Here is a 72089-nt window from a genome sequence, read left to right on the forward strand (position 1 = left end):
ACCCTAGGGACCGCATGCAGGTCCTGAGTGACGAGGATGGCTTGTCCCTGAGGGACCTGATCTCATCCTGTAAGATCCGGAGCTTGTCCTCCGGCAAGAAGACCTTTGCCTGAGCAGAGTCCAGGATCATTCCCAGATAGGGAAGACGAACCGAAGGAGACAAGGTTGACTTCTGTACATTGATGGTCCATCCGAACTCCTGGAGCGTCTGTACCCGTGGTGGACAGATTGTGCAGTAGGTCCTGGCTGACACTCGATCTTAATAGGAGATCGTCCAGATATCCCAAGACCGCAATGCCCTGTGCCCTTAGCAGGCCCAGAACAGGCGCCAGCACTTTGGTAAAGACCCTTGGAGCCAAAGCGAGACCGAAAGGTAACGCCACAAACGGATGGTGGTCCTCCGCTATTGCGAACCGAAGGTACCTCTGGTGACCCTCGAAAATGGGGATGTGTAGGTACGCATCCTTCAGGTCTATAGAGGCCAGGAATTCCCCTGGGCTCAGGGAGGCCACCACCGAGCGGAGAGATTCCATACGGAACTTTCGAACGCGCACAAAGCGGTTCAGCGCTTTCAGGTCCAGAATAGGACGTACCTTGCCCTCCTTTCTGGGCACAGTGAACAAATTGGAATAAAACCCCCAAAACCTGTCCCGATGAGGCACCGGGACAATCACCCCCTGGGCAAGGAGGTCCTGCACCGCTTGACGCAGGTCCTGCAGGCGCCCTGGGGTCAACCGAAGATTTGAGGGAAAGAATCTGTCCACCGGCCGGGAAAGGAATTAGATCGAATGATTTCCTGAACCCACCTGTCCGGAATTCGGAGCAGCCAAGGTTGGAGGAAACCGCGCAAATGTCCCCCCACCCCTGAAATGGGTGAGGGCGCCCCTTCAGGCAGATTGACTAGCCGCACGGCATTGTCGGACTTCGGCTTGCCCGCCCAGGGCTTCTTCTGGCTACCTTGGCCCTTGAAGGGCTTGCCCTTGGTTTGATTCCTAAAGGCACGAAAGGACCCTTGATTGGGTCGAGAGGCGGAACCCCGCTTGCCACGAAAGGACTTGCTCTTCGGGTTTTGGGGCAGCATCGTGCTCTTGCCCCCCGTGACGCCTTTTACCAAGGTATCCAAACGCCTTGCCAAAAAGGCAAGAACCTGCATAGGGAAAATCAGCAACTGTTTTCCGTGATGTCTGGTCAGCCGAACATCTCTTCAGCCAGATCAGTCGACGGTTAAGCACCGCGACACTCGACAGGCGTGCGGCCAAAGGGGCCTCATTTAAGGCCGCATCGCACAAATAGATGACTCCTTAGTGAATTTGATCCACCATAGCCAGCGTGGCAGGTGGGGCAGAATCAGACGCGAGGTTGCGTCTAAGCACCTTAGTCCAATCCGCCACCGCCTGAGCCACCAGAACGGACGCGAAAATAGGTTTGAGCAAGGAACCCGCTACCGTGTAGGAATGGCGGGCAAGAGACTCCAACCTCCTGTCCGTGGGATCCCGGAACACCGGGGTGTCCTCAGTGGGAATCAAGGTAGCCTTGTTTAACACGGCCACAGTGTGATCCACCTGTGGAGGCACACACCAACGCGTGTCCGTAGCCGGCGCAAAGGGATAAAGCAGTTTAAACCGACTAGGTACCGTGAATGGACGTTTTAAATTGCGCCACAGTTCATTCACCGTGTAATGAAACTCAGCGGGGCAGGGAAAAACCTGCGCCAACTTGCGGGTCCTGTGTGTACCAAATGAGGACACAATGCCCGGAGGACTGGGCTCATCCTCCAAGTGTAGTGTTTCTTTCACAGAAGAAATCAACTCATCCATAGTCGCGCGTTCTTCAGGCGACCCCGGGGGAAAATCATCAACCCCCTCCGCCTCAGACCCCAGTGGGTCCAGGGATGAGCGAGACCCTGAAAAGGGCACGCCTGCCACAGCAGCCACATCACCATCTGAATCAGAGGAGATAGATAATCTGGGCCTTTTCCTAGCAGCACGTTCAGCCATCAGCACCTCCATTTTGGACACTAAAGACGCCACTACGGCAGCCAAATCAGGTATAACAGGGGGTACAGCAGGACTGGGTCCCCCACCAGGGCTGGAGGGAATTTGCTATCCTGAGATTACATTGCCCAAGTTATAGAAAAAAATGCAATAAAAAGGTACTGGCCCTTTAAGATCGCTGCGGAATGCGCAGCCCACCGCTATATGCACAGTGAACACAGACCCCAAAAGGAGACAAAACTGAGCCAGGAAGGACAAAACAAAGAGTTATGGAAGAGACAGTCTGCAGAGCCCCCAGAGTGTTACTGCTTCAGAGGAAAAGGAAGTGAGGTCATCAGAGGCTGAACTATAAGCTGCAAGACCCAGGGAAAATGGCTGCCCATAGAACTGAATGGGAGACTTCGGCAAGATGGCCACCGAACATGTGTTCGAACGATCGTTCTGCCACACACAAGATGGCGCCGGATGGCGCCAAACAGCATGCAGTTAAGCCCACAGTGAAGCCAGACATGCTTGCCCATACTTAAAATGGCGGACCGCGCGGTTTTTACCCGCTGTGGCCGCCGCACACATAGTCTGCACCCCCAAAACACCGCAGTGACACAGGGGAAGGGGCCCCCAAAACCACACAGCACCGCATGTACAAGAGACCCCCGCAGGGGTCGCGTCAGGGAGCCCCACACAGGCACAGACATGGGGAACACACAGCAACACAGGACTGCCACCCCAGACAGAGGCCCCACACAGAAAGTACTTACCTGTACCAAATAGCGTGGGGTGCCTCTAGGAACGGAAAGCCGCTATCCTCATCTGACAGGGAATGCCGTTAGCCAAGAATAGGACACTGCAGCACCGCAGATGTGTCCAGTGAGGTAGCTACCTCACAGGCTGCATCCCTGCTGCGAGCAGGGATGGGTCGTTCATAATGCCAGGACGAACACATGGCCGAACGCTCGATGGCGGGCTGGGGATCCCTCTGCCCTGGAGAGCCAGAGCGGTCAGTCCGATTCCCAGCTCCGCAAGAATCCATCTTCATCCGGAGATCCGACTAAAAACTAAAGCTGACAAAGCAAAGAAAAAACTGATATTTTCAAAGAAAAAAGATTAGAAAGGCTGAGACTGGAGCCCCAGCACAGGGAAGTCTGACTACTCCTGACGCTAGGCAGAGACAAACTGGGGTTGGGATGGATCACTGCAGGGGGGTATTGACCAGTGGGACAGCCCCCATGGGTGTGTCTATGCTAAATGCTTTTGTTCTTTTGACTAAGTCTTATGCCTAGCTACTCCTGCGGAGCGGAAGTCAATACCCCAATACTGATGACTTAGAGGAGGCGGCGACTGTCGGAGGACAAAAGAGAAACTTTTTTTCTTCAAAATTTTTTGTATTTTTTTGTTTGTTTAGCAAAAAATAAAAACTCCAGTAGTGATTCAATACCACTAAAAGAAAGCTCTACTTGTGTGGAAAAAATTATAAAAATTTAATTTGGGTACCGTGTGCAATTGCCATTCAAAGTGCAACAGCGCTGAAAGCTGAAAATTGCCCTGGGCAGGAAGGGGGTTTAAGTGCCCAGTAGGCAAGTGGTTAATTCACAAATTGAGCGCTGTTGGCTTTAGTACGTAGAGTATCTCCCTGGATAGAAAAGTGATTACAAATGTGTGACCAAGGGGTGGTGATAGTGTGTCTGGCATTGTAAGTGGGGTACCCCGAGGCTCTGTCCAGGGACCAATTCTATTTAATTGGACAATATGGAACTATCAGTCCCAGCAGTGCAGACAGCAAAGCACAGCCCATACAAACTGTCCCCCCTTACGGAACTATCCATCTGAAATATCTCTGTTGAAACTTTTGGCTGTAGCAGGAGGCATTTGTTCGCAAAAGGGCTGGCGAGTGGTACAAGAATGAGTGTCTGCAGGCAACAATAAAGCATGGTAGAGGTTCCTTGCAAGTTTGGGCCTGCATTTCTGCAAATGGAGTTGGAGATTTGGTCAGGATCAATAGTGTCCCCAATGCTGAGAAATATAGGAAGATACTTATCCATCATGCCATACCATCAGGGAGACGTGCGATTGGCCCCAAATCTATTCTGCAGCAGGACAACGACACCAAACATACAGCCAATGTTATTATCTTCAGCTCAAGGAGTGAGGGTTTGGCCTCCACAGAGCCCTGATCTCAACCAAAGAGTCTGTCTGGGATTACACGAAGAGACAGAAGGATTTGAGGCAGTTTACATCCACAAAAGATCTGTAGTTAGTTCTCCAAGATGTTTGGAACAACCTACCTGCCAAGTTCTTTTGGAAACTGTGTGCAAGTGTGCCCAGAAGAATTGATGCCGTTTTGAAAGAAAAGGGTGTTCACACCTAGTATTGATTGGATTTCTCTTCTGTTCATTTACTTTCCATTTTGTTAACTGACAAAAAATAAATTCCTAATTTGCAGCATTTTTTCACAATACTGTATGTCAGAAGTTTTGATTGAAAATCTTTATGAAAAATCTATCTACTGTGAATGCAAAAAATAAACCCAAACAATTTACTATAGTATTTTTTATTTTTTTTATTTTGACAATATACATTCTTCTGTTGACAAGGTAATGGGAATGGTGATTGCAGATGCTGTCCCAGTCACATGCACCTGATATAAATAGGACGTTTAACTGTTATCTATATAGGGGTGTCAGCCCTCTGGCACTGACTTAGTTAAAAGATGATATCTATTGCGTACAAGGGAGAAAATGTTCCATGCAATCAGCTAATGCTACCCCCTCGTAGTGTTTTACAGGTCACCGGCCCTTGCTTAGTTAGGAAATTCTTTTCTTTCCACTGAGCATGAAAACTCTCAGAGATCCTAAAGTCGGTCTGGAAAAAAGAAAAGAGGTGAAAGTAAGAATGTGAGAGAGAAACAGATAAAAGGGAGAGGCATGGCAATAAAGGGATTAATGAATACCTGCAACTTTTCAAACACTTTCTTCTTTGGCTTAAGCTCCGCTTCTGGCCTTCCATTTTCATATCCCTCAACATAGACTCGCTCACCAGGAACACATTCTGCAGGTGGGTCCAGAGGTTCTACCTGTCTATTGTCCCCATCGCTGAGACAGATAAAACCATTGTGTTGTTAGTTAGAACATTAGCTGTCTTATATATTAATAGCGATAGTTCTTACAATTACAACATGGGGCAAAAAAGTATACAAATATGGGCATCACAAAGTGTCTTAAACATACTTAAAAAGGGATTTCATAGTTTATGGGGTTGATTTACTAAAAGGCAAAGCCACTGTGCACTGCAAGTGCACTTGGCATTGCAGTCGCTGTAACTTTGTGGGGGACATGCAAGAGAAATAAAAAACATTTTTGCTTGCACATGATTGGATGATAGAAATCAGCAGAGCTTCCACTCAGATCTGCAGCAAGTGCACAGACAATTTACCTTTAGTAAATCAACCCCCTATGTGTACATCTATCCAAACTCTTCTTGATAATGAAACAGATCAAGTGACACCATCATGCTGTTAGGCCACGTAGACATATAGCTGTCATTACCACACCTCCAAAAAGCGATCTGCAGTGGATTTTTACAGGTAGTGAGAATGCCATATGTCGCCTCCCCACTGCTTGTTTCAAACTTGTAAATGCCGCATCCATGTGCATTACACGACGCTGTGGCATGGCTCTATTAACTTAAATGAGTCGTGTTAGGTGGTGGTACCGTGCCAAACATGACAAGTATATAAAGTTTGCTGCAGCCGCTGCATATTGACATGTGTAAACTCCCCCAACCAGCTGCCTTGGCAGCTTAACGTGGGGGCTGGTCTTGCTATCCCTCCCCCCCCCAAAACTCAAGTGTAAACCAGTCCTTATTCCCTGTAGCATAAGTCCTGCAAAGTGTGTCCAACACCTTGTTGGGCATATTGTTCAAGCACAGCAGTACACCATAAGCCTTTATTTTATATAAACACATCGCTGCCCATTGTTATGTTTTACATAAAAATAAAGCATATGCCAAGGCCAAAAGTTTTTTTAATAGTCTTAGAGTGGGAAAGTTTAGACCCCTGTCTGGCTTTTGCCCCCAACGGAGGCCCTTTAGAGAGAATTTTCTTTCACTTTTTGTCCCAATGATAACCATTTTCTGAAACAAAGTGAGAAAAAAATATGCTACAGGGACAGAAAAAAAAAAAAAGTGTCAAAAAGCGAGGAACAAATCTCCAAGAATCTTGAATAGCAGTCACAACCAAGAAGAGGTTCCCCCACTTCTTTCAAAACGTCACACTTTAAAATGAACCTGTGACAAAGACCCATGTAAGAAACTGCCAGTTACACTGAATAGTGGCCACCTCCAGGTGTCAATCTATTGTAGTACCCAGGTGATACATAAATGATGGCCATCTCCTATGATCACCGAGTCAATGGCCTGCCCCCTTACAACTTCACAATTGGTCAATAAGAGCATTAGGCCTCATAAAGCAGCCTGCTAGTCTGTGTGTATAGCAGTCAATTTAATATAGAATATTTTAGCTACAGTAGAGAAAAGAATTTACTTTTATGTGTGACTACTGATAAAAAAAGGTTCTATAGCGCTATGAAATGATAAAGAAGGAAATGTTATATATCCACTTTACTTACATTGATGCACAAAGCAGCATGCCTTGAGATTCTACTCCTCGCATCTTCTGAGGCTTTAAGTTGCATAGTAGAATAACAGAACGTCCCTGCATTTCTTCAGAAGGCACATAATTCACCAATCCACTAACCACAGTACGTGGATTTTCCTCACCCACATCTACTGACTCAACATACAATGAGTCTGCATCTGGATGCTGCCAGAGAAAAACAGTTTGAAGTTAGAATGAATATAAAAAAAAAAAAAACACAAGTCTGACAGAATAAATGCAGAAAGCTTGCACTACAAGTACTTTTATATAAATTTTGTATTGTGGAAATTTTTTCTAGAGCGATCCACAAACTACACAAGGATTTGTAGCTTTTATGAAGGTTTAGCAGAAATTACAACTTTTAATAAAACCTGGAATATTGCATGTCTATGGCCTGAAGATTTGATTATTGCCCACATATTGGTTATCCTTTGGACTGGCATGTCAATCAGGTATGTATAAGAAGCAGTTTTTACAAAATAATCTGATGTAGAAGTTCAATTTTAAAGGCCAAGTTCAGTTTTTAAAAAAAAATAATAATAATAATAATAATAATAATAAATGCACATGTTTTTGCGGGTAAAAAAAAAAAAAAGAAAGTGCCTTTATGGGTTTTTTTTTTTTTTTTCTCTCAAGAGCCTGCCAAGCTCATGTAGACACTGCCTACAGCTTTCTTGCCTGTACCTCTGTACAGGCTTTCAGTTAAGAAATCAGTAAGAAGTGTCAGGAACTATGAGGCGCTCATCAGCACCCTCGCAGGTTGAGAACTTTAAGCCATATGCTGAGGTGGAAGAAGGGATCTGACGTTCGTTCATTCCCAGATTCCTGTAAAAGAATGAATGATGTGGCTGTGCGGGCACAGTACCCTGCACAACTGCTACTTTTGAAATGTGACCGCAGGTGCAGAGAGAAAAACCCCATCCACTGTCACAGATGGGGTTTAGAATCTGGGGTTGCAGCTGGAGGCGCTGGGGCATGTTACACCCTAAATGAGGGTGTAACATGCTCCAAAAAGTGAACATAGCCTTTAAGGTTACAAGATAAATGGCTAAACCTTTCGAAATGCATATATAATAGGCTTTCTTGTCCCAATATTATTACAACAAAATGTGGCTGTTGGTCCTGTACCACATCCTTAGATAACTTCGAAGTGGAAGCAAAAAAAAAAAAAAATGGACTTTACTAGTACAGAGGGGGCACACACAGAGTTATAAAAAAAAAAAAAAATGTCCAGTTTATTACAAAATGTTAAAAAAAAAAAAAAAAACGCGTATAATACAATTCCCACATCCAGGTACACTTAAGGTTCAACCCCGGTTAGATGTGCCAGATAAGAGCTACTTAATACGTTATGTGTTTGTGTCAGTTACTACAAAAGCCACAACAGTGTAAAATGTATAGCTATCACTGTTGCTATGAAGAAAATATTATATACTCCAAAACTGACTTACCCTGCTTACACTGAGGATTTTACCAACTCGTAAATCAAGAAGAGATGGAATAAGATCCTCTGGCTCAGCACTCTTGTTAGCAGTTTTAGTCACAGGCTCTGAAAATAAACAGCAAGTTATAAATAAAGCTATAAGTTATAGTTTTAAAAACAATTATAATTAAAATGCAAAAGGCACTCTCTTCTAGCAGCCAAGAAAATTTGTATTTTAAGTTATGTTTATATAGACCATTTACCAATGTGTGATTATTTGCATGCATGCTAAATGCTACGAGGGCTCAAGCCAATCTGTATTTGAAGCCACTTTTAGCATACTTTGGAAACCGACTCGGAGGTAATCCAGAAACTACTACAGAGAATGCTGACAAATCATGCCTGCAACCTGACACATGCACAGCATAGACTGCCATTACTCTCTCTCAGTTCCTTCCACACCCAGGATATGCACAAGGCTATATGATCACAGTTAATCTGAATAGTGCGAGCACTATTGATTCTAGGAAGGCTGAAGAACAAAATCCTGGGATGTAGAAACATCATAGGTGTCAGGTCTTAGGTTTATTGAGGCTGTTATAAGTGCGGTTATCTTTTATCATGCGGGCATTTTTATACAGATTTTTATACAGAAAAATACAAGAGTGAGTCAAGACAACACTTACTTTGTTTCGTGGGGTCAGGATAGGCATCGTTGCTTAGTTTCTTCATTTCAGGGCTGTTGAATTTCTCTCTAATGGGAGCCAACAATTTATTCAAAGCCTTTTCCACAGATGCCTTAAGATCTCCAGGATGCACTTGCTGCAAGAAGCATGTTTATTTTATATGGGATTCAAGCATTTTAGACTTTTACATAAAACCTTGATGTTGGTAAAGGTTTCCCAGCTCTCTACAACTATTCTACAGTAAAATGATGAACCTAAACCACAATTGATTTCTAACCATTTTAATACAAAACAGTTGATTGTTATTGTAATATAAAAAAAAGCTTTACAACCTCTTCAAAACTAACATGTCTATACCTCTATACTTATCTGCTTTGTGCAATGCCTTTGCACAAAAGCACCCCTGATCCTCCTGGGGTCTCCTGCTGGTGCTCCAGGCCCCTCCTCTTTATCGGGTGCTTTCCATGGGGGCACCTGTGCAGGCTCGCTACCGAGTCCTGCTGCTGTGTCTATTCACATGAAAAGCCAGACTCACCACGCCCCCCACCGCTCCAAGATTTAATTGACAGCAGTGGGAGCAAATGGCTCCTGCTGATATCAGTCTGTCCAATGAGGAGAGAGACAGTGGCTGGAGCTGCTGCACTCGTGCACATCGCTGAATTGGATCGGGCTCAGGTAAGAAAAAAAAGGGGGACTGGGGGGCGCTGCAGCACAGAAGGATTTTCACCTTAAAGTATTAGAATGCATTAGGGTGAAAAACGTCAAGTGCCGGTTCACACTGATCCCAATTGTCAGGCGACTTGGTCAATTTGTCCAGACAGTTCTAGTCTAGTCCCAGACTGCCGCAGATGTAACGGCATCAGCTTCATAGCTAACCCACGGTGCCAGTTCCTGCTTTTGCTAAATGCTAGGGGAAATTACCCTCAACAGTCCGATTCGGGTAAAAAAGACCAGTACTGAGAAAGTTGCAGACTTACTGTTATGGGGCCAGAAGGTTCTGAAGAAGCGAGCGAAACATGTCAACCAGTGGGTCCATTACACAGGGCTCCTCAACATAATGTCAGTCGTGACTAGAACTGTCTGGACAAATTGATGACAGAAAGCATGGATTCATGAGAACAGATCAGTACCAAGGACAGGATTAGCTGGCTGATTCGCACAGGTGAGATGATACTGACTCCCACGGAAGTAAAGAAGGCAGGTTTGCAGGAGAGGAGTGCAGCATGAAAGAGTTGAGGCGTGGCGTGTCTTCTTGGCGCTAGATGCAGGAAGTATGGAGGTGGACATTCCTGTATGGCGCCGTAACAGTAAGTCTGCAACTCTCCTAGTACCTGTCTTTTCACCTGAATCAGACTGTTGAGGGGAATTTCCCCCAGCACTTTGCAATAGCAGGAACCGCCACCGAAGGATTGCTATTCAGCTGATGCCATTACATTTTCGGCAATCTGGGTGCTTTTTCACTGAAGCCCACATACACATCAAGTAAAGAGGTAGTTGCACCAACCAGCCTAACTGCACTTCAAGCAGAACCCTGTCGTGTAATGACAAAGCATCTGGAGATGTACCCAGGACAGTAATGCTAGTATCTGACACATTCAGCAAGCAACTCCTTCGCACGTGTTTTTTAGGCAATTTTTTGTCTGAGAACTGTTCTCTAATCCAGCAGGTTATAGAGTTATATCGCTTCACCACTCAGTGAGGCTCAACATGCCACTTTATAAAAAGTTTATTTCAAACAATAGGCGGTGCTAGCCTGTGTCATGTTGGGCATACACTGCTGTGAAGAAGATTACATGCCTCATCTAATCCAATGTCTGTCTGTCCTTGTCTGGGCCCCTGTGTTTTGTAACTTTTAATTAGTAACATTGTTATTACGGTGTGCAGTGGAGGTTTTTGATACTGTGTATGTTTTAATGTAATCCAGTCCAATAAATTTACAATTTAAAAAGTTAACATACCATTTGGGGTCGCATTATACTGCCTTTCTTTGGGGTCTTTCCCCCTTTTTTTTGTTTAATAAACATTACATGGTCATTTGCTGATTCTGCCATAGGAAAAAATAGTAAGGCATATCTGACCATCATTTCAAGTCTAAAGCCGGCCATAAACTGTTTGAATCTCCGTTAAGCAGGAACCAGACGAGATTTGAACCATGGGCAGGCTAAATGTACCAAAGTTGATCAGTCAGTCAATTAATTAGGAAGTACTCATGGGTTTTACAGGGGGAGCTCCTAGGAAACCAGAAGTTCATGTTGGTAAACATCCCTCCCTGATATTTCCGTTCTGTTTTTGTTCGTTAACTAAATGGAATAAATTTTCGTCACTTGACGAAAATGTGGGGTAATTTTCATTTAGTTTTCATCACTGTAAATATGCCGCTGACTAAAACTACGACTAAAATGTTTTTGTCAACAAAATTAACACTGGGTTGCAGGAAAGAAAATTGCTCCTTCTATCAACGGAAGACCAAGTCACACAGTTGTCACACCCTCCTCTATTACTGATGTAAAATGTACCCATCCAGACATAGGGATAATGTTTAAAGAAACCGACAAGTGCACACCAGGTTTCCAGATGTAATGCAAAATAAAAAATAAAAATAAATCTACCAGCAGATGCCATTCAAATTGCAAGACATCTCACTGATTCCTAACCTGCTCAGCAAAGTCTTTTTCCAATGTCTCATAGTCTGTGTAGGTTTTGTTTCCGCCATATTTCTCATCCCGAAGAACGACAAACTCTGAAAACCAAAACAAAGCAAGGTAAGAAAACAAAAAACAGGTAAACGAAGGAATTCTAGCAAATTTCTCATATGTGATCTCACCTGACTTCAGAGGAAATAGGACATGTCTGACAAAGCTTAATACTCCATTATTCTCTATATTTCCTGGTTCACAGAAAGCTTTTTTTAGCTTCTTTTTCACATCTGACGGGGAGTCCAGAAGGTCTATTTTTGATTCCTGAAACATTATGAAAGCAATTTCGAATGATTATGCACAGTGAGCATAGTATTAAACATAGGAAAAATTGATTATGAACATTATACAAATACTAAAAAGCTTTGCCACTTGGAAACTACAAACTGAAAGATTAGTTTATATAAAAGAAAAAAAAAATATTATAATGATCACAAATTAGTATGTAAAGCTAGATATTTTTGCACATTAAGTAAACACAAAAAAAAAGTTATATGTTAAATTTATCACACCCCGGCTTATGTGCCACATTCTTATACTGGGAATATAAAGATAAATAAGGGATGGAAAAAAAATCCTTGAAAATGACTAAAGCTGGCCATAGACAGCTCAAATTGAGTCTTTTTCCTTCTGAATGTACAACCCAATTTTCAGATGTGACTTTAACCACTTGCCTACAGTGCACTTTCACCCCCTTCCTGCCCATGCCAATTTTCAGCTTTCAGCGCTCTCACGCTTTGAATGACAATTGCGCGGTCATGCTACACTGTACCCATATGACATTTTTATCATTTTTTTCACACAAAAAGAGCTTTCTTTTGGTGGTATTTAATCACCTCTGGGTTTTTAATTTCTTACAAAAAAAAAGAGAAAATTTTGAAAAAAAAAAAAAAAATAAAGTTTTTCTTATTTACTGTGAGTAAATTTTGAAAATAAGTAAATTTTTCTCCTTCACTGATGTGCGCTGATGAGGCTGCACTGATGGGCACAGAGGTGGCACTGCGAGGCGGCACTGATGGGCAGCACCATCAGTGCCCCTAGTGCTGCTAGTCAGTGCCCATCAGTGCCTAGATGAGCAGGCATTCATGGGCACTGACTGGCAACACTATGGGCACTGATTGTGGGCACTGATGGTGGGCAGTTATGGCATTTTATTTAAAAGCAATATTTACAAACCAGGCGCTCCTGGGATGCTTGTAGGGTGGAGGGATAGAAGTAAGCCTGTGAGGCTCCCCAGCGGTTGTTCTGCTGTTAGCCAACTAATGGCTCAGTAAAGAGATTCGCACCCAGGGCAGCCGTAGGAAAAATTCCAGTCCAGAAGTCAAAGCAATAATCACAAATCTGGCGCTCCTGGGGTGCCTTTAGGGTGGAGGGATAGAAATAAGCCTGTGAGGCTCCCCAGCGTTTTTACTGCTGCTAGCCAACGAGCATAGGAAGGGTGCTGATATGGATAAAAGTACATGAGGAAGGCAGCGCATGAACCACACCGGGATGCAATGGATAAGAAAGTCAGGTGAACATCCAGTATAGAAAAGGTTAACAGTTTATTGGTATTGATAACTGAAAAACAAAGTACATAAAATGCTTACATCCCCCTGGGCTGGAGTGGATAAGGGCACCTGGCAGCAAGCAACACAAGTGCGAGGAGCTCAGTCTCCCAGGACTGCTGAGCAGTGTGTGCACTAAGCCGGAAACCAGCCGGCGCGAGGATGAAAGGACTCTGCTGTAAGTTCCGTAGCGGTGACATCGGCCGGACAGGCGCCACTTGCGGGGAAGTACCAGGAACCAGGGTGGACCACAAGCTATATGGTTGCCATGACTACATGTTTCGCGCTATGCGCTTTATCAAGTCATCTAACTTGAACATGACTTGATAAAGCGCATAGCACGAAACATGTAGTCATGGCAACCATATAGCTTGTGGTCCACCCTGGTTCTTGGTACTTCCCCGCAAGTGGCGCCTGTCCGGCTGATGTCCTTTCATCCTCGTGCCGGCTGGTTTCCGGCTTAGTGCAATACCAATAAACTGCTAACCTTTTCTATACTGGATGTTCACCTGACTTTCTTATCCATTGCATCCCGGTGTGGTTCATGCGCTGCCTTCCTCATGTACTTTTATGGCATTTTATTTACCTCTTGTAATCAGGGCACTGGTGATCAGTGCCCTGATTACATTCCTCTGTGTCCCCTATGAGGAGCAGCCGCTGATCGGCTTCCCTCTTCCTCACACGCAGTCTCTGGGAGAAGCTGGCAATGAGAGATGATCTCATATGTTTACATTTGAGATCATCTCTCATTGGATGTTCCGATTGCGTGGCAAATGGCCGCTGTGATTGGCCATTCACCACGATCTATGATTGGCTGTGTCCAAGGCCGACACAGATTTTCCCCGATGCGCGCGCGGGAGCGCGTGGGGAGCCTGTTACTGGGAGGCCGTTTAAAGACGGCCTCCCGGAAATTAGAGCCCGCGCTGTAGCCGTCTTTCGGCTATAGCGCGGGCGGGAACTGGTTAAAAAATACATATACTATACAATAAATTACATAAATACAATACTACATACCGTATTTATCGGCATATAACACGCACTTTTTCTTCCTAAAAATGGGGGGCAAAACAGCAGTGCATGTTACACGCCAATATATTAAAAAAAAAAGCCCAGGCACCGCTGAGAGGCAGAGGAGGCGGGCCGGGCAGAAGGAAGGACGAGGGGTGGCTGTCCTATGATCCGACAGCACAGTGGCCCAATGCTGGGACGTGTGACGTCTATCACAGGCGCCAGGACTTCAGATCACAGCGGCCGCTCGTCCTCCCTTCTCCTCGGCCCGGCCCCGCTGTGTGCAATGGCGCTGGCGAGGCTGCATTTATGGACACTGCGCTGATGAGGCTGCATTTGATTAAAAATAAAAGTTCTGAGTTTAAAACAGTTTATTTCAAATTTAACCACTTAAGCCCCGGAAGATTTTACCCCCTTCCTGACCAGGGGGTTTTTTGAGATTTTTTACTGCGTGATTTTAACGGACAATTGCGCGGTCGTGCGACGCTGTACCTAAACGAATTTCACGTCCTTTTTTTCCCCACAAACAGAGCTTTCTTTTGGTGGTATTTGATCACCTGTACGATTTTTTGATCATGCGCTATAAACAAAAAAAGAGCGTAAATTTTGCAAAAATAACAATATTTTTCACTTTTTTTTATATGAAATTCCCCCCCCCAAAAGAAAATGTAAAAATCAAAATTTTTTAACAGTATCGGCCAATTTGTTTTATGCTACATATGTTTGGTAAAAAAAAAAAAAAAAAAAACGCAAAAAGCGTTTCTCTTACGTCCTCCGACAGTCGCCGCCTCTCCATATTCGTCACTATGGGTTATTGACCTTTGCTCCGTACGAGTAGCTAGGCAACAGAATATGTCAATATTAAAGCTTTTAGCATATCCCACCCCCAGGGGGTGGTCCCCTCAGTCAATACCCTCCTGCTTCCTGTATCCATACCTCAGTTTCATTGTCTAGCTATCAGGAGTAGCAGGCTGTTTCTGTGCTGGGGCTTTTTGTCTCAGCCTTTATCTTCTTTTTGATTTTATTTGAGTGTTTTTCTCTCTTTTTTTACTTAGCTGTTAATTTTTTCAGCATTAGTTAGTTCTTCTGATGAAGAGGATCGTGCTCTGTGCGCTTTGTGCGGGTTCGCAAGTTCCGCATGGAATCCCTGCGCTCGGTGGTGGCTGCTCTAGTTCCGGGAGAATTCATGGCCTTCATCGACTTGAAGGATGCGTACCTTCAAATCCCCATTTTCGAGGGTCACCAGAGGTACCTTCGATTCGCCATTGCGGAGGATCATTACCAATTCGTGGCGCTGCCTTTTGGTCTCGCTTCGGCTCCGCGGGTGTTCACCAAGGTGCTTGCACCGGTTCTGGCTTTATTGAGAGCCCAGGGCATCTCGGTCCTGGGGTATCTGGACGACATTCTGGTTCGGTCTGCGACCAGTCAGGGTCTGGTGATAGACCTGTCCGTCACGATGCAAACTCTACAGGAGTTTGGTTGGACGATAAACTTTCCAAAATCGACGCTGTGCCCGTCGGTTCGTCTTCCCTACCTGGGAATGATCCTGGACTCTGTTCAGGCGAAGATCTTCCTGCCGGAAGACAAGCTCAGGACACTTCAGGAAGAAGTCAGGTCCCTCCGGGACGTTCTGTGCTCGTCTCTCCGGACAGGCATGAGGTGTCTGGGATTGATGGTCTTGGCCTTCGAGGCGATTCCCTTTGCCCAGTTTCACACGAGGGGTCTCCAAGCAGAGATCCTGTCCAGGTGGGACGGGCGACCACAATCTCTGGATCTTCAGATCTCGTTGAGTCCTCGCACCAGAAGGGATCTTCTGTGGTGGCTACAGTCCCCGGCGGTGTTGGGGGGCAAGTCTTTTCGCCCTCTTTAGTGGACGGTGGTCACCACAGATGCCAGCCTGTAGGGGTGGGGTGGTGTTCTGGGCGTTCTGTCCACCCAGGGTACTTGGTCGGAGGGGGAATCCTCCCTTCCGATCAACATTCTGGAATTGCGGGCGATAAATCTCTGCCTTCGACGTTGGACGGACAGGCTTTAGGGCCGTCCGGTTCGGGTGCAGACGGACAATGCCACAGCGGTGGCCTACATCAACCACCAAGGGGGCACCAGGAGTGCCCGAGCGGCTCGGGAGGTGGCCGACATTCTTTCTTGGGCCGAGACGCACGTCCCGGCGATCACGGCAGTTCACATTCCGGGGGTGGAGAACTGGCAGGCAGATTATCTGAGTCGCCAGACCCTGGACCAGGGGGAATGGTCACTCCACCCGGATGTCTTCCAGATGTTGTGCGCGAAGTGGGGTCTTCCAGATGTGGACCTGTTCGCGCCTCGTCTGAACAACAAGGTGGGAAGGTTCGTGGCAAGGATGCGCGATCCTCGGGCAGACGCGTCGGACGCGTTAGTGGTTCCGTGGCATCAGTATCGACTGATGTATGCATTCCCACCGATTCAGCTACTATCCAGGTTCCTTCGCAGGTTGTCCTCGGAACCGCTCACGGTGATTCTGGTGGCGCCAGACTGGCCTCGCCGGTCTTGGTACGCAGACCTCGTGAATCTGGCGGTCGACGCTCCATGGCGTCTGCCTCTTCGAGAAGATCTTCTGTCTCAAGGACCGATATTCCATCCTGCTTTACAGTCGCTGGCTTTGACGGCCTGGCTGTTGAAACCGAGGTCCTGAGGGATAGGGGTCTCTCCCCGGAGGTCATTCACACTTTGATCAACTCTAGAAAGACTTCTTCGGGGAAGGTATACTACCGTACTTGGAAGGCCTATTTTGCCTGGTGTGAGTCCAGGGGGTATTCCCCTCGCTCTTACTCGGTGTCTAGGGTGTTGTCTTTCCTTCAAACGGGTGTGGACCAGCGTTTGGCGTTGGCCACGATTAAGGGTCAGATTTCTGCGCTGGCCGTTCTCTTTCAACGCCCTGTGGCGTCCAATTCTTTGGTTAGCACCTTTGTTCAAGGGGTGCGACACCTGGTCCCTCCTAGGAGGTAACCTTTGCCTCCATGGGACTTGAACCTCGTTCTGTCCGTGTTGCAACATGCTCCCTTTGAAAAGATCCGGGAGATCTCGTTGCCTCTGTTGTCCAAGAAGGTCGCTTTTTTGGTGGCGATCACTTCGGCTCGCAGAGTGTCGGAGCTGGCAGCTTTGTCCTGCAGGTCTCCGTATTTGGTGATTCACTTGGATAAGGTGGTCTTGCGACCTAACCCTTCTTTTCTCCCGAAGAGGATCTCGGAATTTCATCTCAATGAGGACATTGTCTTGCCTTCACTTTGCATGAAGCCTAGACATCCGAAGGAGGTGGATTTACACTCCTTGGATGTTGTTCGGGCGATTAGGGTTTACCTGTCATCGACTAAATCCTTTCGCAAGACGGATTCTCTATTTGTCCTTCCAGAGGGACCTCGGAAGGGCTTGGCGGCGTCGGCTTCTACCATCGCCAAATGGATCAGACAGACTATTGAACAGGCATATGTTTTGAAGGGGAAAGTTCCCCCTATGCCTGTGAAGGGGCACTCTACCAGATCTCTGAGTACGTCTTGGGCCTGTCATCATCGGGCTTCTGTGGCCCAGGTGTGTAAGGCGGCGACTTGGTCGTCCGTTCACACCTTCTCAAAGTTCTACAAAGTGGACGTTCAGGCATCGGCAGATGCTTCTTTTGGCCGCAAGGTTCTTAGTGCGGCAGTGTCTTAGGGTCCCTTATTTTTGGGCCCTTGGCTGTTTGGGATGTTTTTATCCCTGGGTTATTTGTTTTTCCTGGGTTGTTGCTCCTGTTGAGCAAAGTTTTTTTCATGCTGCCCAGATGTTTTCCTGCCTTTGGTAAGGTTCCTTTTTTTCTGCTGTGGGTACTGTGTTGCCTTAGGCGCGGCTGCGTTTCCCACCCCTCACGTATGCACTGCTTTGGGACGTCCCCATAGTGACGAATATGGAGAGGCGGCGACTGTCGGAGGACGTAAGAGAAAACGGAATTTTTGTAAAATCTTACCTGTAAAATTCCTTTCTCTGAGTCCTCCGACAGTCGCCGCCCCCGCCCCTCTTTTGGGGTTTGTTTATGTACTCTACTGCTATTCTACTGAAACTGAGGTATGGATACAGGAAGCAGGAGGGTATTGACTGAGGGGACCACCCCCTGGGGGTGGGATATGCTAAAAGCTTTAATATTGACATATTCTGTTGCCTAGCTACTCCTACGGAGCAAAGGTCAATAACCCATAGTGAAGAATATGGAGAGGCGGCGACTGTCGGAGGACTCAGAGAAAGGAATTTTACAGGTAAGATTTTACAAAAATTCCGTTATTTTGATTGGTTTGCGCAAAAGTTATCGCGTTTACTAACAAAGGGAAAGATTTTTGTCATTTTTGGTGTTTTTTTTTTTTTTAACGAGTAATGGCGGCGATCTGCGATTTTTTTTGCAGTACTGCGACATTGCGGCGGACAGATCGGACCCTTGACTGACATTTTTGACACTTTTGGGGGTACCAGTGACATTACTGCAGTAATCAGTGCTATACATATGCACGGTTACTGCAAAAATAACACTGGCAGGGAAGGGGTTAACTGTATTGGACAGGGAGGGGTTAAGTGTGTCCTAGAGGCGTGTTTCTAACTGTAGTGGGACAGGTCTACTATTGTAAAAACAGAGATCAACGGTTCTACATAGTAGAACCGTCTGATCTCCATTTTTACACAGGGGAGAATGACAGGCAGCTTGTTTACATAAGCCACCCGCCTTTCTCGCGCTCTACCGACGATCGTAGTGTGACCGGCGGACATCGGGTCCGCCGGTCACACGCCCGCACTCCTCTGTGAACGAGCCTCAGCGGGCGCGCGCTCGCCCACTATTGGCTCAAAACCCGGTGACAGGCGAGCGACGTATACCTGGCCGGGGCTGACTGCCGCAGTAAATATACTGTGCGCAGTCGGCAAGTAGTTAAGCTTTTTTCCAAAAATTTCCCTCCTAAAATTGAGGTGCGTGTTATACGCCGATAAACAGTATTTGCTTCTTACAGAGAGCCTTTTTATGAATGATACACATCTAAAATGCTAACATGAAATAACTGAATGCATGGAGAATGAAAAAAAAAAAAAAAACACCAAGAAACACTAGTAAAAAAAAGTTAATTTCTGACCATGCATTTTTATACCCCCATGTACATGTACTAACTTGCCTTAGCTCAGTGGACAACCTGGTTCAATAGTGGTGATCTGGTCCTCTTCTCAGCTGGCTGGGCAATATGGTACTGTACATGCACAAAATTGACTATAAGGCTGAATGAAAATTTTCTATTGGTGTCTTTGGAGAACAGGCAATGGTGTGACTGACCCACAAGAGAACCGAGTGCTGCTTTGTTCAACATAGGCTGCGACTCCACTGATCTAAGGCAAGCATACGGGTGGGAGGTCAGTGGGATTAGGTTACCTAAATGTATAGTTACCCTTTAACTTTTTTTTTTTTCCCATAGAGGTTTCTTTTATTGTACTTAGTTTTGATATTTTACTAACAATTTAACAAACTACATATATTTATTTGACAATGACCGTGTCCACTGCCAGCACGATAATGAAAAGGTATATACTTTTAAATTTTTCTGGATCCCATAGTTACATTACCTCTTCAGAAGAACTCATCTTGGTTCCTGTGAGTCCTGGAACCATAGGGTTCATGAGATGAATACGCTTAGTGTAACCAAGGGCAGGCAGGTACTGCATAGGACGAAAGAAAAAAAAATCAGATCAGCAAAACCACATTTGCACCTGACAAAGTCATATCAAATGTTCTGGACTAATTTAGATAACATCGCATTTGAATGGTAAAATTTATGTATAGGAATAACTTTTCTTTCAGTTTTATATGGGTTAGGTAAGGCCTGAAACTCCTACCGGTATATTTTATGCTGCGTCAGGTTGGGGAGATTGTGTTTACCTTACAATTTGGGAAACCCCCCTTCCCCTTTTCCATCACAGAAACAAGCGTGCCTACTGGTGGATTTCCCCTCTATTCCCCATCTGGAGACAACAGAAAATTTTGCATTCTCTCATCCTTTCAGTCCCAGCGACAATGTTCAACAGTATGGAGAGAGAGAGTAAATCTTTCCAGCATTTACACAGACAACAATAAAAACCAGATGGAAGATTAAACTCCTACTGTCTAATCAAAACCTATAAAAAGATAAAAATAGCCTGTCCCTAAACCATCTTCATTCAGTGTGTGAAACACAGGAAAGCAGATGTCTGACTGCCCCTTAGCAACCTAAATCATTCCAAAATGTCTTCCTGTATTCTGATTTCAATTATGCTAATAAGGTATAACAGCTAACATTATGGATAATATTCTTTTGTTCACACACTCCAGCAAGCTGGATAAATACAGACAGACAATTAGGGCCTGTATTGATGGGGATTTGGTCCATAACACCACTTTGAGACCCTTCAGAATTAACCGACAGGTACATCTGACCTGCCATTGACTGCTTTCTGAGGTGCATTTGACCTGCTTTATTGTATCCCCATAGAATTGTATTGGAATGTAAAACCTGTTTGAAGTGAACAAAAACCCATTAATGCAGGCTCTTATCGTGTTGAAGAGAACAAGAAGAACAAGGAAACACCAAAGAGATCAGAGGATGAAAGTATGCTTTTATACGGAATCCATAGGCTTTCTACAGTACTTTAGATATGTATGGGAAAGTAACCAGTTAGTTGTGGACAGTGGATGAATTACACGCTACACACCAATGAAAACGTCATCAAAAGTACACAGGACGCGTGTAATATGTCCAGTCCTTTGGCCCTTCTGCAGCTCCCCCCCCACTCCCCTTGCTCTTGTTAGTGATTCCTGTTGTCAAAATGGCAGCTGCTCTAATAGCTATTTGTCCAAAAACAAAAAACAATCTGGCGGGGTTATAAACACTATTCGGCGAGAGAGGGATACAAAAGAACATTGTTATTTTTGTTTGTACTCCATTTCATTTTATCTGCAGATCAAATGAATGAGCTTTAATTTCCATATATCAACTGAAGTAACCTGACAGCAACGTTTTTTTTAGCATGTGTTCTTAATTAGAGTAAACCAAAGCATTCAAAACTGAGCATATGATGAAAACACATTGCTACCAATAACTCTTCTTCAATCCAGATAAACCTAAATAAACCTACTTTGAAAGTCCCGGCATATACAGTGCCTTGCAAAAGTATTCACCCCCTTGCCATTTTTCATGCTTTGTTGCCTCATAACCTGGAACATGGATTGTTTTGAGGATTTGCATCATTTAATTTACAGAGCATGCCCACAACTTTGAAGATTTTTTTTTTTTTTTTTATTGTGAAGCAAACAACAAATAGGACAAGTCGCTTTGGATACGTCTCTATGAGCTTGCCACATCTTACCACTGGGATTTTTGCCCATTCCGCCTTGCAAAACTGCTCCAGCTCCAAGTTGGATGGTTTGCACTTGTGAACAGAAATCTTTAAGTCTGACCACAGATTTTCTATTTGATTGAGGTCTGGGCTTTGACTAGGCTATTCCAACACATTTACATGTTCCCCTTAACCCTCCAAGTGTTGCTTTAGCAGTGCGTTTGGGGTCATTGTCCTGCTGGAAGGTGAACCTCCGTCCTAGCCTCAAATCACGCAGAGTGGTACAGATTTTGCTCAAGAATATCCCTGTATTTAGCACCATCCATCTTTCCCTCAACTCTGACCAGTTTCCCAGTCCCGGCTGCTGAAAAACATCCCTACAGCATGATGCTGCCCCCCCCCCCAATATTTCACTGGGGATGGTGTTCTTTGGGTGATGTGATGTGTTGGGTTTGCGCCAGACATAGTGTTTTCTTTAATGGCCAGAAAAGTTCAATTTTAGTCTCATCAGACCAGAGCACCTTTCTCCATACATTTTGGGAGTCTCCCACATGCCTTTTCGCAAACTCAAAACGTGCCATTTTGTTTTTTGCTGAAAGTAATGGCTTTCTTCTGGCTACTCTGTCATAAAGCCCAACTCTATGAAGCGTACGGCTTATTCTTGTCCTATATACAGATACTCCAGTCTCTGCTGTGGAACTCTGCAGCTCCTCCAGGGTTACCTTGGGTCTCTGTGCTGCCTCTGATTAATGCCCTCCTTGCCCGGTCCATGAGTTTTGGTGGGTGGCCGTCTCTTGGCAAGTTTGCTGTTGTGCCATGTTCTTTCCATTTGTTTATGATAGATTTGATGGTGCTCCTGGGGATCATCAAAGATTTGGATATTTTTTATAACCTAACCCTGACTTGTACTTCTCAACAACATTGTCCCTTAATTTTTTGGAGAGTTCATTGGTCTTCATGGCAGTGTTTGGTTAGTGGTGACTCTTGCTTAGGTGTTGCAGCTTCTGGGGCCTTTCAAAAAAGGTGTGTATATGTAATGACAGTTCATGTGACACTTAGATTGCACACAGGTGGACATCATTTCACTAATTATGTGACTTCTGAAGGTAATTGGTTGCACCAGAGCTTTTTATGGGCTTCATAACAAAGTGGGTGAATACATACACACACATGCAATTTTCTGTTTTCTATTTCTAAATAGTTTTATGTATAGATTCTCTCATTTCACTTCACCAACTTAGACTATTGTGTTCTGATCCATCACATACAATTCAGATTAACAAAACATTGAACTTAAGGCTGTAATGTAACAAAATAGGTAAAAAGTCAAGGGGGTGAATACTTTTGCAAGGCACTGTATACACACGGCAAAAGTGAGGCTATTTCTTGGCTCTATTTTTTCATGATAAAATCTGGATTTCCTGAAGCAGTCATGTAAAAGGTTTACCTGAGTAAATGACTTAGGATTTGAGAGTGATATTAAAGTCTGGGACTTTGTATAACTGACAACTTATTCTAGTTCACAAGGGAAATGTATATTATTTAACAGATGGTGTTATCAATTATAGTCATACTTTACCGATTCTGATTTGTGTGTAAAAACTACATTAAAAATAGTTTTTGTGGACAACTACACTAGTACATTCATTTTAATTTATAAGCAGATCCTGGCTTTTCCTATTAAAACTGAGTTGGTCTTTGGCACTTTAACCCTTACGGTGCTACTGACATAAGGCTCATGTCAGTGGCAGATGTGGCATCTACAGACGCTTCCAGTGACTGCAGCCACCAGGATTGTGTGTGTATATTACAATCTGATTGTCAGCTTGCTCCTGGAAGCCATTTGGGGCAATCATTTCCACAGGCATCCAGATTTAACCCCCTACCCCTCCAATGTTACTATGTATCCCGGGCTTTGCATTTGTGGGAGTATTTTGTAGTATTGTGTCCCATAGAAAATGTTGATTCTGAAAGGAAAGTAAAGATTTTTGACAAATTTGTCAGGGTGTACCTTAGCACAAAATAGGCAATATGTGTTTGAGTGCATCAAAATTAACTTTTGTGTATTTTTACTGAAAATCAGCATTTGGTAAACTGTTGGGACATAAACTGCCACAATTTTATTCTTCAGGGTCTCTGCTTTCAGAAAATACATAATATTTAGAAGTTTTAATGAATCTTCAGGCCTAAAAGGTTCCTTTTTCCTGACGTTGGATAATTTTGCCGAGTTCTCAGTATGTTTCATTTGGAGTGGACCTTTAAAATTTTGTTGCCAGAACCTTTTTTGGGAGTTTTTTCTCTCATTTTTTGCACACCTCAAAATAACACTTTCTGGTCGGAAAGTCCAGAGGTTATGGATTAGGGTGTACACACTGTTCGACATGGTCCTCCACGTGATTTTGTGTAGAGACCCATGGGAGGCACTTTTACATAAACCTATCACAGACGCTACCCGCCAGGAACTAACTCTAATTGCTCATAGTTTTATGGTGACAAAGAAAACTATAGCACGGTCCTGGAAGATACCGCTTGTTAGTTTTGAGGCAGATAAGAACCGAGTGCAGGGTACACTTTCCAATGAAAGATTGATGGCGATCCTTGAGGACAAGTATGACAAATTCAAGCTAATTTGGCAGCCCTGGATAGACCTGTAAAGCCCTGGTCCCCAACCCTGGTCCTCAGGGCCCACTAACAGGCCAGGTTTGCAAGATAACTGAAATACATCCCAGGTGATATCATTTACTGCTCAGTGATTGCATTACTCTAGTCTGCATCTCCCCAAGGTAATACTTAAAATCTGGCTTGTTAGTGGGCCCTGAGGACCGGAGTTGAGGACCACTGCTGTAAAAGGTTCCAAGTGATACAGTCCCAAAAAAACCCTGGGGTACCCATCTTCTTTTTCCTCTCTCCCCCCTCCTCCTCCTCCTCCTCTTTCCTTTTCTGCTTTCTTCGCAGCTTGCTCATATGTTAATAAAGAGTATATATGTGCTGCGCAAAAATATTAATACAAAATAAATGTATTTAAATACGTGTATAAATAATTGCAATAACCTATAATAAAAATATTGTGACAAAACTCTTCTGAAAAACATATATCATCAAATAAATACATATATACAACTCTTATATGGACAAAAATACACACATTTTATATACACACACACACACATACATATATATATATATATATATATATATATATATATATATATACACACATACACATATACATACATACACATACACACACACAGAGCTCAAAATTTCAAGTCCTGAGCTACTAGCCAGGCCTTAAGGGTTACTCGCCACCAGTTGCCCCACCTAACCCCTACCCTGCCCCGCCCCTAAATGTGCCCTCAAAAAATTATTTTATAAAATGACACTGTTAAATGTTTTTTCAGGAATGCAGAAGTTGCACAAATAAATATTAATAACAACAGTGTGCTTGTATGTGCGTTTTACCTGGATTTTAGGTGCACTTCTATTGAATTCTATTACACAGTGTGTTTTCTGAAGCTGCATCAAAGATGCAGTATGCAGGACTTTAAAGCGCTTTCATGAAAACGCACTTTGTAATAGAAATTCAATAGAAATGCACCTAAAATCCAGGTAAAACGCACATACAATCACACTGGCAAAACCACAGTTCACCAGTTATTAGGGATAAGAGAGTGAATGGGGGGGGGGGGGGTCTGGGTTGTAATAATATGTTAATGAAGAGCAGAGTGAAGGACTGTAGAGAAAGTGCTAAGGCTGCATTTTGGGACAGGATAGGGGCAGCTAAATGGCTGCTTGGAATGCTCAGAGCTGGGACCAGAGGCTGCAGGACATACAGTACAAATTTATGGAGGTGCCAGCAGAAAGATAAAAGTAGATGAAGGGTTAATGTGAACAGGAGCGAGGAGCACATTGCACAGAGAAGATTAAGACACTGCGAGGAGAAGGACAAAGTGAAAGTTACCAACTCAAGTGACCTGGTCGGGAAGGAGAACAAACCAACAGGGGGAGGGGAGCTTGGAAGGAGAGAAGTGATTAACGGCTGCAGGAGAGATAAGTGGCTGGAACAGAGGAGTCCAGAAATCATGCATTGTGCAATAACAGGAGGGAGAATGACATTCAAACCTGTCAGGTAGGTGAGGGCAGAAGCTCCTAGTGCGCCCCCCCCTCATCACAGATATGGACACTATCCAACCCTGCACGTACCGACAGTGTTCTGTCTCTTCCTCTCCTCTCTCACCTTCAATCATTTTCCACTCGCAAAATGCGAGCAGGCGAGTGGAAAATTTGAGGGCTGTGTGTGTGTGTATTTTATTATTTATATATATATATATATATATATATATATATATATATATATATATATATATATATATATATATATATATATATATTGAAAAAAAATTAAAAATGATGTAATTTAAAAAAAATGATATTATATATATATATATATACACAAGTATTAAAATATATACAAGTATATAAAAGACAAAATGGTGCTGAAATGAGAAAATATTGTTCATGATCCCAAGATGAAGAAATAATCCCAATCACCAGTGCTCATATAATTGATAAAAAAAATTGTCAATCCGTAAACTGTGGTTGTTATGATGGTTTGTCCAACGTATCACCTCCAGTGTTCTGACCCCCCTCAAGGTGGGTTCTCACATTAAGGAGTGTGACCTCGCGGCTAAGCTTGGTCAAATGAAAGCATCAAAGATCCCTGCAGGTGAAAGATGGATGGTCTCCTCCGGTGTGCTGGTTCCCAGCCTGATTTAGATGGGCTCAACAGCTCTCATGCATGGGGGAAGAAATATAAATCCATAGTGCAAGTATTGTTTTGTGTAAAAGCAAATATTTATTAAAATATGTATATCACTCACATGTGTGGCTATCACGTAGTCCCTGTGTCATCACACGTAGGGGAGGGGCCAAGTCCACGTCAGTGAAACAGGCTGTTCGGCAGTGAGAGGAACACCAAAGACCGACAGTGAGCAACACATCAGGCTTCTCTGTCACATCATCGGTTTTTACACCCCACCTGGATAGTCTGGTGCGCTTCATGCACCTGACACATGTGAGTGATAATAATATTTTAATAAATATTTGCTTTTACACAAAACAATACTTGCACTATGGATTTATATTTCTTCCCCATGCATGAGAGCTGTTGAGCCCATCTTTGATGCTTTCATTTGACCAAGCTTAGCCATGAGGTCACACTCCTTAAAAAGGTGAGAACCCACCTTGAGAGGGGGGTCACAAGAGTGGAGATGATACATTGGACAAACCGTCATAACAACCACAGTTTACAGATTGCCAATTTTTTATCAACTATCAGTGAAGCAAGCCATCATTAGGCTGAAAAAAACAAAACAAATCCATCAGAGAGATAGCAAAAACATTAGGTGTGGCCAAATCAACTGTTTGGAACATCCTTAAAAAGAAAGAACGCACCGGTGAGCTCAGCAACACCAAAACACACAGAAGACCACGGAAAGCAACTGTGGTGGATGACCGAAGAATTCTTTCCCTGGTGAAGAAAACTCCCTTCACAACAGTTGGCCAGATCAAGAACACTCTCCAGGAGGTAGGTGTATGTGTGTCAAAGTCAACAATCAAGAGAAGACTTCACCAGAGTAAATACAGAGGGTTCACCACAAGATGTAAACCATTGGTGAGCCTCAAAAACAGGAAGGCCAGATTAGAGTTTGCCAAACATCTAAAAAAGCCTTCACAGTTCTTGAACAACATCCTATGGACAGATGAGACCAAGATCAACTTGTACCAGAGTAATGGGAAGAGAAGAGTATGGAGAAGGAAAGGAACTGTTCATGATCCAAAGCATACCACCTTATCAGTGAAGCGTGGTGGTAGTGTCATGGCTTGGGCATGTATGGCTGCCAATGGAACTGGTGCTGACAAAAGCAGAAGGATGAATTCTGAAGTGTTTCGGGCAATATTATCTGCTCATACAAAAGGTGGGGGGTACTGCGCTTCTGGGTTAATGGTGCGTGGACTGTGCTCGGTGTAAGTGCCTGTCAATGTAAATGGGGTGAGCTAAACATATATAGGCGGTTTCCACAAATAGGTGTTATATACATAAGGTCCAAATGGTCTTATATCAAAGTGCTCAAATCCTGACAAAGCAATTTAAAAAAATACATAAATAAATAAATCAATAAAAGAATATATAAAAACACCGCTTAAAGTGCTAAAGATGCAATAGTGACAGGTAAAAGTGCTTAAGTGCATATACTGATGTGAAAGTAAACAGTTTAAAGTGTCCTCTGTGCTCCACAGTAATATGGGTGAAAACAGTCCAAACAATAAGTGTTCAAGTGGGGGGATTCCGCAGGGGATACTCCTTCACCTAACACTGTGCTTAAAGTGGTGGGGTGCTTCTCCTAAACCCCTCTAAGTGTCCTAGCCGCTCACCTCAAGGTATAGGGGTAAAGGCCTTATATTTAATCCAGGGGGCTCCTCTCCAATCCAGCTCTGTATCCCACTAGGGCCTGATGTCTGGGCTACTGCGGGTGGGCTGGCTCCCTAGTCTCTCTCCAGGCTCCCAGCGGTACCAATGGATCTCAAAAGAAAGGCTCGAAATAGTGCAAGTATGTCATGGAAATAAAGGTGCTTTTATTGAAAATAAAGTAAAAAAAACTCACATTTGTTGAGCAAAAAAGCGCATATAATAATCTCGGAGTGGGATCGCAGTCCTCACTTCCGCATGAGTGCGTCACTTCCGGTCCGAATGTCCTACGCGTTACGCCACTTCCGCATCACGTGGCTTCTTCAGGGGTCCCCATGCGGAAGTGAGGACTGCGATCCCACTCCGAGATTATTATATGCACTTTTTTGCTCAACAAATGTGAGTTTTTTTACTTTATTTTCAATAAAAGCACCTTTATTTCCATGACATACTTGCACTATTTCGAGCCTTTCCTTTGAGATCCATTGGTACCGCTGGGAGCCTGGAGAGAGACTAGGGAGCCAGCCCACCCGCAGTAGCCCAGACATCAGGCCCTAGTGGGATACAGAGCTGGATTGGAGAGGAGCCCCCTGGATTAAATATAAGGCCTTTACCCCTATACCTTGAGGTGAGCGGCTAGGACACTTAGAGGGGTTTAAGAGAAGCACCCCACCACTTTAAGCACGGTGTTAGGTGAAGGAGTATCACCTGCGGAATCCCCCCACTTGAACACTTATTGTTTGGACTGTTTTCACCCATATTACTGTGGAGCACAGAGGACACTTTAAACTGTTTACTTTCACATCAGTATATGCACTTAAGCACTTTTACCTGTCGCTATTGCATCTTTAGCACTTTAAGCGGGGTTTTTATATATTCTTTTATTGATTTATTTATGTATTTTTTTTAAATTGCTTTGTCAGGATTTGAGCACTTTGATATAAGACCATTTGCACCTTATGTATATAACACCTATTTGTGGAAACCGCCTATATATGTTTAGCTCACCCCATTTACATTGACAGGCACTTACACCGAGCACAGTCCACGCACCATTAACCCAGAAGCGCAGTACCCCCCACCTTTGTATGATTTTGACACTGTCTGGTTACCAGTTCTGGTACTAGCAGCATCTGGTACTAACACTTTACCCCTTGGAATAGCACATTCCCCAGACAGCGCAGGACTCACCACACATACTCTGTATTATCTGCTCATATTCAGCCAAATGCTTCAGAACTCATTGGACGGCGCTTCACAGTGCAGATGGGCAATGACCCAAAGCATACTGCGAAAGCAACCAAAGAGTTTAAGGGAAAGAAGTGGAATGTTATGCAATGGCCAAGTCAATCACCTGACCTGAATCCGATTGAGCATGCATTTCACTTGCTGAAGACAAAACTGAAGGGAACAAGCAGGAACTGAAGACAGTTGCAGTAGAGGCCTGGCAGAGCATCACCAGGGATGAAACCCAGCGTCTGGTGATGTCTATGCGTTCCAGACTTCAGGCTGTAACTGACTGCAAAGGATTTGCAACCAAGTATTAAAAAGTAAAAATCCTAAATCAAACTTTCAATCTGTCCCATTACTTTTGGTCCCTTAAAAGTGGGAGGCACATATACAAACTGTTGTAATTCCTACACGTTCACCTGATTTAGATGTAAATACCCTCAAATTAAAGCTGAAAGTCTGCAGTTCAAGCACATCTTGTTTGTTTCATTTCAAATCCATTGTGGTGGTGTATAGAGCAAAAAAAGTTTAGAATTGTGTCAATGTCCCAATATTTATGGACCTGACTGTATGTATTTTTATCCACCTAAGAGTTATTTATATTTATTTGACGATATACATTTTCCAGAAGAGTTTTATCACAATATTTTATTATAGGATATCACGATTATTTATACACTTATTTAAATACATTTATTTTGTATTAATAATAATTTATGCACAGCGCATATATACTCTTTATTTATTTACACTTACCTTAAGAGGAGCGATTAGTGCAAGGAGCATAACCTTACAATAGTAGCTAGCAGGATCACATACTATAGCTCGCTCATATAGGCTTCCATTTCTCATTGCTAGTGTAGGACCCAGTTGAATAGGGTAGGTCTTGATTGCAAAATTACTATTTTTTTTTTGGCCAGGCCCCCCACCCAAATCTTTTTTTAGGTCATGGAATCCTGAAGACGTCTGTGGTTCACTGCATGAAATTGCCTCGATAGTCTGGATACTCCTCCGTTTTTGGCATCTTTTTGCGCACATATGATCCTAAAGCCCTAGATGACCATCTTACTTTTATAAATTGATGTCCTGTAGGTTTTGCACTTCCTAAATTTTATTACAGTATCGGACTGTTGTCGCTCCTACGTTGTTGCACTTGGGAGGCAAAATTTGTACAGCCTCTACTGTTATTTTAAGTGCACATTTAGTTACTGTACTGCTCTATTTTTCTTGTTATACTGGAAAACTTTATTAAAATCCAGTAAAAGAAACAAACACGTACTGTTTTTGGGTTTAGATACGCAAGAAGGAGGAGAGAAGGCATCTATTGCAAATCAGGCTGCCTCATCTATGCAAAACATTTTTTTTGTGTCCTCAGTACTAAGACACATTATAAAAGGTCTTTGATTTCCAACCCGTTACTGCAAAGTCCTGTAGTGATGTAGGGGTTGGAGGAGGGAACAAGCGGAGTGAGGGACATAGGCATTACACATTCACAGAAAGGCTAAATTGAAAAACCTCAAACCCTCCAATCCCAGATAATGCCATTTGTGGGGAAACTCGTCGGTAGGAGAGTGTGTGCGACGTCGCCAAGCACTGATGGAGCGTGAGACATCGTGGCCATAGCCATACTGTTTATTTTGAAGCTCGCCTTCATTTACTTTGATGCAAGTGAACCAGATTGTTTTTTAATCAATGCTGCTGTATTACACTATGATATTGTCCCTGTTTGCCTTGTATGATTATCGCTGATGAGCATTTGCGAGGAGAATAAAAAAGTCTTTCCTGGCCATTTGATCAATACGATGTTTGTGATTGTGGATATCCACTGATATTGGTGACACGCAGTATCGGATGGAATACAGGCTTATATGATCCCTGTAATTCGGGTTCCACTCTGTGGGGTAAGCGGCCAACTTGTTTTTAAAAAAGAGCACCATTGAGCACTCTGCACTTTGGGAAGTGATTGCACACCAAAGCACCTTGTTTCACCATATTATCTACAATGGATTATTATCGCACTTTACCATTTTTGGGATAAGAGGTCATGTTGTGTGAATTAATTTTATATGTTTTTTAACTTTAATATTTGCACTGTATTTATTTGCACAGTTTTTCATTTATGTTATATGTGTATACAATGTGATTATTTTTGCAAACGTTTATTTAATCACTTAGAGGGATAGCACACTATTTATATAAGATTCACAGAAAGGCTGAATGCTAAAGAGGCTCTAAGAGACATAGTGTTCTGGAGATTAGCCATTATAAAAGAGCAAACACAATCTGCAATGTTCATACAGAATTACAAACTACACAAAGAAATAGGGTTAAAAAAAAATGAAAAATTTAATATTATTTATGTTAACTTGATTTCCCATAAATGTTTATTTAAAAAAAATATTCCCTTTACAAGGAAAATGCTACAGAACTGCAACAAAGCTTCTAAAAGAAAGCACATGGAGAAACAATAGGCGAGCCAATACTTACACTTTGCAAGTGAACAAGACTGCACAAACAAAACAGCCAAAATCTTTCTAAAATACTGACTGGCCATAAAATATTTGATGGAACAGACCTAGCATAGATGGTGTGTAAACCACTACTATATTTATCAAGCAAAAGTAAGCTGAGCTATAAAAATTCTATATTGAATGCTTTCTATATAATGTATTTTTAGGCAGGTCTTCCTCCCAAAAACTGCAATATTCTTTTTCATATATCAGCAGTAATCTTTTACCCCACAAAAATCTTTCTGGGGAAAAGTGCAATTGAGCCAAGTTCTGGACCTGAAATCCCATGTAATTTAAGGAGATTAATGGGAAGTAAGGACATTAGGGTCATTCAGGCACAGAAATCTACATAACAGTGCACAGATTATAGGGAGGATAATGTATATAGAGTTCCTGGTATTGGAGAGCTGGGAGGAGAAGCATTAATCCTTGAAATATGTAAAGCTTAGGGTGAAGAACTAGATTTATATATTACAAGTTTAAAAGGAAATGTTCTATCACTGCGTTTTTTTGGAAATACATAGAATAGGTCACATTTACACACACACAGTTCTATTATTTAATAGACAATTAAACAAATTCTAAACTTGCCGGTGTGGACCTAGCTGTATATGGATCAGTGTGTAGACAGGAATAAAGGCTAAGTTAAATTTCGGGGGGGGGGGGGGGGGGGGAATGAATGCACATATTTTTGCAAAAAAAAAAAAAAATTTAGTTTTATTTTTTTTCCCCAGGATCCTTATCGCCCTGACAGTAAAAAACCCCCTATTCATCTTAGGGTTAAACCACTTATCCTCCAATCTCATTGTGTGGCCCTTTGTCCTTTTACACTCTCTGAGTATGTTGAATCCTATCCCTTTTTATATTTTTATATTTGTATTTTTTATATACACCCATTTGTTCAATTTTTTCAGTGTTTCAGTGGCATATTAAAGTCCCAAACCATTGGGGGTACTCCTTTTTTGTATCTTTTACACTCTCTGAGACTAAAAAGGTTTCTTCCTACACTGGAATCAGTATTGAGACATTTGTATACCCCCATCATATCTCTTCTCAAGCGTCTCTTCTCCAAGGAGAATAAATTCAGTGCCTGTAGTTATTCCTCGTAATTGAGGTCCTCCAGTCCGCCTATTCATTTAGATGCCCTTCTCTGGACTCTATCTAGCTCCAGCACATCCTTCCTGAGGACTGGTGACCAGAACTAGAGGGAGTACTCTAGATGTGGCCAAATCAGAGTTTTATAAAGTGTCAGGATTATCTCTGGAGTAAATTACCTTTTTTACGCAGGCTAATAGTTTGATGGCTTTGCTTACTGCAGTATGACATTGCCTGCTATTGATTGCTCAGTCTGTCTTCTACCAGGACCCCCAGATGTTTCTCCATCCTTGATTCCCTCAGAGGTTCTCCCCCCAGTGAGTAGTTTGCGTTTATATTATTTGCCCTCAAGTGCATCACTTTACATTTTTCAACATTAAACCTCATCTGCCATGTAGTTGCCCACCCCATTTTTTTTTCAGGTCTTCCTGTAAAATTTCTATACCCTGATGTAAAGTTATTACCCTGCTTATTTTTGTGTTGTCTGCACAAACTGAGATTGAGATATTTATACCAGCCTTCTTTTTAATTTATTCATAAATTAAATAGAACTGGTCCCAAGACAGAGCCTTGGGGTACCCCACTTACCCCAATTAAACTACGCATATGCTGTTTAGTAAATTTGCAGTCTACTGAAACCTACAAGTCTGCCTGCTGCAGTGCAGGAGACATCAGGGGGTCAAGAAACATGTGCTGGAACATTTTACACCGTAAATATAGGTGTAACATGTAGCATGTTTCAAAAGGTGAACTTAGCCTTTTTACATTACACTATATAGTGCTAGCTTAAAGCTGGCATTTGCCTTAAAATTTTATAAAAGGACAACCCACAACTGGCTTGCGCTTGACAAAGGGAAGGCTTCAGTGGTGGTTGAGGATGCGGTCTTGGGATACTATGAAGCTTTGCAATCCCTTCTCTACAGGAGGTTCCAGAGCTTCTCATCCACTCACTTGCACCATGCAAGCTACAATTCAAGAATGGCATAAGACAGGGTTCTTGCGCCCTCTAATGTCCTAGGTCTGGTCCCCATACGGCCCACTGTGGACAAATGGGATTTTTGACTTACCGTAAAATCCATTTCTCTGATCTCCAATGATGAACAAAGCTCCTGATCTTCTTAACCACTGGGTTATACTGCCCCCTACATGAGTAGGACACTAGGCAGAAAAAAAGTCTGCCTACCCCTATGGGCAGTCCCAGGGGGTATACTCCCTCTCCCTGCGATAGGTACTCAGTTTTGGTACAAGCAGCGTCAGAAGAATTACAGCTCCAAAGAGGGGTGGGCTTTTATGGTAAGTCAAAAATCCAATTTTCTCTTTGGTTCAATGACAGAAACAGCTCCTGATCTTCTTAAACATTGGGACGTCCCAAAGCACTGTCAAACATGAGGGGTGGGAACAGCGAAAGGAAACTCCCGAGGCTAACTATAGCCAACCAGGTAAACAGAAGCTCAACCAAAACAACTGGAGCCCACCTGAAAAAAACAATGCACCCTCGAAGACGACCAGGTTCTTTAAACAGCAGCCTGCAAAACCTTGCGGCCAAAGAAAGCATCCACAGATGCCAACACATCCACTTTATAGAATTTTGTGAAAGTGTGTTGCGACGACCAGGTGGCCACTTTGCAAACCTGCGTCACTGATGCCTGAAGATGGAAGGCCCAGGAGGCACTCTGCCCGAGTAGAGTGCACCTTGACAGGGGAAGGAGGAACCTAACCCCTGATAGAAAAGGCCAAAATCACTGTCTGTCTGATCCATCTGGAAATATTCACAGAGGAAACGTACAACCCTTTCTGAGGTCCATCCGTGAGCACAAATAGTAAATCTGACTTCCTAAAAGACTCCTTGGCTGCCAGGTACACCCTAATTGCCCGGTCCGCATCCAAGGCATGCAAAGCAATTTCCTTTGGATGGGTTGGCCTGGGACACTGGGAAGGCAACACGTCTTCATTCGAAAGAAAATCGGAGACAACCTTTGGAATGAACGATGGACAGGGCGAAGAACCACCTTATTTCTGTGAACCACCAAGTAAGGCGAACGACAGGATAACACCGCCAATTCCGACACCCTACGCACAGAGGAGATAGCCACCAAAAAGGCCACCTTCTGGGACAGCGTAAGCAGGGCAATCTTCCAAAGATTTTCAAAAGGAGGCTTCTGGAGGACAGAGAACCAAATTGAGGTCCCAAGGCGGTAACGGGGACTGCACTGGAGGAGCCAAGTGCATAACTCCCTAAAGAAAAGTACGCACCAGGGAGAGTGTGGCCAAGGGCCGTTGAAAGAAGACTGCTAAGGCAGGCACCTGGCCCTTGGTAGTACTCAAGGCCAGTTTCTGTTCAACCCCCAATTGAAGGAAGGTCAATATCCAAGCCACTGAAAAAGAACGAGGATGAACCCCAAGAGAGACTCTCACCACGCAATGTACGTCTTCTACATACGATGGTAGATCTTTCTAGTAGTAGATTTCCTAGCTTTTAACAGCGCTGGAATCACCGACTCAGACAAACCTCTATCCATCAGCACCTGACTTTCAACAGCCAAGCCCTCAAAGGCAGCGACTGTAAAGCAGGAAGGAAGATTGGTCCTTGGGACAACAGATCCTCCCTGAGAGGAAGTTTCCAAGGAACGTCAGGGACCAGCCGCACCAGATCGACGTACCAAGCCTGGCGAGGCCAGTCCAGGGCCACTAAGATGACCGGATCCCTTTTGCCTCAATCCTATGCAGAAGTCTTGGCAGAAGCTTGAGAGGAGGGAAATCATAAATCAGATGATACTGACCCCACTGGGCCACCAGCGCGTCTTTGGCATCTGCCAGAGGATCCCGTGACCAAGCCACAAACCTCTGCACCTTTCTGTTGAGCCACAACACCAACAGATCCCCCTCGGGGATGCCCCACCGGAGACACAACTATTGAAACACCTCCGGATGAAGGGACCACTCCCTTTGGTCCATCGCCTGCCGACTGAGGTAATCTGCCTGCCAGTTTTCCACCCCGGGAATGTGTACGGCAGAGAGGGCTGGAGCGAACCGAATCGTTCTGCCCACCTTAGAATGCAAGCTACCTCCAGAGCCGCCAGGACACTTATTGTACCCCCCTGGTGATTGACATAAGCCACAGCTGGACATCCCTGAAGACAATCCATCCAATGTTCCAGGCACAGTCTGATCGCTCAGAGTTTCAAGACATTGATCGGTAGTCAGGACTCTTCCAGTGTCCAGATCCCCTGAGCAGAATTATTGCCGAGGACGCCTCCCCAGCCGGACAGGCTGGCATCCATGGTGACCACTGTCCAATACATGGGGAGGAAGGTTTTGCCCAGCCGAAGCACCGGAGAACAAAGCCACCATATCAGTAAGTCTTTCATCCCCCGAGTCAGCCGGATCCGATTGTCCAGAGACTGCAGAGTCTTGTCCCAATTGGACAGAATCTCCCTTTGCAGGGACATCTTATGGAACTGTGCAAACCGAACCACCTCGAAGGTAGACACCATCGGACCCAGCACCCGCATGCAAGTAGGATGACCATCTGCTGGACAGCAGGGGACAAATAGCAGCCTGCAGTTTTTGGAGTTTGTCCAGAGGAAGGAGCACTCTGGGTAAGGCTGAGTCCAAAGTCAGACCCAGATAGTCCAGCTTTGTGGGCAGACTTCTGAAAATTCAGAATCAAGCCAAACTCCCTCAGAGTTTGTATGGTGATTTCCAGGTTTTCCACCAGAGCAGTAGGAGACTCCGCTCGCAGAAAGAGGTTGTCCAATAAGCCCAGTACCGCAATCCCCCGTTGGCATAAAAAAGCTAGCACCGGGGCTAACATTTTTGTGAAGGACCCGAGGAGAAGCCAAAGGGTAATGCCACAAACTGATAATGCTCCTCTCCCACGGCAAAGGGGAGGAAGCGCTGGAGACCGGCACATACTGGAATGTGAAGGTAAGCGTTCTTGATGTCAATGGAGGCAAGAAAATCCCCCTGATGCAGGGAAGCCACCAATGTGCCAATGGAATCCATTCTGATCTTCTGCACCCACACAAAGCAGTTCAGCGACTTGAGGTCCAAAATTGGGGACTGTAAACAGGTTTGAGTAAAACCCCTGAAAACGTTCCAAAGTCGAAACCAGGACCATCACCCCTTAAGGTAAAAGGTCTTAAACCACCCCAAAAAGAGCCTGTAAGCGGACCGGGGACAGTCGCACATTGTTACCGGAGGGTAAAAACAAAACACGATCTTGTAGCCGGACCAAAATTACCTTGTGGACCCACTTGTTCTTGTACCAGGGGAGTCCATGGGTCCAGGAACAAGCAAAGACGTCCCCCCACCCCTGATAGGGGTGAGGGTGCACCTTCATGCTGAAGGGGCCTTGGCCGCGGGTCTGGAGAAGCCCGCACTTGACTTGCCAGGCCAAGTTCGCTTGGATCCTCGAGGAGGCCCTGAAGGGCTCCGATCCCTTGTCAGTCAACCCTGAGGGACGAAACAATGTCTTATGAACAGAGAAGGAGATATCGCGTCTATGCCGAGAATCCTTGCCCTTAGTAACCTGCGGAAGAAAGGTACTCTTCCCCCCTGTGAGACCATTAATGTCATGTGATCTCCTTTAAAGGAAAGATCAGTCAAGGCCTTTTTAGAAGTCTGGTCCGCAGACCAGCATTTGAGCCAAAAGACACGTCAAAGGACCACTGCCGAAACAGAGAGCCAAGCTACTAGGGGAGCAGTTTCCAAGGAGGCATCACTGATAAACTGCAGCCCCTGAACGAGCTGGTCCACCAGCTCAGCAAAGGCACGTGGGAGCTACTCTCCCTTCAGATCACGGCGCAAAAGCCTAGCCCATTCGGTCAGTCTGCGACACCAGGGCAATGTTCATATCGGTCTCAGTGCTGAACCAGCCAGGGTGTACATAATGCGGGCCACAGTCGTGTCCTTAAAGGCCGGGGACTCTTTAACTGGAATCATGGTTGCCTTGTTTTATCTGGAAAACAGAGGGTCCACCACTGGTGGAACAGTCCACTTCTTAAGAAGGGACTCCTCATAGGGGTATTGCCTAGCAAATTGCTTAGGGACCCCAAGGGGACGCTTTGGTCGTCCCCACTCTTTAGTGACAATTCTGTCAAAATAGGAGGGGAAAGGAAACACCTTTTCCGCTCTGGATGGCCTGTGAGTGCCAAATGGAACCTGCGCCTCCGTTGCAGCTGCGTCCTCCATCATTAAGCTCTCCCGTACAGCTACCACCATTGCCTTTTCGTGCGCGGTTGCAGAAGAGGAGGAATTTTCTTCACTGTCTAAGGATTCAGGGCCCATGGTCGCAGACCAAGCAGGGTGACCCACACCGTCGGCAGCCCAATCAGATTCAGGATCTGAAGAGACAGATGAGGCAGGGTGCTTTTTGCCAGTCCGCCATCCAAAAACCACCTCCACCCGGGACAGAAAGGACTCCAGAACTGCCGTCAGTGCATCGATGGAGCCTCAGAGAGAAGATCAAGTGGGGAGATTTGCTCCTAAGTCTCCATGTCCAGAGGAAGGAGCACTCTGGCTAAGGCGGAGTCCAAAGTCAGACCCAGATACGGGGAACCCCACAAAAAAGGGTAAAACACTGCTAAGAGAGGCATCCCCACTGCTCTGGCAGCACCACTCCGTCGCCAGTAACAGAGCACCTAATCGATCCTCAGAAGAGAGGGAGAGGACCCCACCAGACTCACCACCCCGCAGAAACCAGGCACTCACAGCCACCAGGAGAATCTGCACTGCACGTGCGGCGATCAGGAAATGAAATAATCCAGGAGTCAGCACCAGGGGATGAAGAGGGGCTCCCACCACCATGACACCGAAATCGCCACCCAGAGGGCTCCACTGTCATGGTCGCTGCTAATTTCAATGGCAAACCACCGCAAAATGGCCACCGGACTACACAAATATGGCTGCCATGCATTGAGCACACAGGCTACAAGAAAATGGCGGCACCGATAGGGATTCCTAGGCCTCAGAAAATGGCTCAGGCAGGAAGTGGGGGCCCTGGCAGGAGCCCCACCAGGTACAGTTGCCCCCCCACACAGTCGATCCATCAGTCGCTGGTGGCGCACCCTCCTCCCCCATCGCCAGCACAGCACCCTGCTCCAACCCCAGGCAGTGGACCAGGCCACCCCACAGCCCCAGCATTAGTGAAGGAGAGGCGGGTGGGGCAATATGGCCCACAGAGACCACCAGACCTATGAGGGGGGTGCCTAATGGGAATGAGGGGAACCCAGGGGTCCGACATGGAGGGGCCCACGTCCACCCAAAAACCCTCCATGGGGAGGGGGGACAACAAATACTCACCATACTAGGCAGGCACCGCTCCAGACAGAACCCCTCGCCATCGAAATGGGGGGCTGTCGGCCAGGAGGAACGCTGCGACTCTGCCCGAGACCCCGATCGTATTCGACCTTGCGAGGCATTTATTTTCGCAGGCCAGCCCCTTACCGGTGGGGGCTGTCGCGGTTGACCTAGCGCCGAGCTGAGGTCTTCGCGCACTCGCTGGCCAGACTGGGTCGACCACTGGATCTAGATTATCCAGCCCTTCGCCCAGTCTGGCAGTTGATTGCAGATCTCACAGGAAAAAAAAAAAAAAAAAAAAACGGAGAAAAAATGTATATAAAAAAAAAAAAAAAAAATTGCCAGGACTAGAGATTCCAGCAAGGAACTAGGTCTTTACTCATGACTAGGCAGAAACACACTTATAGCAGAGTACCTATAGCAGAGAGAGGGAGTATACCCCCTGGGACTGCCCATAGGCATAGCCAGACTTTTTTTCTGCCTAGTGCCCTACTCCTGTGGGGGGCAGTATAACCCAATGGTTAAGAAGATCAGGAGCGGTGTCCGTCAATGAACGAAAGAGAAAACCCCACTCTTCCTATTCAGGGTTACGGACCTGATCTTCTGGGCATCCAGAGCCATTAAAAAATTAGGGGATCTAGTTGTCAATGGTCACCTTCCCATCATTCCTGCAAACTAAATATTTCCCATCCAATCGGTTCTTTGATACTTGCAATTAAATCATGCCTGCACTACCCAGTTTGGTTCCCTGGCCATTACTCTTCAAGAAACAGGCCTGGAGTCACTGATTCTATTTTTAAGGCCTACTCGGTATTGTACCAGGCCTTAAGCCTGCCTCCTTCTGCAAGACTGGTTTATTTGCAGGGAATAATGGGAGTCAGATATTCCTGACCTGGATGACGACGATTGGGATGAGGTCTGGGATTATCCCTTTCAGTAGCTTATCTCCGTATAAGATGAACTGATTTAGTACAAAATTGTTCACCCTATGCATCTGGTGTTGGATAGGGTGACGAAATTTGGGGTTTATGGCTCACCAGGTTGTTGGCGCTGTTCCTCCACACAGGCAGGCAGACTTATATTAAACTTCTTGGAGTTGTCACACAATCTGTGACTTTTGGACGAAAGTTCTCCAATTTAGGGTTGAGGGTCTGCTTGCTGGGCTTAGTGGAGCCCTTCCTTGGCCTACCTTATGGGTTATAAGAGTTCTTTTGAGCATGTTGTACTCTCTAGAAAACTCTGTTTTGAAATGAATCGCCCCCCCCCCTCTATCCAGCAATGGAAAGCTCTAGTTAATTCAGTGCTTCCCCTGTATAAGGCTTCCTACAGTAGTAGAGGATGTCCCATCAAGTTTGACCACATTTGTAACCCGTGGTAAGAGCACTTGGACTCCATCATGGACCCATGCCTGTGACCATCCCTCTGAACTCCTTTGCCATTGTGTTTTTGAGCCCAATTTCTTATCTTTTTGGGGTTTATATTTCTAACTGCATCTCATATCTCATTCTAATAACGGTGTTTATTGCGTGGTTGTTTACGGATTATAGTCTCCTAAAAGCACTTTTGGCGCCCTATAACTGGTAGTTTAAGCACCCAAGATGAGATTGTATTATGGAGCGATTTCTTTTTTTTTTTCTGCTTTTCTTTTTGATTGTGGTTTTTGTATTTGTCTGGCATTGGTTTATGCTACTGCCCATTGTTGTAGATTTAAAATTTTAATAAAAACAATTTAGAAAAAAAATTTTTTAGGACAGCTTATATTGGTGTGGTTTACCTAAATGCAAATAGATTGTTTCACACTGTAAACAGAATTATCCCTAGAGCTTAATGAATGTGATAACATTTCACTTTACCACATGCAAGGAAAAAAATGTAAATTAAAAAAAAAAAAAAAAAAAAAGGAATTTTTGCTTGCATAGGATTAGATAATGGAAGTAAACAGAGCCTCACCCTCATGCACTAAGCTCTGGGGGGTAATTCCCTTGCAGCGTGCAACTGCACTTGCAAAGTGAACTGTTTATTTTAATCGAAACCATTTGTCAAAATATTTCTAAGCTACGGCTTAATAATTAACAGCCGACACCCCCATTGTCCAGCAAGCTACTACTATAAATCAGCTGTCCAACCAGTCAGTTATTAACGTCAGTATTTCCTACCTTTTCTGACATCACTCCAGTTGCAATTAAAGGCCTGTGGGGGTGTCTACCAGCCTTATATTTTACAAAGGATAAATAAACTCACCTTTTCAGCAAATGTGAAAATTTTCCTTTGATCTACTCCCCCAAACTGTGCATCAACTTTCAAATATTCTTCATCCAAGGCCTGCAGAGATAGGCAAGTAAAAAATAAAAAAAAAAAAAAATGACAGGAGAACCTTTGGCATACATTCATTCCAGTGTCCCTAGCCATCTAACTTTGGCTGTACCCACCTGCAATCCAGGATATAGAAGACCGCTAAGCAGTGGATGTTCCACTTGCTTCACAACTTCTGCTCCAGCTTTCTTAGCATCATGCTGAGTTACTACTGAGGAGAGCCTGTACACATCCAGTGTGTATTCTCTGCAAGACAAAACAGAGCCTAAGTAAACAGATATGTAGCATGCCTTTTAATACAGTGTAGCATTTTACACTTTCATGAAACATTAAATCTTTAGCAATTGGCACATTTAGGCTTGGCAGCTGGAACTGAAGCTCAAAGATATTCATGCACGCACTACCAAAAGCTATCCACAGAATTCAATGCCAATTGTGTATTTCAACAATTTCAAAACGGCCTTACAAATCCTGAAGAGTGTATAGAGGACACACTCTGACTGGACCACAGTTAGTAAAGGTGGCATAGGAACTTCCTGCACCCTCCCACCAGCAGCAGCACCCCCATGAAAACTGCACAGACCCAGGACGCCGGTTGTGCACTGATGGTCGGCTTGCGACCTTGCCTTCTCCTCTGCTCCGGGTGATAGGGAACCCAAAATTTACACCAGGCTTGCGAGACACAGGCTTTCGTACCCTGAAGGCCAAAGGTTTCTACCAGGCCAGGCATTTTCTTAGCAGAGGTCAGTGGCTCTCCTCTCTAATAGCGCCTTTGCCGTGTTGTCATTCTGGCAAAAGCTACAACTAGCTAATTTTCTACAATCCTTGCTGCCTGCGGCCTCTTTTGCTAGACGCCTCACGACTTGAGGAATTGTGTGCATTGGACTCCCCTGTGTGCCATGTTATATCATTGCTTTACCGTCTGTTGACGGCACCTGAACCTTCATTTAGACCCTCGTATCTGACTCTCTGGGAACGAGATTTGGGCGTCTCCTTCTCGGACCACCAGGTAGATCGCATACTCTTCTTCACATACAAAACCTCCACATATTCTAAGTACCAAGAAGCGGGATATAAGTTACTGACCAGGTGGTATTATACTCCGGTCAGGCTATGTAAGATGTTCCCCGCCTGTTCGGATCTCTGCTGGCGTTGTGGAGAGGAAGTGGGATCCCTTCTCCATATTTTCTGGTCTTGTAACCGACTGCAACCTTTCTGGGCGGAAGTATTTCGCATAACCCAAAAATTCACGGATCACACCCTTGCTCTGAGCCCTGCTCTCTTCCTCCTCCACCACAATAGTTTCCCAAGAGCGTCCTACCGGAAGTCGATCCTGCCGCTCCTGTTTACGGCGGCCAAGAGTTGTATTCCCCTTCTCTGGAAGCAGTCCCAACCTCCCACGGTAGCAATGTGGCTATGTAAGGTGGCGTTTATCAATGAAATGGAGGACCTGATAGCGGCCGAACGGGGCACCAGAGATAAGTTCCTCAAACGATGGTTCTACTGGCATGAGTTCAGTTTTTCGCAGAATACAAGGACCTAGTTGCCTAGAATGTCTCGGTTGAAATGGGTGGTCTTCTCCCCTCCAACCCCCTTCCCCCCCCCCCCTTTTTTTTTCTTCCCCTCACCCCCCCCCCCCTTTTCCTTCCTTCTTGCTTGGTTCCTTCTAATCTTTTCCCTTACCTGATATACCCATCTTTTGGGAAAAATTTCTCCTGCTTCCCCAGGGCATACGTACCATTGTTACTTCTTGCTGTCTGTTGGGGTAGCGGGCGTCCTGGGTGGCCCCTCTCCACTCCCGTATACCGGGCACATAACAGATGCCGGTGGGGGTGGGGATCTCCCTGGGGGAATGGGGCCCTACAGCTCTCTACTGATGTAATTTGTATTATCCTTGACTGCATGTTCTTATGTCCACATGGTTTATGCTCTCTGCTCAGTTCTCTCTGTGACCGCTCATTGATGTTTGGACGTATTTCATTGCTCTTGTTGATTTTGTGTGCCTTTTCCTTCTCAATAAATGTTGAATTCATTTAAAAAAAAAAAAACTGCACAGACCCAAAAAATAGACTTTTTAGTTGTCACTGATATAGAACTTAGTCTTTCCTTACCAAGCACTTCCGTGCACGTAGACAAAAAATAAAATAGCAAGTAACAAAACTTAAGTACAGTAGCCCTAAAACTAAATGGTGATAGCAGTCTATTCTTTCTGAATGTCTTTTCATTCTATGGAAAATTACCCAAATGTAAAGTATTATGCAAAAGTTTTAGGCAGGTGTGAAAAAATGCTGTAAATAAAAAATGCTTTTAAAAAGAGAAAAGTGTTAATAGTTTATTTTTATCAATTAACAATATGAGAAGAAAAAAAAAAGAAAAACCCTAAATGAACTAAAGAGAAATCAAAATCAAAAATCAACCCTTTGCCTTCAAAACAGCATCAATTCTTCTAGGAACTCGGCAGGTAGGTTGTTCCAAAGATCTTGGAGAACTAACTACAGATCTTCTGTGGATGTAGGCTGTCTCAAATCCTTCTGTCTCTTTCATGTAATCCCAGACAAACTCAATGATGTTGAGATCAGGGCTATGTAGGGGCCAAACCATCACTTCCAGGACTATGTTCTTCTGTACACTAAAGATAGTTCTTAATGATATTGGCCTGTATGTTTGGGGTCGTTGTCCTGTTGCAGAATACATTTGGGGTCTAATACACGCTTCCCTGATGGAGTAGTATCTGCCTGTATTTCTCAGCAATGCTGACACCATTGACCTGACCTGCTCTAACTCGATTTGCAGAAATGCAGCCCTAAACTTGCAAGGAACCTCCATCATGCTTCACTGGTTGCCTGCAGACAATCATTACTGTACTGCTCTCCAGCCCTTCAAAGAACAAACTGCCACCTACATCTGAGGTATGGCTTTCCAGCTGCAATTCTTCTATGAAGACCACTTCTGGCCACACTTCTCCAGACAGTAGATAGATGTACCTGGGTTCAACCAGTTCTGTGCTTATAGCACTGTTGGACATCTTCCGATGTCGAAGGGATGCAAGTGTGATGGCTTTCATCTTCTGCATTAAAGTATAACTAAAGGCAAAACTTTTTTTTGTGGATAGAGTGGAGATGGATTAGAATACCTGTCAGTTTTTTTTTTCATTGCGGTCTGTGTGGCCGTTAGGGAGATTCACCCTCTTTATTTGTCCTATTTACCAATATCAATGAAAGTGAATGTATACGAAAATCCCAAATTCTGGGTTGTCCCCAGAAAAGTAATAGAAGGGAGTCTTCCAATGCGGACACTAGATCTGGTGACCTGGGAGGCCCCAAGGGATTCCCTTAATTTGCAGGGATTTCCTCTAACTTCCTGGTTTGACTATGGGACAGGAAGTGAAGGCAAGTCTCCTCAAAAGCAACATAGATGGGAAAAAAAAAAAAAATTGACAGGGGTTATAATCCTCACTTGCTCTAATCAAAATGAAAAAAAAATAAAAAGTTTAGCCTATAGTCCTATTTTATGTTTCTTTGGCCAACCACTGCATTTACAGTTCTCGACGTTGCCAGTTTCTTTGTGCTTCTTCAAAAGAGCTTGAACAGCACATCTTGAAACCCCAGTCTGCTTTGAAATGTTTGCCTGGGAGAGACCTTGCTGATGCAGTATAACTACCTTTTGTCTTGTTGCTGTGCTCAGTCTTGCCATGGGTGTGTGACTTGTGACATGAAAAAGTCTTCCACAAACTCAACAGAGTTTAGCTGTTCCTTAACCAGTTTTAAGCCTCTTAAACAGCTGTTTATGTTTCAGTTAGTGACTGTTCCAACCTACATATGAAAATTATGATCATTAGCTCCTGATTGGTATAATTGGGTAATCATACACCTGACCGTAATCCTACAACATTTCTGACTTTGTGCAAGTGTACAAAGTGTGCAAGTGTAAGAATTGATGCTGGTTTAAAGCCAAAGAGCGGTTACATCAAATATTGATTTAAATTTAGTTTTTTCTTCTGTTCGTTCCCTTTGCATTTTGTAAATTGATAAAAAACAAAATATATATTTTTGAAAGTATTTTTACATTTATAAACATATTATAATTGGTTTCAAACTTAAAAGGGTTAAGACAATTCCGGACCCTAAAAACAATATAGTGTAAAACCATCCAACCCCCCCCCCCCCCCCCAAATTAATTATTTCGCAGTTTACCAGTCCTTAAACTTTTCAGGCTAAGAGTACAAAAATACCTGCTGATCTTGCCAGAAATACAGGGTTCTTGTCACTTCCTGTGAGCTGAAAAGACAGCCTAAACATCCTCATCAGTGGGTAAACTACTAGTCTCATCGATCCACCATGTATTAAAGGCAGACATGTTTGAAGTACAGCCTTTGTGACAACCATGGCTGCCCTCCACGGCTGCAGTGAAGAAAAAAAAGGGTAGGCACACAGGGACAGGAAGTGTGTTATTTCCAATAGTACCAGGTGAAAAAAAAATAAAAAATCTATGCAGCCACTATATCCAAGGTATGGTATGCTGCAATTTATTTAATTTTTGGGTTTAGATACACTTTATGCCCCAAAAGAATCTAAGAAAATAAATGGCATATATAATAACTTGGAGACACAACCTCCATTTTGGGGTATCATTTTGAGTCCAGGTCCACACATTTTGGGGAACTGAAAGTTGTGCAGACTTTATGCCTGCACCACTCATCTAAGCTGAGAAAATGGAGCAGCTGCTGCTGCTTCTAATTAACAAAGATGGTACAATATGTAGCAGAATACAAATTGGCCTAAAAGGGAATGTTATATAGCAGAATGTGAAGAATATTGCTTTTTTTCAGAATTGTCGCTCTTTTTTTTGTTTATAGCGCACCAAAAAAAAAAAAAAAAAAAAAAAATCGCAAGGTGATCAAATACCACCAAAAGAAAGCTATATGTGGGGAAAATAAGGACATCAATTTTATTTAGGTACTGCGTCGCACGGCCGCACAATTGTCCGTTAAAGTAACGCAGTGCCGAATCGCAAAAAATGGCCTGGTCATTAAGGGGGCAAATCCTTCCGGTCCAGAAGTGGTTAACTAGATGCAGGCTGTTAAGGTTGATGTAAAGAGACCTGAAAAAAGGTCTTCGTTCATATGGCACACAACACAAAAAACTGGTTCCTGTACTGTTATAATGGTGCAGGAACCTTTGTTAATTTCCCCTTTTATGCTGATCAGTTATAAGCATCTGCACCTTACTTTGAGAGATGAGAAGTAAATGCAGTAAGGACTGTAAAGAAATTACAATGGAAGGAATGTAAAAAGAAGGTGTAAAAAGGGCTGGATAGCAGGAGGATAATATAAGCGCAACTAAGTTGATCTGAAATATACTGAAAGAATAGTTTACATCAATCTGGCTTGTAGCAAACATACTTGCTGAGCTGGTACTCTGTCCCTCTGACAAAGCGTAGTTTTTCCAACGGTACTCCAATACTCTGTAGCATGGCTTTGATAACCTGCTCATAATAACGAGTTCGCAGTTCCAGGAGGTCCCATGGAGCCTTCATGTTATCAAGATATGCATGGAGGTCAGCAAATAGAATTGTCACCTAAGAATCAAACAAATAAATTAGGAACATGTACACTGTAAACCACAGGATGTCCTGAAACCTATAAAAAAAAAAAAAAAAAAATAAAAAAAACAGAATTTTAGGTTGGGTTCACACTTATGCAAATTGGATGTGGGTAACCAATTCGCATGACAGGAGTGTGTGACCGGCTTTCAATGGAGCCGGTTCACACACTTCCAGGGCAGCCGTGGTATGCATTAGGAAAGGGTCCTGTGCGTCTTTGGCTCAGACTCCGGTGCGAATTTAGGCAGAACTTTGGACCCGATTCACACCTGAATCGGTGAACAGGGTGAGGTGAGCTGCGGCTGCAGCATGTGTGCACCCAGCCTAAAAGATTGTTACCAGGCATTTTATAACTGAAAACCACGAGAGTTAAGCCAGCCATAGATGGTTCTGAATCTGAACCGGCGAAGATTCGACCCATGTATGGGCAGCCTAAATGTACCCAAGTTGATCGATCAATCAACTTGGGTATAACCAGCCTGCCAGATTTTACAATAGTCACTGTTCCCCCACAGGGAGAACACAATGACTCTGCGGGATGGTTCTAACCGTGTTGATGGGGAATCTAGCGATTCTCTTTCCCAACCATAGACGATTGCTCTGTCTATGGCCGGCTTTGCTGCATCCCACTGCAATGATTAAGACGACAAAAAGGGGAGTGATCAATTTATAAACAAATGCTAAAACATACAATGGGTTTGCCTACTAACTATACACAAAGTAGTTGACAGCACTTATAAAACTTTCTTGTAGGTCAAAAACCATTTTCAAAAGGTTGAAACCAGATTTTTTGTAGGTTTTTCTTTTGCGAGAAAGCAGTATAAAACCTTTGGACTTTTTTATGGTAGGGCTCTTTTTTACATAAATTACTACTCACCTCACAACCAGCCTTTAAAAAGTCAGCAATTTTTGACATAGGTACAAAATAAGCTACATGTGGTTTTCCGGTGGTAGCAGTGCCCCAGTACACCCGCAGCTCTCTCTCCTTCAGGATCTCCTTTAGTTTGTCTTCTCCTAGGACTTCCTGTAACAAAAACATTTTTACGGTCTTCAAAGTTACATACTACAATATATAGCAGATTATTTGTCACACAACATCAACAAAAATCCTCCCATAAGATCTTATGTGCATTCAATGTAATGTAGGCACGCCATTTACCTGTGCGGAGGAGCTGGTCCAGCGCAGAGAGTAAATAGCCATTTCAAGAAGAGGCGAGTGGTATGACATACAGGGAGGGAGAGAACTGTGATAGGGAAAACACACAGGCAAATTTTCTAGCAAGTTCCAAAGTTAAATAATAGTACATAACCAAAAAACTGCAGAGGTGATCAAATACCACCAAAAGAAAGCCCTGTTTGTAGGGGGAAAAAAGGGCATCAACTTTATTTGGGTACAGTGTCGCCCGACCGCGCAGTTGTAAGTTAAAGTGACGCAGTGCCGAATCGCAAAAAATGGGCTGGTCATTAGGGGGGCAAATCCTTCCGGTCCAGAAGTGGTTAAAAATGCACTCGTAGATCAAAAACATGTTCTCACAGTATCACAGGGTGTACACAGTACCGCTCAGCATACTCCAGACCAGCACTTCCCATGTTACAAACAACCATTGGAAATGGTACTATTTGTTCCAATGAAATTCCAAAAAAACATGCAAAATAAGTGTGCAAAATGGGACAATGATTTAAAGTTTTTGTTCACCAATGCAAGAAGTCTGCCAAGCAAAATAGGTGAGTTGGAAGCTCTGGTGCACAAGGAGAACTATGACTTAATTGATATTGCTGAATCTTGGCTTCATTCTTTACATGACGGGGCTATTTATATCCCTGTGCTCTCTTTCGGAAAGACAGGGTAAAACGGTGGGGTGGTGGTGTTTGTCTCTATGTGAGAAGTGATCTCAAAAGTGAGTGTGAAAGATGATGACCTAGTTGATGGAGAGTGTGCTGAATCTGAATCAGTATGGGTTGAAATGTACATGGCTGTGCATAAAACAAAGATTATCATTGGAGCTTGTTATAGACCTCACAGTATTAATGAGGAGGTGGAGACTCGGCTCCTGGCACAGATAGAAAGGGCTGCAAGGGCTGGGACAGTGTTAATAATGGGGGATTTTAACTACCCAGACATTGACTGGAGTAATGGCACTGCTGGAACAGTTAAAGGACAAACATTTATAAACCTATTACAACACAATTTTATGGTGCAGTTTATCAAGGCCCCCACTAGAAATGATGCTCTGTTGGACCTGGTAATCTCAAACCATGCAGAGCTATGGGTAGCAGTGACCATAACATGATTTAATTTAATGTTAGCTGTAAGCAAAAAACGCACACAGGAAATACAAAAACACTTAACTTTAAGAGAGCAAATTTTCCAAGGATGAGGGCTGTTCTCCAGGATTTAGACTGGGAGGGAATATTGGTATCGATGAGCACAGAACAGAAATGGGGATTTTTCAAAAATACTTTATGCAAACTCACTGCAAAGTATATTCCCATGGGTAATACATTTAAAAGGCAAAAAAAAAAAAAAAACACCTATGTGGCTCAAGGCAAAAGTTAAAAAAGCTATAGATAAAAAAAAAAAAAAGAGCTTTTAAAAAATATAAAAATGAGGGAACACTATCATTGTTTAATTGTTACAAAGAATATAACAGAATATGTAAAAAGGAAATCAAGGCAGAAATTCAAAATGAACGACAGATTGCAAAAGATAGGACAAATCCCAAAAAATTCTTCAAATGTATTAACAGTAAAAAGGTTAGGGCCTACATGCGCAGACCTTTACAAAATAATCAGGAGTGGGTGACTGGGGACAAAGAGAAGGCAAATTTATTAAATACTTTCTTCAGCTCTGTATATACAAAGGAGCATGGGGGAGCTTATGACCATAATGAGGACAATATTGACATAGCCCCAAATGATCCACAATGGCTCAAAAGTGCTATGGTCCAGAAATATTTAGACAGAATAAGGGTGGATAAAGCGCCTATACCAGATGGCATTCACCCACGCATCCTAAAAGAATTTAGTGCTGTAATTTCTAAGCCTTTGTTTCTAATTTTTAGGGACTCGTTAAGGACTGGAATAGTACCACTGGATTGGCGTAGGGCCAATGTGGTGCCTATATTTAAAAAGGGATCAAAGTCTTTGCCAAGTAACTATAGACCTGTTCGTTTAACTTCTATATTCGGGAAGATATTGGAGAGTTTAATAAAAGACCACATAGATGAATTCTTGCTGGAAAAAAATATTTTAACCACTTAAGCCCCAGCCCTATTTCGGACACTTTTTGTTTACAAGTTAAAATCAGTATTTTTTCCTAGAAAACTACTTAGAACCCCCAAACATTATATATATTTTTTTAGCAAAGACTCTGGAGAATAAAATATCGGTCATTGCAAAATTTTTTGTCACGCGGTATTTGCGCAGCGGTCTTTAAAACGCCATTTTTTGGGGAAAAAAATTGAAAAATCACATTTCACTGCATTTAAATAATACTAAACAGTAAAGTTAGCCCATTTTTTTTGTATATTGTGAAAGATGATGTCACGCCGAGTACATAGATACCCAACATGGTACGGTTTAAAATTGCGCCCCCCCCGTGGGATGGCGACAAACTACGGTCAATAGAGATCTCAATCGGCGACGCTTTAAATTTATTTAACGGTTACCAGTTTAGAGTTAGAGTGCAGCTCTTTTTTTTTTAATTATTGCCCATGCTCTGGCGGTCGCGGCGATACCTCACATGTGTGGTTTGAACAGCGATTTCATTTGCGGCTCGACTTGCGTATACGTTTTTTTTGTGCGCGAGCTAACGGTGACGGCTAAATTTTTATTTTTTTTTTCCTATTTTTTATTTTTTTTTAACTTTATTACAGGTTTTTTAAAAAAAAAAATCTGATCACTTTTATTGCTGTCACAAGCAATGTAAACATCCCTTGTGACACCAATATGTAGTGACACACTTTATGGAGGGATCGAGGGTCTAAAAGACCCTAGACCCCTCCACTACACTTCCATGTATGCAAAACGCCGAAAACGGCATTTTTGCATACAGCCGTTTTTCAAATTTGCCGCCTTTTGCAGCACAGTAACCAGGAAGTGACGTCATGGACACCGCCTCCGGTTACGTCATCGGAGACCTGATCGATGCCGTTTCCGGCATTCATCGGGACTCCATCCAGCCGGCAGACGTGCCGGCTGGGTGCTCGGGGCTCCCGGTGGGACGGGAGCCCCGAGCAAAGCCACGGAAGGGGGCGGGAGGGGACGTCCCCTCCTGCTCACCCGGGTAACGATCATCGGTCGTTACCGACGGAAAGCCGACCGTCAGCTTCAAACCACAGTACCGGGAGAATGCCACTAGCTAGAGGCATCATCCCGGTATAACCCCACAAAGTTACCCGACGTATGGGTACGTCGATATGCGGTAAGTGGTTAAGCAACAGACAGCATGGATTCATGAAAGACAGAAGTTGTCAAACAAACCTGATTTCTTTTTATGAGGAGGTAAGTAAAACCTTGGACAGAGGGGTGGCTGTGGATGTTAGTATACTTGGATTTTGCAAAAGCGTTTGACACAGTTCCCCACACACGGCTAATGTGTAAGGTAAAGTCTACTGGCTTGGAAAGATTGGTTTGTAATTGGATAGAAAATTGGCTAAAAGATAGAATTCAGAGAGTAGTGATTAATGATTCTTACTCTGAATGGTCTAAAGTTATCAGTGGTGTACCCCAAGGTTCAGTGTTGGGACCCTTACTTTTTAATATCTTTATAAATGATATAGGGTCTGGGATTGAAAGTAGCATTTCAGTCTTTGCAGATGACACCAAGCTTTGCAGTGGAATAACTTCTTTACAGGATGTCTCCAATTTACAAGCTGACCTCAATGCACTGTTTCATTGGGCAACTATGTGGCAAATGAGGTTTAATGTTTATAAATGTAAAGTTATGCACTTGGGGGCTAAGAAAATGCATGCATCATACATACTAGGTGGAGTAGAACTGGGGGAATCCATAGCGGAGAAGGATTTGGGTGTTCTGGTAGATCAAAAGCTTAATAATAGCATGCAATGCCAAGCTGCTGTTTCCAAAGCAAGCAAAGTCCTTTCTTGTATTAACAGAGGCATGGACTCCAGAGAGCAAGATATCATTTTGCCCCTGTACAGATCATTAGTAAGACCTCTGGAATATGCAGTTCAGTTTTTGGCACCAGTTCTTAAAAAGGATATCAGGGAACTGGAGAAAGTGCAGAGAAGGGCAACCAAAGAGGAACTGAATTTATTTTCTCTTGAGAAGAGGAGATTAAGGGGGGGGATATGATCAACATGTATAAATACATAAGTGGTCCATATAGTGAACTTGGTGTGGAGTTGTTTACTTTAAGGTCCACACAGAGGACAAGGGGGCACTCTTTACGTCTAGAGGAAAACAGATTTTGTCTCCAAATACAGAAAGGTTTCTTCACCGTAAGAGCTGTGAAAATGTGGAAGACTCCCTCCAGAGATGGTTCTGGCTAGCTCACTAGATCGCTTTAAAAAAGGCCTGGATTCTTTCCTAGGTGTACATAATATAACTGGGTACTACATTTTTTTTTTTTAGGTAAAGTTGATCCAGGGAATATCCGATTGCCTCTCGGGGGATCAGGAAGGAATTTTTTTCCCCTGCTGTAGCAAATTGGATCATGCTTTGCTGGGGGGTTTTTTCGCCTTCCTCTGGATCAACTGCGGATATAGGACTGTGTATATGGGATTGTATGGTTGGGTTTTCAATACTGTTTTTTTTTTTGGTTGAACCAGATGGACTTGTGTCTTTTTTCAACCTGACTATATGTAACTTCCAGCTTCCCCCTGTGAGGTTATCTAGCTCAGCCCACGTGGCTTATGAAGTAGTGACGTATTACCAATTTACACTATGTCAGTGCTAAAATTTTTACAACAAACATTTTTCTTATTTACAAAATTCTGCTACATTTCTTCAGTGGAAAAAAAGCAAACCATTCCAAGGAAGAAAATCGGAAGGGACGCAATGACGCCAGGCATATTGGTCCGTGGAACGCAGGCATTATCCTGGACTTCCTGCTTGTACGAGATCAGCGCGAACAGTCGTACTTAAATGTAAGTGTTTTATTTAATAAAAAAATACTAGTTTCAAGATACTGCAAATTCTTTTTCTATATACATGAGGTACTACCCTGCTGGGTGTGACAGCGCGGGGAGAGGAGCCGCTCGTGCGTTTGACATCTACACTTGAGCTGGTTACCCCTTAATAGGGGCTTTGAATCCGGTGAGTGTAACCCCACTAGGGGCGGCACAAGTGAGAGCACTAAATACCGCACATCGGGGGTGTGTTCCCAGATTTGGAAGTATAATAAGATATTGGCTTTCAGTCTCAACATTGGAAATGCTGCACACTGTGTGGCTTTTAAAGGAACATTAGCATTCTGATAACAGACTAACTGAAATATTACACCAAAGCTTGCCACTGTTCACACTGTATGGATAGAGGCACCCCCTACTAGGGGTCTCTTGCTGCTAACAATTCACTGTGTATTGGCACTGGCACTTTTTGCACATTGCACTATTTGTATAGCACTAAAGCACTTCTGTATGATGTAATTTATATATTTTAATTAATTGTATGTATATTTTTATAAATGATATGTCAGGTACTACCAGCTAACAAAAACTACACATATGATTTATTCATTGACTAATAGCACATATCATGATTGCATGGTTTGGATCTCAAAATCTTCCCATACCTTTTTTATTTACATTTTTCACTAATAGGTATTAGGCAGCGCCACTACTCACTTGCACACAAGCATTTTTTTGTATCCTTTGGGACACTACCACTAGGTGACAATTCATAGTGAGGGCAGCAGCCGTTTGCGCAAACCTGACACACTCTTTAGGTTCATAGCGAGGGTCAACCTTTCATAAATTACTATACTCCAAACTGAAATATTACACCAAAGCTTGCCACTGTTCACACTGTATGGATAGAGGCACCCCCTACTAGGGATCTCTTGCTGCTAACAATTCACTGTGTATTGGCACTGGCATTTTTTGCACATTGCACTATTTGTATAGCACTAAAGCACTTCTGTATGATGCAATTTATATATTTTAATTAATTGTATGTATATTTTTATAAATCATATGTCAGGTACTACCAGCTAACAAAAACTACACATATGATTTATTCATTGACTAATAGCACACATCATGATTGCATGGTTTGGATGTCAAAATCCTCCCATACCTTTTTTATTTACATTTTTCACTAATAGGTAACCTTTCATAAATTACTATACTCCAGCAAGACTATCTAAAATTTACCTGGGGACCTCGGCGGAGTGTTGGCGCTGCTCATACACTCCAGCTACCTTTAGTCATATATTTTGGCACTGCCCGGTAGCTCAGCAGTTCTGGACTGCTGTTGTGCACTGTGTCGTGAAGATCACCTCTGTGCTGGTGCCTATGACGGTGTCCACCTGTCTGCTTGGTCTAGTGGAGAATCTGGCACCAACTAGGGCCCGGCACACCTTATTTAGTCTGCTTCTATTCTATGCTCGCAAGGCTCTGATCCTCTATTGGAAAAAGTCAATGACACCCCTATATCTTATTGGAAAGGACTTGTGACTAAGATGACTCTGTTCTATAAAAAGGCACATATTTGAGCAGAGGCTGCCCAAAGAAGTTTGATAAGGTGTGGAAGATCTGGCTGGAGAGCCCTGCCTCTGTCGTATTAGGTAGTCTGAATAATGGACACTTGGGTGGGAATTGGATTGAAGGTGATGTAGAAGGTGCCTAACTATGTGCTCAATTACATTATCATCCCAGAGGCTTTATATGTATGTGTTTTATTGTATGTATCATGGCATTGATTATTCATGTCTCCTAAAGGGGACTTGTATCCTAGGATGGCGAACCTGGTTGGGGAGGCAATGGGAGTTGGAGGAAAGGAGGTGGGGTGCTTTTGATGGGGTTTTTTTTGTTTTCTATGTTCCGCCTTGCGTGGTGAGTTTTTTTGTCTTTTAAAAAGCAATAAAAAGAAATTGACAAAAAAAAATATATATATATAATCTGGAGCAGAACTGCATTGCACAGACTTATATTAACAGTACTGGACTGTAAATAGTATATGTTTAGTACTGGAGTTGTGGGCAAAAGGTTGCATTTTAATTTTTTAGATCTATGATGCGATTTGTATACTGAGCACACTGGAGTTGTGAGCACACATTCTCTCTCACCTACCCACCTAAGACAGAGATTACAAAGGAGGACCCATTTATCAATTTTTCTTTTATACTAAAGAAAATACAAGAGGGCCAGGACTATAAAGTCACTGGGTTTCAAAGTGGAAAAGTAGTTAATTCAGCTTGCCACTAGCTTCTAAAAACTGACATATCCATTTTGGTTGATACGACCTTTTAAAACTCACATACCTGCAAGTTCCGTGTAATGAGCTGTGCCTTCCCCTCGGGGGTCAGACAGTCGCCCATATTATCGGATTAGAAGAGGGAAGTTTAAAAACGCAGAATACAGGCACTGAAAAACAAAGTTAGAACATATTAGCAGGGAAAATAATGCATCATTTGGTACACAAAAATAACAATTGTCTTGCTTTAAACTATATTGCATATTTTAGGATGACCTCTATAGAAAAAAAAAAAAAAAAACACAACAAAGAGTTTCCTCTTAACTGTACTCAATGATAACTGAAGAGACTAACAAAAATAGGATTTTTGACTTCCCATAAAATCCATTTCTCCGATGTTCATTGAGGGACACAGCTCCTGATCCTGCTTAACCATTGGAACGTCCCAAAAGCAGTGTTAAACATGAGAAGCGGAAAAAAAAAAGCAGAAAAATATTCCCAAGGCTAACCATAGCCAACTAGGTAATAGGAGCTCAACCATAAACAACTGGAGCTCACCTGAAAAAACAAATATACCCTCAGAGAGGACTAGGTCCTCCAAACAGCAGCCACCAAAATCTTGCGGCCAAAAGAAGCATCCGCAGATAATAACACATCCACCTTATAAAAATGTAAAAGTGTGCACCGACAACAAGGTGGCCGCCTTACAAATCTGCGTCACTGACGCTTGATGACAGAAGCCCAAAAAAACACTAAGTGCCCTAGTAGAATGCTCCTTGACAGGAAAAGGAGGAACCTGACCCCTGATGCAAAAGACCTGAACCGCCGTCTGTCTGATCCATCTGGAAATGGTCGCAGAAGAAGCGGAAAACCCTTTTCGAGGTCCATCCATCGGGACAAATAGAGAGTCTGACTTCCTAAAAGACTCATAGCTGCCAGGTACACATCCAAGACAAGCAAGGTAAGTCAAAGCCAGCGAGTGACCTTTTTTTGTGGCCAGCCTAAAGCACACCTGTGCAATAAATTATGCTGTCTAATCAGCATCTTGATTTGCCACACCTGTGAGGTGGATGAATTATCTTGCAAAGGAGAAGTGCTCACTAACACAGATTTATGAACAATATTTGAGAGAAATAGGCCTTTTGTGTACATAGAAAAAGTCTTAGATTTTTGAGTTCAGCTCATGAAAAATGGGGAAAAAACAAAAAAGTGTTGTGTTTATAATTTTGTTCAGCGTACATGCAGTCAAATGTGTAAACCCTTACATATTGCTACTTCAGGGATTAGCCTCAAGTGACACATTTAGATGAAACAAATCTTCTCACTTAAAGTGGATCTTCATTCCCCAACCCCCATTTTTTTTTTTTAAACCCCTACTTACTGGGTGGTGTTTTCTGCAAAATTCAAATACCCAACAGGATCCAGCATTGTCCTGCCAAGATCCTCTTATATGCTGACACTGATTGGGTCCAGCGGCACCATGTTCTTTGGAATATCATCCGGGTTCATCCGGGATCATCCACAACCAGTGGGCCTCCCAGTGATGCGCCACTAGGTCCGCCCACCTCCTTCTCTGTGAGTGGACTATGCCTCCTGGGATATGTGATCTGCATATCCCATGAGGCACAGAGAGCATAGTGCACATCATTCGCTTAGGTGAGTGATGTGCATGGGAGTGGGGGCTGGACATTTTCCAAGAAAAAAAATAACAGTGTAAACAAACAAAAAAAGACAGGGCTATTTGTGTAGCATAGGGGTGGAGAGGAGGGAATTTTGTTCAAATGGTTAAGAGCCAATATAAGCTGTGCCTGTTTATCTGCAACCCTCTATTTTCTACTGCCTTCTAAAACACACAGATCAAAGGATTTTTCTCAGCTCCAGAAGGCAAGGAGTGTGGTATACGATGTCACACACTGCACAGAATAAGACACAGGGCTCAGTGTAATTTGAAACCTTAAAGTGGGTCATGAAATTTGACCTAGGCACATATCTGTATTGTTTACTTATCTCTCTCCAAAGCCCCTTGTCTTTCTGCTGCTCCAATCCTCGGTTATCAGCATGATAACTTCTGACAAGTTCTCGGACACAGGAGATAAAAACAGCTGAAAATTTGTGTCGGGGTGGTTGCATAGAGATAGATTAGCAGAGAGCTGGTCTATTCACAGCACAGCTCTGCATGTTTCTTCCTTCCTCTGCCTTATGTGGAGGGGGTGGGGTGTGCCTTTCCTCCAATCAGCTGTCACACAGTGTATGCCAAGACTCCATACAAAGTGCTGGAACAAATAGAAAAAAATTCTAACGCAATGTTCATTTTCTAAACAGTGTAGAAGCTGAAGACAGCAAATATACAAGTAAAACTTATGTAGGGAGATTTGTTTAATCTCTGTGTATCATTTGAGGTTGTTCACTTTACTGGGTATAGAGCTTCAGAGCGCAGTTTAAGCCTATAACTCACACCTATGGTCATTACCACTGGTGGTCAGTATATATTGTGGTATCTGCTGGTCCTCAGCACTGTAGATCAGGACTTTCTTCTGGGACTGATCAGAGGATCTATTTCCAGCTATAGTCCCAGGAAATCCTGGACTTACTCTACTCAGCCTCCCACCACCAGCACCCAATACTGGAGAAATGTGGCTTGGAACAGCTGTCACCACCTCACATCACATCCATAATACCTCAGACACCCAGCATGGTGAGCAGGAGGCCCATATCACAGGATACGAGTACCTTCTGGTACCTCCATGAACCTTAGCAGTCCCCCACCTCCCTCCATCACTGCTACCCACTACATAAAACACAAGTCCCCTCTCTGATGAGATAACACACAAAGTGTCGCCCTTTCATGATTTTCCCGGTCTCAGAGGGTCTCCTTACCGGCTCACGTGTGTCCAGCCGATCACCCAGTTCCTAGTAGCCGCGGATTGCGTCAGACGTTCACATCGATGCATTCGGCATTCGGCACTCGGCTGAGCTTGCCTGTTTGCGCTGATTGGTCTGAGTAGGCGCGCATGCACGTGAAAGTTAGAGGAGAGAGTGCAGAGCAGGTAACGGTGGGAAGTTAGTGCGGAGTGAGGGAAGCCGGGCTACAAGGCAGCTGTGTCCGGTCCGGGGTCTTCTGTTCCTCCTCACTCAGTCTTGTATAATGTAGCGGACTCTGGTTGCTTTTATACTTGTTCACGTTGTTCCGTCCTGCGGGACGTTCGTAGGTAAATGTCGGTGGTCTGTCTGGCCGACTCAGGCCTACCTAATGAAGAGCTCTACCGCCTCCCAGTACTGTCCTCTCATGTCTGTTGGAGCAATGCTCTCCCTCTATTATCCTCTCATGTCTGTTGGAGCAATGCCCCCCCCCCCCTCTATTATCCTCTCATGTCTGTGTTGGATCAATGCCCCCTCTCTATTATGGTGTCCATGAGGTGGGAACTTTCACCTGTCTGCAGACTTCTTCATCTACAGCTAATAGCAGCACTTTTTTATTAGTATTGGATAGAATGGAGAGGGATTAGAAGCCCTTTTGGGTTTTTACTACTGTCTGTGCACCCCATATGCTTGATGAGAATATCAGATGAATGATCCTCCATTTTTATTTTTTTCCATGCTTGTCTCATTGAAAACAAAGAGGTTATTAAAGTGGAGTTCCACTCAAAAGTAGAACTCCCGCTTATCTGTCTCCTCACCCCCTCTCCGGTGCCACATTTGGCACCTTTCAGTGTGGAGCGGGTACCTGTTTTTGACAGGTACCCCGTCCCCATTTCCGTTAGATCTCACCGCGGCAAGGTACGTCAGAGGTTTAGCTCCCTGCTTCTCCCTCTGCTTCCTGGCCAATTACTGAGCGATTCATGCATGCGTAGTAGGGAAAACGTCTGGGACGTGGCGGGAGGGGGGCACCTCTTCCCCTGCACCGTAAGGGTAATTCCGCTGCAAATCCGCCACTGGGACCACCCTTATCTGAAAGCCGACCGCCCGCCGCTTAAAAAAATACCAGGGTTATGGCAGCTATCTGCTGCCATAACCCCAGTATTTAGCTTTTAATGGCCGACGCATATAGTCATTAGGCGGTCGGTAAGTGGTTGCATGTATATGGCAAACAGGTACCGATGACTGATGGGGTGACAGGTGACGATGATTGATGAGGTGACAGATGACGATGATTGAGGTGACAAGTGACGATGATTGATGGGATGACAGATGACAATCACTGACGGGGTGACAAGTGATGATGATTGATGGGATGACAGGTGACGATCACTGATGGGGTGACAAGTGACGATGATTGATAGGGTAACAGATGACGATGACTGATGGGGTGACAATGACTGATAGGGTGACGGTGATTGATGGGGTGACGGGCGATGGTGCACGGCGGTACTGATGGCAGTCTCTGGTGACCGGTGAACTTTAGGCTATGTCCACATGTGAGCGTAGCGATCGCGGGCAGAATCACTGCGATTCTACCCGCGATCCAGAAATCATTGCAAATCGCGGGACGCCTGTGCGTTGCCCGTGATTTGCAATAGCACCCCAAACGCTGTGCGATGTTGCTGCGATTTCCGTCTGCCGAATCGCGGTAACATCACGCAAACAACGCATGACGCCCCAAAGAAACTCTTGTACCTTTTTTGGGCATCATGCGATGTTTGCGCGATGTTACAGCGATTCGGCAGGCGGAAATGGCGGCAACATCGCACAGCGTTTGGGGTGCTATTGCAAATCACGGGCAACGCACAGGCGTCCCGGGATTTGCAATGGTATCCGGATCGCGGGCAGAATCGCGGTGATTCTGCCTGCGATCGCTACGCTCACATGTGAACGTTATGGGTGTCAATTTCTGGGCAATGATGAGGTGACTGTTGGGTGACAGGTGCAATTGGGGGGGCTGAGGACTGTGTGGGGACATTTATTTGTGTGATTTTTACTTTTGCAGGTGTACAGAGCAGTAACTCACTATTTCTAGCTCTGCTCTCCTCACACTAGAAACTGTATGAGGAGAGAAGAGCTAGTAACAGTGAGTTACTGCTCTTTGTTTACATTTTGTGATCGGCTGTGAATGGATTCACAGCCGATCACATAGTAAACAGTCACTGTCAGTGACTGTTTACTACTGCCGGTGACAGCTGTGTTCCTACGGAACATAGTGCCACCGACATGACCGCGCATGCGCGGTCATCTTGTGGGCGCCTCCATTATGATCGGCTGTGTCATTGGAACACAGCCGATCACATGGGAAACAGCCACGCCCATTGGCTGTTTCCCCCCTGCCGGGACACCCCGACACCGGCAGTGCAGGGCGGCGCGCACGCGATCACGCGCCTGCCCTGCTTAAAGTGCCGCCGTCATATGACGGCGGCCCAGGATAATGGTCGCACCGCTCCGCCGTAATATGCCGGCGGCATCTGGTTAATCATAATTGGTTTTATTTTTTGCGCTATAAATGAAAAAAGACCGAAAATTTTGTAAAAAAAAAATGCATTTTTCTTCGTTTCGGTTTTAAATTTTGCAAATTTAGTTATTTTTCTTCATAGATTTTGGCCAAAATGTATACTGCTACACAGGGCTTGACAAATTTGCCTGAAATCTAGGAGCCAGCTAAAAAAGTTAGGAGCCAGTTTTTTTTTTTTTTAAACTAACAACCAAGCTTTATTTAATAAAACGGATTCTAAATTTACACATAAATACGAGTAGAACCCCACTCTCCTCTATAGCGCAATTGGATGGAAACAGGCTGTCTGTCTCTTTCCATCCGATGCTATCTGATCCGATCCACGGGATGGATAGAAAATAGAACCACCATCCATCTGTTTTTGGAGGACAGGATCATATGGCGGCAGATTGCCGCTCCATAGAGGAGAATGAAGGGTCCGATCAGGTCTGTCTGAAAAACTGACAGGCGGACCCGATCAGACAGCCCGTGTGAAAGGGGCCTTCGGCTGTGGCACAGCGATGAGGAAAAAAAAGTGTGTGTGTGTATATATATATATATATATATATATATATATATTTTTTTTTTTTTTTTTAATAATAAGAATTGGAAAAAGATGTTTTATTTTTTTTTTAATTAAAAAAAAAAGAAAAACATTTTTTTTTTTTTCTTAAATTTAAAAAATAAATTAATAATAATAACCACACTCCCTGTCCACTTACCTTTAAGCAAAGGTAACTGGACAGAGAGATGAAGCCTGCAAAAACTTCCCATCTCCTTCCAAAGAGCAGATGAGAGGGAAGGCATTGAGAACATGCATTACTCCTGGCCACCACAAGAGGGCGCCAGTTCTCCTAGCCTCTCATCTCACAGAAGAAGGCCGAAAAGCCGGGGCCTCAATTTATGGACGGCGTGGAAGTCCGTGCACTCGGGAAAGAAGGTGGGGGCGCAAAAGGGACAGGACACCTCCTGCAGGGCACCCCAGGCGCCAGGTCGCTAATTCTAGTCGTAAATGCGACCTGGCGCCCGGGGTTTGTCGAGGCCTGCTGCTACATATCTTTAGTAAAAATAACCCAAATAAGTATACATTTTATGGTCTTTGTGAAGGGTATAGAGTCTACAAGCTAAGGTACCAATCATTGAAAATTGATCACACCTGATGTACTGACGGCCTATCTAATTTCTTGAGACCCTAACAAGTCAGGACAGTACAAATACCCCCCAAATGACCCATTTTTGGAAAGGAGACATTCCAAGGTATTTAGTAAGAGTTTTTTGAAGTTGTATTTTTTTCCCACAATTCTTTGCAAAATTAAGATTTTTTTTTTAAAAAATTATGTTGCACAAAATGGTCATATTACGAAGTTATTTCTCACACACTGTACAGGCATACTTGCAACTACACCCCAAAATACATTCTGCTACTTCTTCTGAGTATGGCGATACCACATGTGTGACACTTTTCCACAGCCTGACCACATACAGAGCCCCAACATCCAAGGAGCACCGTCATGCGCTCTAGAAGCAAAAATTACACACATAATTTTCTGACCACCTATCACACTTTTGAAGGTCCTGGAGCACCAGGACAATGGAAACGCCCACAAAATGACCCCATTTTGGAAAGAAAACACCCCAACACATAATCTAGGAGGCATAATGAGTCTTTTGAACATGTCATTTTTTTTCCACAAGTTTTTGGAAAACGTGGAAAGAAAACAAAAAACGCATTTTCTTTTTACACAAAGTTGTCCATTTATAAGACATTTCTAACACATAGCATGTACATGGCAAATATTACTCCCCAAAACACATTCTGCTACGCCTCCTGAGTATAGCGATACCACATATGTGACACTTTTCCACAGCCTGACCAAATACAGAGGCCCAACATGCAGGGAGCACCGTCATTTCCTGACTTCCCATTACAATTTTGTGAGGCACTGATAAGCATTGTAGTGGCACTGATGTGGCCCGGATGAGCACTGACGTGGCATGGATGTGGCACTGACGTGGCATGGATGAGCACTGACGTGGCATGGATGTGGCACGGATGAGCACTGATGTGGCACGGATGAGCACTGACGTGGCATGGATGTGCACTAACGTGGCATGGATGTGGCACTGAGTAGCACTGATGTGGCATGGATTAGCCCTGACGTGGCACAGATGAGCACTGACGTGGCATGGATGAGCGCCCTGACGTGGCACGGATGTTGCACTGACGTGGCACGGATGAGCACAGACGTGGCATGGATGAGCACAGATGCGGGATGGATGAGCACCGAGGTGGCATGGGCGGGCATAGATGTGGGATGGATGAGCACTGAGGTGGCATGGGCGGGCACGGATGAGCACTGAGGTGGCATGGGTGGGCACGAATGTGGCATTGATGAGCACTGAGGTGGCATGGGTGGGCATGTATGGGGCACGGATTAGGCATGTATGGGGCACAGATGAGGCACTGTGATGGGGAACGCATGAGTCACTGTGATGGGGCACGGATGAGGCACTGTGATAGGGCATGGTTGAGCATAGTAGGCGTGCAGCTCAGTGTTAATTTTGTCGACTAAAACTGACTAAAACGTTTTCGTCGACTAAATTAACACAATTTTAGTCGACTAAAATACGACTAAAACAATTCAGATGACTAAAATACGACTAAAACTAAAATGGCATTTTAGTCATAAGACTATAACTAAAACTAAATCGAAATGTGCTGCCAAAATTAACACTGGTGCATGCTCAAATCTTAATACCATAAATAATAACATATTCGATTTTTCACTCCAGGACCCAGCAGTAGTATATAATAATGAGTTTGGAAATTGTAGAGAAATGCTTAAATAATGCATTAAAAATTACAATTGAACTACACCCATTCCATTATAGATGACAAAAATGTAAGACATTTTATTCGACTAAAATGTACTGGAGTTTTAGTCGACTAAATACGACTAAAACTAAAACACTTGCAGAAGACTTAAATGGGACTAAAACTAAAATACCATTTTAGTCCTAAGACTAAAACTAAATTGAAATTTGCTGCCAAAATTAACACTGGTGCAGCTGCAGTTTCTCTCCTCCCACGCTGTACTGATTGCTGTGTACAGCGTGCAAGGAGAGAAATGCACCAGACATGCGCCGGTTTGTTGTGAAGTGACCGCTCCGTCATTGGACGGAGCAATCACGTGGTAAAAGACAGCTCTCATTGGCCCTTTACCACGATCCATAATGTGTCAGGTCTAGGCTTGTGACGGTATCAGATTTTCATGCTGCGATTAATTGATTAAGGTTTTGCCACGGTATTATCACGGTATTCTATTATTAAATTTAAATTATTAAATTTCTACCTCACTTGAATTTCATTGCTGAATTTAGGGGCTTTGGTTCACTTATGCACATTATTATATAGTCAGTCAGTACAGACTCTGTGAACCAGGCCTAAAATAGGTCATCAAGCAGTGTCTGGCCTAACTGGTGATAACTGGTCCTGGCGCTCAGCTCCGATCCGATGGCCTGGTCATTAAGAGGGCAAATCCTTGTGGTCAAGAAGTGGTTAAACCTGAAGGAGGTGTTGTTTATAAATTACTTTACTATTGCTTTAGGCCTGGTTCACATGTATGCGGGTTGGTGGTTCACATGTATGCGGGTTGGCGGCCCACATTTGCACAGGCATAGCAGCCCATTGATTTGAACGGGCTGCTATGCCCTCATTTTCCGCAGAAAAAAGGTACATGCAGCATTTTGTTAAAATTCAGTGGCCTTGAAATCCATCCTGCTTTTGCACCATGCGACTAACCTGCAGTTCCTGCTCTGGCAAGCTTTCTGCATTTTTTGTATACGTGGGCACGGCATTTAAAAACAGTTTGCGTGTGCAGCAATGGCAGGTAAGTCGCATGGTGCAAAAGAAGGATGGATTTCATGGCCACTGCATTTTTTTAAATTCTGCATGCACCTTTTTTCAGCTGAAAACGCAGGCATAGCAGCTCAAGCCCATTCACATCAATGGGCTGCTATGCCTGTGCAAATGTGGACCCCCAACCCGCATACATGTGAACCACCAACCCGCATACATGTGAACCAGGCCTAAAGCAATAGTAAAGTCATTAATAGATAAAAACACCGGTCCTCCTGCAGGTTTAACCACTTCTGGATCGCAAGGATTTGCCCCTTTAAAGACCAGGCCATCGGATCAGAGCGCCAGGACCAGTCATCACCAGGTAGGCCAGACACTGCTTGATGGCTATATAATAATGTAATGTGGGCTTCTATGCGTGTGTGTGTATATGTATGTATGTATATATATATATATATATATATTTGAGCTGCACGATTCTGGCCAAAATGAGAATCGCGATTTTTTAGCTTGGAATAAAGATCACAATTCTCTGTGTAACAAAAAAAAAAAAAATTGGGATAACTTACTGTTACGTTTTTTTTTTTTTTTATTCATTAAAGTCTATTAATTGCGTTTGAAAGACTGCTGCGCAAATACAGTGTGACATAAAATATTACAACAATCGCCATTTTTTTCTGTAGGGTCTCTGCTAAAAAAATATATAAAATGTTTGGGGGTTCTAAGTACTTTTCTAGCAAAAAAAAAACTGATTTTAACTTGCAAGCAACAAGTGTCAGAAAAAGATCCAGTCTTTAAGAGGTTAAACTTCCTTTCTCCCTGGCAGAGGGAAGGAAAAGATACAAATGTAATCATTTTTGTTTATAGTTACTGGTGACTAATGTTGAAAGGTGTTAGCTGTGTGAGTGAATGAGTCATCCAGCTCACTGAAATGTATCAATTCACAAGTCAGACCCAGGAGCAGAGAAACTCGGTATTTTAAAAATGCCACAATAACAATACCGTGGCTATGCAATACCGCTATATATCGAATTACCGAAAACTGGCATATGTCTAGTCGGGTCCCCTGGACGCGGCGAGCATGGACACTCCCGTGTGCGCGCCCTTCTGGGAGGACGTCCATGTATGCCCTCCCAGAACTAGACGACCGCGCTTTAGCTGTCTTTTGGCTATAGCCCGGCCGGCAACTGGTTAAAGCGGAATTCCAGCAATTTTTGTGTTTATAAAAGTCAGAAGCTCCAAAGTTTAACTGCTGACTTTTAATGAACACACTCACTTGTCCCAGGATCCAGTGATGCTGCCACCCAAAGCCTCAGTTCTCTCCCTGGCACCACAATGGTGGGCACCCGGCTGTGACAGATGGTGGCTTCACAGCAAGGTGCGCACTGTGCATGCGCCTCCTCAATGGCCAGACAATCTTCTGGGACCTGTGACGTGTCCAAAAAGATTGCAGGTGGGGAGAGGAGAACTTCCGCTCGAGTCACCTAGACGGCCCAAATGTAAGTGGGAGCTAGGGTACCTGTCAAACTCCCCCCCCCCCCAAAAAAGAAAAAATGACATGCCAAATGTGGCATGTAAGGGGGATGAGGAGTCCATAAACTGGAACTTCCACTTTTGGGTGGAACTCCACTTTAAGTGATAAATGTGTTTACCATTTTGATTAAAAAACACTATCAAAAGGAAATGCTCATAAAATCATCTGAGAATTGTTATTTAGTGTGAATAGATGCAAAACCTTTTTCAGTATAGATCAACAAATGCAGCACTTTTTTCTGTTGTGGAAAAATGTCAACTGCTACTGATTTGTACAGTGCATGTGGAAAGTATTCACAGCACTTCACTTTTTCCACATTTTATGTTACAGCCCTATTCCAAAATGGATTTAATTCTTTATGTTCCTCAAACTTCTACAAACAATACCCCATAATGACAACATGAAAGAAGTTTGTTTGAAATCTTTGCAAATGTATTAAAAATAAAAAAACGAAAAAATCACATTTATATAAGTATTTACAGCTTTTGCCATGACACTCAAAATTGAGCTCAGGTGCATACTGTTTCCTCTGATTATCCTTGAGATGTTTCTACAACTTGATTGGAGTCCACCTGTGGGAAATTCTGTTGATTGGACATGATTTTGATAGGCACCCGTGCCGTTCCTTCAGAGCCCTATGCTGTGAACGGCGGCTCCTGTGCGCATGCGCGGGAGTGATGTAATCGAGCCTCCTGCCAATCAGATGGCCGGAGGAAGCGATCCAGGAAGCAGGACGGCCGAACATGTCGACCGTCCTGTCGGCACTGCGGGGGGCTTCGTTTTTAGGTAAATACTTCATAATGAGCTAGTATGCGATGCATACTAGCTCATTATGCCTTTGTCTTTACAGGGTTTTTTTTCACATTTTGTTTCAGAGGGTTTACTTCCTCTTGAACAGTGAATGTTAAAACACAAAGCCGTGAAGTCCAAGGAATTGTCTGCAGACCTCCAAGACAGGATTATATTGAGGCACAAATCTGGGGAAGGATATAAATAATTTCTGCAGCATTGAAGGTTCCAATGAGCACAGTGGGCTCCATCATTGTAAATGGATGAAGTTTGGAATAGCCAGGACTCTTCTCCTGAGCAATCAGGAGAAGGGCCTTAGTCGGGGGGGGGGGGGGGGGGTCAGTCTGACAGAGCTTCAGCATTTCTCTGTGGAGAGAGGAGAACCTTCCAGAAGAACAACCATCACTGCAGCACTCCACCAATAAGGTCTGTATGGTAGAGTGGCCAGACAGAAGCCACTCCTCATTAAAATGGATGTGACAGCCCCCCTGGAGTTTGCCAAAAGGCACCTCAGACCATGAGAAACAAAATGCTCTGGTCTGATGAAACAAGGATTGAACTCTTTGGCCTGAATAGCAAGCATCATGTCTGTAGGAAACCAAGCACCGTTCATCACCTGGCCAATATCATCCCTACAGTAAAGCATGGTGGTGGCAGCATCATGCTGTGGGGGATGTTTTTCAGTGGCAGGAACTGGAAGACTAGTTTGGAACAAGGGAAAGATAAATGCAGCAATGTCCAGAGACCTTCTTGATGAAAACCTGCTCCAGAGTGCTCTGGACCTCAGACGGGGGAGAAGGTTTATCTTCCAACAGGACAATGACCCTAAGCACACAGCCAATACTTCAAAGTAGTGGCTACGGTACAACTCTGTGCATGTCCTTTAGTGGCCCAGCCAGAGTCCAGACTTGAACCCAATTTAACTTTTTGCTTAAAGCGGAGTTCCGGGCACAAAATCGATATTTTTTTTTTGTGCCCCTCCGCTAGTTAGACATCACCTGAAAAGGAATTGGATAATTAGGATAGTTAGCTGAACGTCATCGCTCCCAGGAATCAATGCGACGGCACCGGCCCCGCTCGTCACTTCCGGGGCATGCCCAGAAGCTGTGGAGGAATGCGGCGCCGCACCGGAAGTGACGAGAGGGGCCGGTGCAGGCGCATTCTGGGACAAGAAGACGTGGAAGAAGACACAGAAGAGGACCGCGCCGGCTTCAGCTGCCCACAAGAGAGATGGAAACGCTGTGGAAGAAATTTTATAAGTAAGTATTTCTTCTAAAAGGTAAGTGCGAACCGGGACAGATCAGAGGCTAGCCATTGTGGAATGTGCTAGCCCTGACTGTCCCGGGGGTATGTTTATTGAAAAATGACTTCTGATGCCGGAACTCCGCTTTAAGAGATCTAAAAATGGCTGTGCACGGACGCTCCCCATCCAACTTGATGGAGCTTGAGAGGTCCTGCAAAGCAAAATAGGAGAAACTGCCCAAATATAGGTGTGCCAAGCTTGCAGCATCATACTCCAAAAGACTTAAGGCTGTAATTGGTGCCAAAGGTGCTTCAACAAACTATTGAGCAAAGGCTGTGATTACTTACAGTGCTCAGCAAAAATGAATACACCCCTTTGAAAATTAAGATTTTTAATTAATATCTCAATGAACACAGGAACATTTTACACAATTTTGACAAAACTGCGTTTTATAGAACATTTCTTTAGTGCATTACATGAAAGTAAGGCTAATAATATAAATTCGTTTGCACAATCTTCAGTTTTACTCAAATTAGTTGATGCAAAAATGAATACACCCCACAACAAAAACTACTACATCTAGTATTTTGTGTGACCTCTATGATTTGTAAGGACAGCAGCAAGTCTTGTAGACATGGAATGAACAAGTTGGTGACCTATTGCAACATCTATCTTTTTTCCGTTCTTCAAGAACAACCTCTTTTAGAGCCTGGATGCTGGACGGAGAGTGGTGCTCAACTTGTCTCTTCAGAATTCTCTATAGGTGTTAGATTGGATTCAGAACAGGGGACATATTTGGCCACTGAATCACTTTCACCCTGTTCATCTTCAGAAATGCAACAGTGACCTTAAAAGTCTGTTTTGGATCATTGTCATGTTGGAGAAGTGCACAACAAACCAAGGGCACGGAGTGATGGTAGCATCTTCTCTTTCAATATAGAGCAGTATATCTGTGAATTCATAATGCCATCAATGAAATGCAGCTCCCTGACACCAGCAGCACTCATGCAGCCCCATAGAAGAACACTGCCACCACCATGTTTCACCATGCATTTTTTTTGTGCTCACCTTTGCGACACCATACAGTTTTGAAGCCATCCGTTACAAAAACATTTATCTTGGTCTCACTCCAGAGTACAGAGTCCCAATAGTCTTCTTTTTCAGCATGGGCCCTGGCAAAGTGTAGGCAGGCTTATTTGTGCATGGGCTTTAGGAGAGGCTTTCTTCGTGGCTACACCCGTGGGATGTCCCAGGGGGTATACTCCCTCTCTCTACTATAGCCACCCAGTTTTTTTTCTGCCTAGTCAAGAGCAAGGGCCTAGTTCCTTGCTGGGATCTTTGGCCCTGGCAATTTTTTTTTTTTATATAGAATTTTTTTTTTGTCCTGGATTTTTTCCTGTGAGATCTACAATCAACTGCCGGACTGGGTGACGGTCTGGATAATCTAAATCCAGTGGTCACCCCAGTCTGTCCATCGAGTGTGCGCGCAGACCTCAGCTCGGCGCTAGGTCGGCCGCGACATAGCCCCACCGAACAGGGGCTGGCCTGCGAGGACCCCCTTACCGAGTCCCTCACCTGACCTGCCTCCCCTCCACATAAGCTGGGGCTGTTTTGGTGGTCTGGCCATTGTTCCTGAGGTGGGGGCAGGGCACTTACTAGTGATGGGGTCTGGGGGGGGGCGCGCCGCCGACCGGATAATCGACTGTGTGTGGGGGTTTGTACCTGGTTGGGCCTCCTGCCTGGATCTGTCCCTAAGTACACTGGCTGGTTCGGCAATGAGGTCGGTATTCACCATTGCCCTAGTGTTACAAACTCTTACCGAGTGGGCTAAGCTCTTATGCCGTGACCTTGAGGAGGAGGAACAGCTCCTCCTGCCTTTGCCGAGCTGGTGAACCAGTTGGTCGAGGAGCTGCAGTTTAGTACTATGCGGGGGGGTTGTACCTAGTGGGGGCTCCTGCCTGGGCCTGTCCTTGAGGCATAGGGATTCCTCCTGGGTCCCTGGGAGCCTCTTGGTGCTGCTCGGGCCGTCATTTTCCTGTAGCCTGTGTGCTCAATGCACAGGGGCCATGTTTGTGTAGTCCGGCGAACATTCTGCAGTGGTATGCCATTTGAAATGGAGGCAGCCATGACAGCGGAGCCCTGTGGGTGGCGATTTCGGGGGTGGGAGCCCCCTCCTCATACCTTGGTGCTAACATCAAAACCGTTTCACTTCCTGATTGCCGCGCGTGGAGTGCAGATTATCCTGGTTCCTCTCAGGATAATCTGCGACCGGGTGGTGCTGCCAGTGCGGTGGGGGTTGTCCCTTTGCTGTGTTATACACTGTGTGGGGTTCCCCTGGTAATTCATGGAGTCTTTGGAGCACATCTCCCCACTTGATCTCCTCTCTGAGGCTTTGGGGGCCCTCCGGGTCCCAACCATCCATCGATGCACTGACGGCGGTCCTGGAGTCCTTTGTGTCCCGAGTGGAGGTGGCTTTCGGGTGATGGGCTAGCAAAAAGCACCCCCCCGCCTTCCCCTGTCCCATCAGATCCTGAATCTGAGTCGGCCGCCGTGTTTGTGGGTCACCCTGTTGGGTCTGCGACCACGCTTCCGGAATCCTCAGATAGTGAGGACGATTCCTCCACATCTCCAACCGCACACGAAAAGGCGCTGGTGGAAGCACTGTTTGTATCTGTGCATGAGACCTTTAAAAGATGCAGGCTGCAGCTGCCACGGAGGCGCAGTTACCCTTTGGCACTCAAAAGCTATCCAGAGCGGCAAAGGTGTTTCCTTTTCCCACGTATTTTAGTTCAATCTTATTTTATTGAGAAAATAAAAAGTCATACAGAGAAAGACAAAGACAGTCTCCAAAAACACTTACACCAAACTATCATATTAAAACAGGAATACAGGTACCAATTCTGCAGATAGTAAGTAAACAACATCATAGCAGCATATTATATAATTGTTTTGGGTTGTATATCCACGTTAAGGCGGGCTCATACCATAGATAAAGTCCAAACAACTAGTGCCTCGCCAGGTACACATGTGAGAACAGATTTTACCATATCAGTATACCAAGGCATCCTGGTTAGTTATAGTATCTAAATGAGGGAAACAGTCCAACCATAAGAATAACCATCCAATCCGTATTATGGTGATGAGATGTCTGAGTTGGGGGGTCAGTTAGTAACGTCGGGTCTGCTCATAACAGTTGGGCCAAATGACGTTGGTCCCACTTGTTCCAGAGGCCAAAGCATGTATTCCCGGGCAGCTGCCGGGAATTCCTGAGTCCCAAAGAACAGGGACATCGGTCACTGGATTTTGGAGAGGGAACCGGATACCGTCAAATGATCCCAAATCTGGAAGGGTCTGACGGGTCAGGTCCGCAAACAGGGATAAGTCCCCTCCATGGACCGCCGGCGTCCAAGACACAGCGCATAGATCAATAGAATTAATGAGTTGTTTAATTCGAACCCACAACTGAAACGAAGAGCCATGGAACCAGTCAACTATTCTTGCCAGCACTGCCGCTTTGTGGTAAAGAGAGGCATCTGGGGAGCCAGCTCCCCCCTTATCTTTAGGAAGGGACAGTGTCTGATATCTTAGTCTAGGTTGGGCTGCGTTCCATAGAAACTGGGAGAACATTCAGTGAGGCTTAGTAAAATACGAAGACAGTATGGAAATGAGAATTGTCTGAAACATGTATAAAAATCGGGGGAGGACATCCATTTTTCAAGACATTTATCCTTGTGAACCACAAAAGTCTTTTAGTAGCGTAGGAAGATAAGTCAGTTTGGGTTTTAAGGAGTAGGGGCTCAAAGTTTGCGGCGAAGAGCTGGGATGCCTTGGTGGGGAGGACAATCCCTAGATAACGAATTGAGGTGGAACTCATCTTGAATGGGTAAGAAGATGAAAGTTTCTGAAGAGTCTCTGTAGACAATGACACATTAAGAATTTCTGATTTAGTAAAATTAACTTTAAAGTTACTCACGCCCCAAATTCCTTAAACTCAC

The 72089-nt window shown here is 44.1% G+C and overlaps 1 protein-coding gene across 1 annotated transcript; it reads right to left on the reverse strand.

The window, feature by feature from the left end:
• Nucleotides 1-4547: 4547 nt before the first annotated feature.
• On the reverse strand, nucleotides 4548-58272 carry YARS1 (tyrosyl-tRNA synthetase 1). Its single transcript, XM_082245632.1, has 14 exons — nucleotides 58128-58272; nucleotides 55318-55420; nucleotides 47748-47894; nucleotides 46671-46846; nucleotides 41386-41515; nucleotides 41198-41278; nucleotides 19607-19699; nucleotides 11579-11714; nucleotides 11409-11494; nucleotides 8755-8890; nucleotides 8097-8194; nucleotides 6617-6810; nucleotides 4942-5083; nucleotides 4548-4853 (listed from the first exon to the last, which is right to left on the reverse strand). The coding sequence occupies exons 2-14, from the start codon at nucleotides 55372-55374 to the stop codon at nucleotides 4743-4745; spliced, it is 1587 nt and encodes a 528-aa protein (XP_082101758.1). The 5' UTR covers nucleotides 55375-55420; nucleotides 58128-58272; the 3' UTR covers nucleotides 4548-4742.
• Between the last annotated feature and the right edge of the window lie 13817 nt (nucleotides 58273-72089).

Source organism: Pelophylax lessonae, assembly GCF_965119305.1.
Source record: "Pelophylax lessonae genome assembly, chromosome: 2".
In the NCBI taxonomy this organism is placed as follows: domain Eukaryota; kingdom Metazoa; phylum Chordata; class Amphibia; order Anura; family Ranidae; genus Pelophylax; species Pelophylax lessonae.

Bases quoted from the DNA above. Each gene is read 5' to 3' on its own strand.
- YARS1 (XM_082245632.1), bottom strand. From the start codon at position 55,374: ATGGGCGACTGTCTGACCCCCGAGGGGAAGGCACAGCTCATTACACGG. The intron at 46,847-47,747 runs GTGAGTAGTAAT...TTTGATTCTTAG, and splicing joins TTTTAAAGGCTGGTTGTGAG to GTGACAATTCTATTTGCTGA. The intron at 11,715-19,606 runs GTAATGTAACTA...ATAATGTTTCAG, and splicing joins AGATGAGTTCTTCTGAAGAG to GAATCAAAAATAGACCTTCT.